The sequence below is a fragment of the Amblyomma americanum genome, chromosome 5 (assembly GCF_052857255.1).
Source record: "Amblyomma americanum isolate KBUSLIRL-KWMA chromosome 5, ASM5285725v1, whole genome shotgun sequence".
NCBI classification, from domain to species: Eukaryota; Metazoa; Arthropoda; class Arachnida; order Ixodida; family Ixodidae; genus Amblyomma; species Amblyomma americanum.
In genome coordinates this window covers 120,613,691-120,685,779 of record NC_135501.1, presented here as the reverse complement: position 1 = coordinate 120,685,779, position 72,089 = coordinate 120,613,691, and the positions used below count along the sequence as shown (strand labels likewise).

At 44.8% G+C, this 72,089-nt stretch overlaps 1 protein-coding gene across 1 annotated transcript; it reads left to right on the top strand.

Annotated features, from left to right (window-relative positions):
* Positions 1-19,788: 19,788 nt before the first annotated feature.
* LOC144134154 (uncharacterized) lies at positions 19,789-28,279 on the top strand. Its single transcript, XM_077667122.1, has 5 exons — positions 19,789-20,083; positions 20,844-20,937; positions 21,472-21,547; positions 23,607-23,736; positions 28,161-28,279. Exons 1-5 carry the CDS (start codon positions 20,068-20,070, stop codon positions 28,277-28,279), a joined length of 435 nt encoding a protein of 144 aa, XP_077523248.1. The 5' UTR covers positions 19,789-20,067.
* Positions 28,280-72,089: the final 43,810 nt, after the last annotated feature.

Sequence of the window (72,089 nt, the reverse complement as noted above, 5' to 3'; positions counted from 1 at the left end):
TTTTTCTTGCAATAGCTTCCAGTGTTGTCCTTAACTTAAGCTCAACTGTTTTTATTAGCTTCCACGTTTCTGCCCCATGGGAGAGCACCGAAAAGATACAGCTGCTCTTTACTTTGCTCTTGAGGAATATTGGCAAACTCCCATTCAAAATCTGAGAGAGCCTGTCATATGCGCGCCACTCCATTGTTATTCTTCTCGTTACTTCCCTCTCATGATCTGGATCAGCGGTGACTACAAGCCCTAAGTAGACGTATTCTCTTACCACTTCCAGCACCTCGCTGCCAATTGTGAACTTCTGTTTGTTTGCAAGACTGTTGAACATTACTTTGCTTTTCTGGTGTTAATTTTTAGACCCACCGTTTTGCTCTCTCTATCTCATTCAACATGCTTTCCAGTTCATATAGGGAGTGACTTAGCAAGGAATGTCATCAGCAAGTAAAAAATTACTTAGGTATTCTCGATTAACTCTTATCAACAGCTTTTGCCAATGCAAGCCTAGAAACACCTCCTGCCAACAGGCAATAAATAGCATTGGCGAGATCGTTTCTCTCTACCTGACACTCTTAGTTATTGAAATTTCATTGCTGACTTTATGGATGACTATGGCAGCTGTGCATTCGTTAAAGTCATCTTCTAGTATTTTCACATAAGACTCTTCTACATCCTGATTCCGCAATGCCTGGGTGATTGCTGAGGTATTTGCTAGGTCACATGCTTCCTCGTATCCAATGAATGCTGTACATAGGGATTGGTTACATTGTGCACATTTCTCTATCACCTGATTGATAGTGTGAATATGGTCTTCTGTTGAGTATCCTTTGAAAAAGCCTTGCGTGATCATTTGGCTGTTTGAAGGACTAACTTATATCAGCTAGAGAACATATATAGTTAACCAGTAGTCAGGATGACACACAAATGATGTCGAATTCACAGCACGTAAGCGCTCAAGTGTTCTCCATATATTTTTTCTAATTGCCTTTCACGTGAGCTAAACGATTGTCCAGAGAAAAAGGCCGTCCTTTTTGAAATCATATAAGTGCGGCCAAATCCTGTAAAGTAATGTTGCAATAGCAAAGAAGTTTTAAAATGCTGCATGTTTGCATGTGTGCTAAGCACTCCCCAGTGAACCATGCCACACAACAGTCAGCCATCTAGAGCAGACAGGTGGAAAAGAAAAATTCATAAATCCGGCATAATGCAACGTAAGTCGTGAACCTAAGCAAGAGCACTCAGAGACCTTGTTTCTAGAAGTGTCTGTCCCTGTGAACCTTTCGTTTTATGCGAAAGCAATAGATGCCTCATCGACACCAAAGGTGGCGTTACTCAACTAGCGAATAGTGAAAACTATGTGATCTCATCAAAAGCAGGAAAATACGATATATTGGCCAGTTATATTCAGCACTAAACCTTACAATTTTAGTCTCTATAAAGGGAAAAAATTGCAATGTTTTTGTTTTACTCACACGTGAGTTCCTTTTCTATTCCTTGAACATTCAGCCCTGGTATATCCGCAATGCAAAATGCTACCATGACTTTCCTTCTATGCACTTAATACCTCTGCACAGACGCGCACAGAATGCCTGAGTGCCGTTTCGAAGCATTTCGCCGTGCCTTGTAGCCGTACGTACCATCAGATGACAAAGAAATTTGCAAGACCTGCCTGCACATGGTGGTCACTTGGCTACTGTTGAAGACGTGCGCATAGTCGGCGCAAGGCGCACGTAGTCGGCAGCATTAGACGAGCGCGAGCCCACCGGAGGCACCTCGACTCTATTACGAGCTATTCGTTTACTCGTTTTGGATGTTATCCTATTGACACATCCGGCAGTAAAAGCGATACATAGCCACGCTTTGAAGACCCCAACGATAATCGGAGCAAGGTAAGAGGATCGCGCGCTGTGGGAATGGTCACCCATATTCGTTACGAACCGCTGGAAAAAAACTTGCATGGGCTGGGTGCGGTGTTTTTCAGTATTCCAGAAAGATTCATCTTTTTTTACAAATGATCAAGTATTATCCGACTAACCGTTATTCTGCTACGAATCATCCCTTAAGGCGCAACTGTTCTTCCGAAGTGAACAACACAGCGGAGCAACTATTCATCCAACGTGAACAACAGAGGAAAGAAAAAATATTTCCAAACGCCCGCGGTGGTAATCAGACTGTTGTCTCGTCGGTTGGGAGCTCAGAGCGCTATCCGTTGAACCACAGCCTTTTTTTAGCGATAGCTACATTATGGTAGCATTTCGAGCCTTTAGCGTGGCGACGCCGTGGCGGTGGCGGCGCCGCCACGCTGTCGCGTGGTTGGTCACTCGGACTAGCTGCCGGCGGTGCGGCGCGTGGCTAACCACGTGGTTCGTTACGTGGGTGGTCACGTGGCCACCACGTGGTGCGGAGCAGCTGCTGCTGCCGGCGGCGCGGCACGCTAGCGAAATCTAGCTGCCAATGCTGTGCGCATGCGCCCTGTCAAGTGGGATGAAGATGAAGAAGGAACGCCCAGCGGAACGGAGCGGCGAAAGACTGACTTTGCAATTCAACTGAGCAAGTTTCAGTCGGCCAGCTATAGCTATAGCGTCACTCCAGGTTTAACCAGAGCTAAAGCACCACCAATTTTTATTTTCGTTCCTTTACTGTCTTTTGGGGCAAATCGATATAACAGGTCAAAAACAGGCATATCCGGTAGACCACAGCTGCATTTCTTTTAACGCGAGAGCGTTAGTATTCTCTTGTCGGAATAAATTGTCATGCTTAGGCGTGGGCGTTGCCGAGTGCCAGAAGCCTCGCAGCCGCAGCAACCTATGTAGGCCGCTGAGACAACGTGGCCTTGCGGCGTCACCACAACCTGCCCATCAGGTTGCAAGCAAGCTGACCACAGTAGCAGGCGGCAGTTAAATTAATGGCTAGCCGCCAGAGGTTACTTTGGAAGAGAAACCTAAGTCTGACAAGCCCCACTTGTGGTAGCACCTGCCATCGCAGGGCAGTGGCGCAGGAACGATTGAGACACCAAAAATGGCGCACGAAGCACGCTGGGTTGGGTAGCTTCCTTTTCTTTTTAGTGTTTTAATGAATAGCTTGAAAATATCAAGCATTGAAGCAAATCATCAGACAGCGCTTTCAAACGGTCTACTAAGCTCTCCTTTCGTAATACACGCTGTTACCGTCATGTGTTAATGATGTGAGCACAATACCGCGCTTGTAAATGATAAAATTGTGGTTCTTTACTCATAAGTAAGAAAGGGAGCACAGCAATGCTCTTATTGGCACAAGCGAACCGGGCCATGAATTTCATTGTTAAAAGCAGACTTGCCGCGCAATATTTTATTGAGCGTTCATATATGCAGTTGTGCTCAAGCAAAAGGGAAACTATATACCGAATCACTTGTTTCAATTTCCGTACAGCAAGTTCGTATACTTACCTCCTCCTGATCAGGCACTTAGTTTAAAAGGAAGAGTGCTGTGCCAGCCCAAGCAGCTCAGGTGATCGGCCCAATATTGCAACATGATGGCCCCATCCTGGTCCTTTGTAGGGCCAGCGTTGCCAATACAGTTCCAATGTTGGGCCCATTGCTTGTGCTGCTTGGGGGCATGTTTCCTTGGCTTCTCTTTATGAAGAGAGCTGCTGATGTTGCGTTCCGTAGGCCGAGAACACCTATTCCAATCACTTATGTCTGAAACCATCGGCTCCTATAACACCACTGCTTGTCATATAATGCACTGTTCACTGGAAGCAGAGAGGACAGCCCGAATGCCTCATTCAACGGTCATCACCGATGCGGCGAGTTGGGGCCATCCATGGAGAGCGGCCCCATTGCGCCTTTGAAGCTGCGGCGCTTCACGACGCGTCCAGTCGACTTAGCGAATATTAGTTCACTGTGATGTTCCTTGTTAGAGCGAAAAACATGTATTTGTGGTAATGTTTTCCTACAGCAGCTTGAAATCCTCCGTGAATTTGGAAAATGTGAGGCAGTTTCACTTCTTAAAGCTCCCTGAAATTCCGTAAAAATCCGTTTTCATACAAATTTTACCTTTTAGAATTTAAAAAAAGGAGAAAATTTGAAATGAAAATGATGCTGTGTTTGCATACAGACATCCGTATAGAGCGCACACAAAAAGACACACGGAACTTTTAATTATTACAGCGTGCACATGGAACGAGCTATTAAAATTACTGCAAATGATATTCATGATATACTGGCCGAAATAAATTATATTTAACTTGAGCACCGTCAATTGCTTTTAAGCTCAAATCAGATTTTCATGTCACGTGCAGATGCGTGTTCAGGCATCCTGAAAAAGACAGCTGCCATCGAATTTCCCCCGTCTCCATCTCCCTTCATGTACTTTGTGTTCTGTCAAAGTGTGCGCTGCATTTGTCGTCAATTAGAAAAAGGTTAGCACGTCTGCTGCGATGGTATAAAACGGCAACGTTTTAGTTGAGAGAATGAGAAATATTCTATCACAGTAGCTCTCTTGGCAGAGCAAAGCAGGAAATCGCACAGCTTGCACAGTGCAGCTAGAACCGTTGTGCTGTCACAGTTTCAATTTACCGGTCGGCAGTTCTTAGCGAAAACCTCACCTCGAACTGCAATTGGCAAGAAATCGTGACTGCGTGCTTAAATTAATTTAGAAAGCAACCGTTCATTTTTTTGTTCATTTTTCGAAGCCAGAAGCAAAAAATACAGCGGATGCCAAGCTGGTACAAAGATGCAATGAAGCGCTCTGTTGCGGAGAGTGCGCATACATGTATACCACAGTCCACGTGCAAAAGCCAGAAAGTATACGTTACGAAGACAAAGAAAAATTACACATAAAGAAGTGAGTTTGCATAAGATGCTCCCGGCTAATCAAATGCATATGTAACGACCGAAATGCACGTGTGAACCATGAAGTTTATCTCTTTTTTTTTGTTCTTGCATAAATGGCCTGGAGACGGAAGTTGGAAGCGCATAAATTTGGCAGCTACCGCCTGTATACGTCTCTTGAACCCTCGCTAAAAGAATTCATTTGTGGAATTTCCCGACAACACACAACGCATTAGCCGCGGTCACTCGCCGAGCTAAACGGAAATCGTAACGGGCACAAGTGGTGCTTTCGTCGTTCGTTGGCACATCACACGCCCCTTCAGCAGAGAAAAGGAGGCCCTCCGCTCCGGGAAAGGAAGACTGCGTAGATTGACTGGTAACGTACGCTCTTCACGTATGCCTTGTTTGGGCTAAACTGCACAGCACACTTGACCTTCGCGACACACCGTGGCACGTTTCTGATGTTTAACCGCATTGCAATAGCCCATTGAGTTGCCTAATTCCAGGGTGGGCCTGCGCTTAGAAATTACATCTGTACGTCCTCTACAAGCACAAATTTCCCCTTGTCGAGACGTGAAGATATTGACGCATTTAAGGAAAGTGTAGGTTCTTCCTTTGCAGGCTTGGAAAAAATTGCACGCCCAGTTCTGGTAGGGACGCATCACGAAGTAGGTTTTATGCCGCTGTCACGCTCGGAGTGACGATTTGCATAACAAGACTTACGATAGTGTTGTGCTACAGCGTATTCGGTTAATCGCATCAGAATACGTAATTGAACGCATTTTTCTGTTGCGTTCACAAGGAATAGGATGCTGAGGCAATGGAACGAGGAAGAACCAAACACCAGTGTCAACTCGCAACTGACTGCCTATCACGCGAATAGTTACACAGTGCCACGGCCGTAATTGAAAAAAAAAATCATTTTTACACGACGTTACTAGGCGCACAGGTGCGGACGTAAGTAAACAAATCATGAAGTCAAAATTAAAACTGACTTGGGTGCGTTTTAGCCGAGATCCAAAAGAAACAACTGCTCTGCCTGTATAGGCTTCGGTTCCTGGTGTGAGATTAAGTGTGCGCCGAGTATGGTCTCCATTCGCCAGTCGACAATGTCGTGATTTTTGAGCGACACCACTTACGGTTCTAATGGGTGTCTGTGGGAAAGCTGTAAGCAAGTTGTCACTGCTTAAAGCAGTTTCTTCGAATGTTCGTTGCCGGCGGGACTCAGGAGTGTCAGGCTAGAGTGATCAAATGTGCGCGAAACGCCCATAGGAGTGTCTCGGCAAGTTTCACAGCAAAGGCCGAACTTGAGGAAGCCCTTCAGTTTTATACAATACGCGCTAAATTGCTAGAAATTTATATCCAATGTTTCAGCTCCATTACAGCGCATATATGTATACGCGTTACTGACAACTAGTCGCATAAGGCAGCGTTTGAAAAGCGCGATCGCCCGGTCCGGGCAGCTATAGCTCCTGCTGAAGAAAGACGCAGGGGTACCAAATAGTTGCCTAGTCCGGGTCTCTTTCTTATGCTCTTCTGTTTGGGCGCTTCTTTTCGTATTACACCAACTATTCCAGCAAAGTTCGGCTTGAGTACTTATTTTTCACTGCAACCGCAGAAGCCGGAAGCGGCGTCGGTACAAGAATTGAATACAATAACACAGATACATGAACGCATCTGTACTGCGGCACTGCCTGGAAGCATCGGGGTGAAAAGAAAGTACTGTCAGTAAACAAATTGGAGGCAGCCATGTCACACTAAACATCACACGCACGATTAGTCACTAGAGTCGTACTGCACCGTCCAGGCGGGTACACAAGTTCGAAAAGCACTGCCTTTTAGGTCGCGCACAGCTTCTTCGGACAAAGCACCACCTGAACCATCGGCGCTCTGGGGCCCTATTCTGCAGCGATACACTTTATTTTCCATTCCATTTGGCTGTCACATCATCGTGACGACAGTACGAAAGGTTGGTGATCAAACGGTTAATCACAGGCACTGCCGGCCTGTTTTCGGCGCGGCTAAGTTACGCGTACTAGGCTGCGCCAATTCGTCTCCCGGAAGACGTTGACTTTCTTTTATAAGACAGATTTAGCGGCGATATAGCGCGAGAGGCGCGTCAGACGTGTAGTCGCGCTGCGTTACACGCCGCCTTCGGCGGCGCTCGACCAGTGCGATACGTACGTGCTAGAGATGCGTTTATGCAAGAGGAGAAAGTGGTATCATGCATATGTACCGGTCACGACCAGCGTTACGTCTTTTCTAACACCCTACGGGAAAGGGAGCAGTGCCAAATGGCGGAGGATCGGAGGGAAAAGAAATGGTTGTTACAGACTACGGACCTTGGCTCAAAAAGCGCCACATCACCGACGAGAAAATGGAAGCCGGATAGTGCTGTCTGAGGGTTCCTCCGTTGGAGGCGTGCCGATGCGCTCTGCCCATTTTTGTTTCCTTGGCAGCCAGCTGTACTCCGCGGCAACTTTTCTTGTAAATGGAGCGAAAGCTAGAAAATCCGAATACTCGTTCTCTTCTTACCCAGTGGTATATTGTCATTTCTAGCAGTCAATAACAATCTACTAAAACTTCGTATTTTCGAAATACCCATTATTTCAGGAATATTTCCAAGCAATTTGCGTATTTTCATTGAGGGTGACGAAGCATTTCTTTTCTTACTATGAATGCCACAGGAGCGTTAGGTTACCAGAAGCTTACACAGATGGCGCCAGCTACACTTGCAATGGAGCATAGGCAGCCTGGAACAAGCAATCCGACAGGGCGCATTCTCCGGTCGTCCTGCTGCCGGATTTCGTCTACGTCTTTCTATCTTTTTTCTTTGTTGCCGGAAAGCGTAGTCGCCAATATAGGTGGCATTGAACACAGTGTCGATTTCTGGTTCTTGCTCAGTTAACATGTTCGCACCTTTAGTTAAACAGAATTCATTTATACAGACATTACAAACTACTCTTAATTCTCTGCTTAGCTTGATAATATTTAATTAGTTCATATTTACTCCGAGCGGAAATTTGCAAAATTTAGCTGTGTGGCAGCGCTCGTATTTACTTCATTCTACGCTTGCCTGAGTGCCGCAAGCGTTTGCACTGTTCTTTCGAAAGCCGTCTTTCTGAAATTTCGGACACTCACTAACTTTGTCTCCCCCTCTGCCTTTCCAATTCTCCGCTCTTACAGAGAGCAGTGAAGATGACACCAGGAAATCTCTTCGCACTAGCATGTGCTACAGGGCTACTCGCTTCATTCGTGGCATATGTCCACGGCATCCAGTGTGCACCGAACTATTGCCAACAGATATCATGCCAGCCTGTCGATCAAGCCAGCTGTGACGGAATCGTCACTCCAAACGCGACCTTTTGTGGTTGTTGTCCTGCCTGCATCAAACAGCTTGGTGAGTAACGAGCCACAGCTGCTTTGCCCTTTGGAACAGCGTACCTTGCGCTCGTGGTTAGCAACCACAGCTTCATTCTCTGTAAACCACTTTACGATGCCATCGGTTATCCACAGTCCGCCTGGAATACGGTACGGGATGCATTTTACGTGCACCGGCATATGTTGCCCCCTGCCTGTTCCTTCCAATGAATTGCTCATTGTACATGAACATACGGGCTCCTTATAGGCTGCAAATAGGAAAAGCATGTGATAATGGAGTGCAACTCATGAGGTGGAACGAACCTAGAAGTAGCATACTACGAATAATCTTTGTCCGCCCGCCACCGCTGTACGGGTGAGGCTGGAATTTCGAGTGGGTAGCTCTTTTACAGTTCATATTGCCTTAATCACTGTTGACGTTGCTGACATAACGCGGAATTTTACCCTTCGTGCTGATGTGTTCGGCTCTGGCCTTCCCTGTCAACGTCAGAAGAAAGAAGCGGTGTAATCACAGGACGAGAGATTTCTAACATGATAAGCGGGTATCAATGAAAAAACAGAAGCCTCTGAGAAATTTTTATTCGAAAGCCTCTGTAAATAACGCAAGGGTCGCCTTCATTTCACTTTTGCTCTCAGTAAGTGGCACTGTTTTATTGCGAAAGCATGTTTGTCTCTTGAGTGGCGTGCACGGGAACTGTTAGCGCAGCATATCCGCATGAAAATTAGCCCCACAGGAATTGGCACATCTCACGTGACATCATTCGAAAAAATGAAAGTCCGCAGCATTGTGCTTCGAACCCAGAAACCACAGGATGCCGGGTTGGTACGCAACGAATACGCCTCGAAGGGTGCTTGGATCAAGTGCTTTAGAGGGGCACGAAGTGAACACGTTGTGGTATGTAAGACGGTAAAGTGTGTTGGGGATGTGTACTGATGTTAGACAACGATAACATGCGAAGAAACTTGCCGATGTCATCCATGAGACATAAGTGTCACGTGGCAATAGTTATTTCCACAAAATGGCCGACGTCACCAAAGGGTCGCGTGACAAGTATCACGTGGAAGCAATGGCCAGCAAAAAAAAATTGCTGGCTTTAAAACTCAAATTCTTTCGCATTTCTCTAATGCAGGAGACGTCAGTGCTCTCTAATGCATTTTTGTTTTATTATCGATATCCTGAGCGCCTTATAGATAGCAGTTGCGTATATTACATTGCAGCCTTTGATTAGAAACAGCGCCGCCGTGATGAGCCGGGAGTCAGCAGAGACGAAGCACAAGCTTGGCGCCGCCATAGGAGGGATCCTGCCCTTCACGCCCCCGAAGCAGAAGCTGATGCCTGAGGCTACAATATACTGCGAAATCGGAACATCTATAGAGCAGCGCTGAAATGGAGCAGTATTTAGCATTAGAGAGTACCGCAATCCTAGGTGAACATTTATTGTGCAATCATTGTAAGTCCCATTAGCACAAAACACGCCGTGCAGCGCCTGTAGCCGCCTTTAGCATAAAATTCTTCAGTCACGTCACCATGCTTTCGGATGTCGTCAGCCGTAGACGATGAAATGGCGATGTCTACAGAAAAGAATAAAAATTATTCCCACGGTGCGAGTACTTCAGACAAGAACCATCAGGTTGTGAGGCGAGCACGCAATCTATAGACTACAAACCCGCTACAAAAACATGGGTACTGCTGAAACCCGCTTTCTCCTTTCGGTATGCGCAGTGTGTTGGTACAGCGTTTACTCTACCTCCTGTATAACCCATTATTTCTTTTACAGACGGTCATTTATTTTTCTCTCCCAGCTCTTCGGACTCCAGGACAATGATGGCTAATTGCACGCGCCTGCGCTGCTACGTTTTTATTCGACATAACTTCTGCGACAAGTTTGAGTCCAGACAGCTCGCTGTAGTGTAATTATAGTAACTGTTTTTTTTTCCGAAAGTAAATGGCGCCGTATATGTCTCGCATTTCGGCGGACAACTGAACCACACCATAAGAGAAGTGATAAAGGAAGGAGTGAAAGAAGAAAGGTAGAAAGAGGTGCCGTAGTGGAGGGCTCCGGAATAATTTCCAACACCTGGGGATCTTTAACGTGCGCTGACATCGCACAGCACACGGGCGCCTTAGAGTTTTGCCGCCATAAAAAGCAGCCGCCGCGGTCGGGTTCGAACCCGGGTATACGGGCTCATAAGTCGAGTGCCCTAACCACTGACCCACCGCGGCGGGGTCTTCTTTCTCTGCAGTGAGATTTGTTCTGACTGCTTCTCCTTTCTTCCGTTGCCAGGCGTAAACGAGTCCTGCATTCAACAACTTATCAGGGGGCTACCACCGACAGCACGGTGCGGAAAAGGCTTGAGGTGCGACTCCGACAAGGGCATATGTGTGCCAATCACCGAAGGATAATCTCCTATAAGCTATGTCAAGAAAAAGCGAGATGCCTGCAATAGTCGAAAACACGAACGAAGGTCTTACATTTTATTTCTCTTTGTATTTCATTAAATAAAACGGAAATTTTAAGCCACCAATGAGTTTCATCGCACTACGTTTGCAGAAGGCTCACTGAGCGCAACTCTGATGTCGGCAGGCTCCATAGTGTTCAGAATACTTTGCGAGAGGGCAATTATTGTTTGTGAGCACAACAAGTATGCCTCCCCATCGATTCAGCGCGTGGGACTAGACACTAGATATGCTAATTTTAACGGAGACTCAGCGCTTGACGATTTGCCGTCCAGCCCGAAGTAATGAGACAATGGGGCGTTATTTAAGAACCAGGCCAACAGCATTATCGTCGTCGCCGCCCAAGCTGCATCCACTGTAGGACAAAGGCCTCCTCCATCTATTTATAGCTAGTCACCCTTTTCTGCACCAGCTGCCGTCCACATATCTCCCAGAATTCCAGTATCATGCTCCCACCTAGGTATCTGCGTTCAGTTGAATTTCACTCTTGTGCCCACAGAAACCATGGCTTCATAGTTCTCTGCGGTGCATGCCGTGCACATGCCCTTTCTTAATGCTTGGGAGCCTTAGGTTAGCTCAAATCATTTCGAACCTCAAGCGCAGCTAGGCCACATAAGCTATCACTAAGTCCCGAATCTCCTGATGCTCGCCAGAGTGGCCGGTCAGCACTGACGCGAATCAAAAGTTACCTGTGAACCAGGTAGATACTGTGCGTACAACATTTCAACACGATAAAATAGGCAGACGACGCTGATACTTGTAGCACAGAGCAAAACAAAAAACTAACAAAGTAAAGCACATAAGGAGCGCACACTTACAACTGCCTTTATTCGCAAAGTTTAGCGTTTGTTAAGAATATTCAAAACCATTACTCATGATCGTATATTTCAAAATAAAAGATGCGCACAACGCTCAAAAAGGCCAAGAAACGAGTTCTTCTTACCAGGCAGACAAATATACCATTTTATAATGCAGTTTTGTGGTTTCTTCGCGATATGAAGGTTCCAATCACTTCCTGCGTTGTCAGATTCTTGTGGGTTTATCGGACCTCTGTGTGAAGCAATAACGCAGTGCACGTTCTCATTTTCTTCATTACCTTGTACCCTTCACAGTAAGTGGCCAGATAGGACTTGCCGTTGCAGTTAGCTTGTTTCTGTGTTCGTGCGAACGCTTGCTTAGAAAGCGTACAGACTGGGTGATATATAACGCTGTTCAGGAGGAGCAATTACTGCAAAGACTTCGGAGCTGTAGGAAACGAGCTTACCGGTGGGCGATAAGCCGCATGCTTTTGTTCATCTTAGAATCATTCCTCCTTTTTATCGCTAGGCCAATCTAGTTGCCTTCGATAGGGGATGAAAGAACTGCGCCAAAATTTTACCTGTTTGGTACGATCTTTTAAAATGACGAGACGGCTTTCATGAGAAAACATTACTGAGGGATCTTAGTACTACTTAAGTGCTTCAAATGCGAAATATTGTTCTTCTTTAAATATTTTCATTTATTTTCATTTTCAATTTTTTTTCTTCTTCCTCGAGACACGCATACGCATTAGCATACCGTCGTAAGGAAACGCATATGCTAGGTCCACCTTCGTTGCCGAATTGCCACGCTGTTTTTGGCCAATGCGTTGCGTGTTTGTCTCGTTATCCTAAAGTCCTGGGTTCTGGTCCCTACATATTAGGCAGGTAATTTATTTTTTTTTTGACACCAGGATGATGCTATCAGAAATTCTTGATTCTGCTGCTGCTGGCCAGCGCCCACGTTTTGTTTCGTTGCCGATGAGCAATTTATTGCATTCGCATTATAATATGAACCAATAGTTAAAAGTTTCCTCGACCTTCTGCGGTTTTGGTTTTGCTTTACCTTCATAGGATATGGAGGCACACTCTATTCACAGAAAGCAGGAGCGTGTATCGGGTCTTGCGTTGCCGCTGTTATGAGCGATTTTTTACTAACCGATGTTGAGAGCGACCTTGAAAGCAACCTGTCAGGACTGCACCCTAAGACCATCCGGTACGTTGACGAGTGTACCGTGTCTTACAGAACGCGGGCGCTTTGTGGCTCGCGTGTGTGACGTTGTCAAAGTGTTGAGAAAATGTGCTTCGGATTTGCAGTTCACCTTCAAGGCGTCAATAGGGCGCCAATATGTGGATCGGTGACCACGATCATGTATGCTTGAAGCACAACCCGAGATCGGCCGACTGATCAGTTCGTAATCAGGCCGTTCAATATGAGTAGAGAAACTGCACTTATGGTTCCTAACTGTAAACTGCATTGACGAAATCTTCCTAATGTGACCTTGGCGATAGTTAGTGGCTGCAAATGTCTAAGATTAGAAATGCCCGGTACCAACACCGTGAAGTATTGAGACCTTCTCTCGGCAACTGCACTGGGCAAATCGACAGGCCACTCAGCAACAACTCGATAGTCAGCCTGAAAGTAAACAAATGGCGGACGATTCAGTGTGGTTAGGCCAAATGCGATTTAGGTACTCTGCACTTCTGTTTGCTTTGAAATTTTTGTTAATAATAATTGATTTTTTGGGGAAAGTAATGGCGCAGTATCTGTGTCATATATCGTTGGACACCAACGATATATGAGACAGATACTGCGCCATTTCGTTCCAGACTGTTTTCAAGGTCAAGAAGGCTTCAGGCAAAGATCGGCGAAATCAGACACAAGCTCCGTCTTGAGAAAATGATGTGATAGCGTTAATCGGTTAATTTATGGAGAAAGTTTTGCTTCCCGAAATTTTTTCACAGAGCTGACGGTTAAGTAGTAGAATTAGTAGAAACATTTATTGAAGTAACGACGAATTAGGACATATGGGGTGGGGAGAGAAAGATATCCAGCTTCGGTGGTCGGATTTATTTATTCCGGGATCCCGTTGGTCACCGCCTTAGCCGTCGTCACCAGCATAAGGGCTGTTCTCGGGTTGGAGTTGGTCAGGAGAGCCAGCCGACGCTCTAAACTAGGGCTATTAATGTTGGGTAATAACGGCCTGTTTTTCAGCCCTAATTAAAATGGTACGTCATTGCTTCATACCACAGGCGCTCTCTCATTTTTCTTGTCCTCCACATTTTATGATAGATGACTGTTCTTGGGGATGTGGTTGTTTGGAATCGTCTGAGCGTAGTGGCCTGCTCTCTGCGGAAGTCGTCCAAGGGAGACAAGTACATTTTCCGCGCTCCCAACAACGCTTCAATGTCTCCCCGCCAAATTCTGCTGTGCGCAAAGCTTCGATCGACCAACCCTCCACTATATTCGTTAACCCTCAGAAAAAGGTATCTACCGTCACATTAACCGCGACCCCCGTGTCGGGAACCCAAATGATGGTGTGTTGAAGGCTTGTGTTCCGTGTCTGTGCAGGATCCTACCATCTGTGTATGACCTCGTCACAGCTTGAGAAACGGTTAATGTGAATTTGCCCAGCAACTGTGCTGGTTGGCGCCGTCGATGAAATTTACAACTGGTGTTGAGGAATGGAAAGGGTGCAGTACGTCTCAACACCGCCGTGCAGAAAAGTATGAAGGAGAGAGGGAGCGCAAAACAGAGAAAGAAAAGGGTGTCGTAATGGAGCAAACGAGTGTAGTTTCGACCACAGAGGAACCTTTATCGTGCCGTGTCATCGCGCAGCACACGGGCGCCTCTGGAGTTTCGCCTCCGTGCGCCGTCAGTCGAGTGCAAGCAGATCCGCAAGACATGAGGAGCACAAGAGAAGCTTCATGGAGCGAGGCCTCCGAAGATGCCAGCGACACAGAGCGGGGCTTATAAAGGACGCCACTAGACCTAGGAGACGCCGCGTGCGTCGGGGAAAACGAAGCGCGCCGACGTGGCCAACATGGCAATCAGTCCAGCAGTGGCCATGTGATCGGTTGGTTGCGTCACTGTCATGGATTAGGAACGGCGTGCGGAAGCAGGCACGCTTGCCCAGGCGCGTAGGCTTCATCGGGCTGACGCAGAATGCGGCTCGTCGTACCACCTGCCAAGCCGTATGCGATATGAACAGTGAAGAACAACTTGAACGTCACTACACTCTTATCGAATCACAATGCCGTCATTGTGACTCTTCAAGCCTGATTTTCTTGTGACTGTCAAATGCAAACGTCAGAGAGCAAGCTTTCAATTACAGACGTTATCTGTCTACGTCCGGCAGTGTGATCCGCCAGACAGCATTGCGATGAAGCGGTGGAATTCAGAGGGAATTAAATAACTACAAAAGCAAATGTGCAATCGGCTAGAGCTTGTAATGCCGATTGCTACTGGTAAAATCACTATAATTTTTTTTCACAGGTCTTACAGGGCACCAAATGGCGAAATTTCCTAAGTTTGTACATTCACTGCCCCAGTTAGTGGCCTAACCCGTGCTGTTTAAATTTGAGCAAGTCTACGAGGCCGTCCATCTTAAAAGCTTTCAACGCTCATTTGATGCTGCAAGGATAATTGTAATGTTACCTTGATTAGAATTTGAGGTTTTCACTACCGAGCCAAGGACGTTGTAACAATTATATCACACTGGACAGCGTCCACCGCATGCCCGGCTTCTAACTGCGCACATCCGGTAAGCCAGATAGGCTGTAAAAAAAGTGCTCCGCCGTACAAAGAAACCTGCTGGTAATGTTTTGCAGGAGTGTTTTTCGTAGCATGAGCTACGTGCTTACTGTCGAATGAAATCAAATCAGTTTATTCAAACATCCTGGGATGTTTAGGGGTGCGGACAAAAAGCCTTAGAAAGGCTTGATGAAGCACGTGCCCCGTAAAAGAAAAAAACTGTGGAAAACGCGGGATGTTACAAAAACAGGGAATAGACTTGCAGAACGTAGCTGCTCACAAACAAAAACGCTAGCGGAGGACAAAAACTTAATGAAAATATCAAAGGCAAACAGTTTGAGATAGTCAAGCATGAATAATGAGATGTACAGTATAAGCTTGACATCAAAAGAAACGCTGAAAGAAAAAAAAAACTCTCGTATTTCGCAAATAATTTTGCGTTCTGCTAGTTCTGCTTATTTCAGAGACACCAGAGAAATGTACAAAATGTAATCACTTGGCATTAGACAATAGCGCGAGGCAGTACTTGCCTGAATGCAATCATTTTTGTCCACAAACGGTATCTCCTTGCCCATCTCAGCCATTCGGGACCTAGCAAAGGTATTTTCCTGACTGATAACGGCAGTGCAACGTGACCATGGCATGTATGTGCGGAAAGAGAACTGTAATTACACAAGGAAGCAGAGTGAAAGCCAAGTATATTGTACTGTGTAGTTCTTAGGTTACAGAAACCTAAGGCGTACATCCCTTAATGATTTTTCTGAACATGAGTGTTATCTTCTCCGGACAGTTTGTGCAGGGTGAACGGCAACCGAAATTTGAGCATCTGTTTTCCGTACTTTGTGCGGCATACATCAACTTTCGTTTTTCTGGATTGCGTGTACAGTACCCGATCAAAACGCACGACAGATTTTTTTGTCGCGCATCTGTCGCGCGACACAATTTTGTGTCGCAAGACAAGCTGTCTTGTCGTGCCTTGTGTCGTGCGACAAGCTTCGTGTCGTGGGTTCTTTCGCGCGACAAAGTTGTTTGTAGTAGGTTCTGCCGCACGACAGACATCTTTCCTGCATTTTGTCGTGCGAAGAAGTTCCCTGTCGCAGCATTTGTCGCGCGACAGGTTTCTGTCGCAAGTACTGTCGCGCGACAGTGGGAGTCATGCCGCGCGACAGAGATTGCGTGCTTCAGCAAAGTTGCCTGTCGTGGGTTCAGTCGCGCGACAGACTTCTAGCGCGCCTCTTTTCACGCGACAAAAGTACCTGTAGTGCGGCCTGTCGCGCGACACAACAGCTTGTCGTGGGATATGCCGCGCGACAGATACCTGTCGTGGGATGAGTCACGCGACAGATACCTGTCGTGGATTGTGCCGCGCGATACATACCTATCGTGGGATGCGTCATACGACAGATTCCTGGTGAGGGTAATTATTTTACTGCAGAATTCTAGAAATACTGTCGTGCGGTCGTGTGACAGCGATAGGATCAAATTGACCAAAGATGCTTCAAAGCGCGTTCACTGTGGCGAGTCGCGAAGAGGATGCGAGGTGCTCTGGTCTGTTGGTGACGGGCACCGAGCGAAATGAAGTGCTCATTCACATTGGCAAATCGAGTTTTCAACTCGCTTCCCGCGACCTGGCTCTCTCACCGAACGAGAATTGGCTTAGAGGAGAGGCACTGCTCGAGCACTCGCCTAATTTCCTTCTGTTCCCACATGACAATGTGACGAAAGTAGTGCATGCTCTAGAGTATAATGCGCCTTTGAAAGCCCAAAAAGCTGTATGCACAAGCGGCGAAGCCAGCGGTGCCTGCGTATCCGCACGCTCTTGCGGTGGCGGCATGTAGCTGCAGCCACGACAGCGCCTGCACACCAATCGGTGTGCGCAAGTCGAATGGCGCTACTGAAAGTCAGTGTCCTCTTGGCTTCTGTGACCTGTTCAAGACATGTAACATAATGTACCGCTACTACTATATGCGCAGAAAAAACCAAGGACACTTCTATGCGTCACGGAAAAGAATGTCGTTAATCGTCAATCAGGGAAAATTACTCGCCATAACCATCCGACTACACAAAGGCAGCATGTGTGTACATGCACGCAGTTCTCTGTATAAATGTTCAAAGCAAACCCGATATCATTTTTCCGCGCGTTTCAGCTTTAAGAGCGTCAGCTCTTACTACTTACGTTTGTCAAGGACACGTCTGTCTGCAGGGAAGGTCAAATTAGCCAAGACAGTTACCACACTATATCACATAGCAACAGCGGGCGCGTAGAGCCTCAGTTGTCACAGATACCTTCGATCCGTTTTACATATGCCAGTATAGCGGCTATCGAAGTGGAACCCCGGGGACCCCCATTTGCATCAAATTTGGGGGCCGCCCGTTTGACGCATAACGATCGAAGTGGTGTCATTTGACTTGTCATGTTCCTGAGGATAAAATAAATATTTAGATGAAGCCCAAAATATGTGTGGGATTCGCACCGACGACCTTTTCGCCCCAAACCGTGCATTCCAGGGACTTCCAGACAGCCATAAGGCCTAATCGTTTGTCGCAGAGAGTTCCGGATGCAGTCAAACAATTCATCTTGTTGTAATGCACACGTTTATAAAATTCGTTAACTGATATATAAGGAGGAAACATACCGGATATAGCGAAGGTGGCTGTAAATCGCAATAGTAGTGCAAAATCTTTGAAGTACATGACGCTGCTTGTATCTTAGAACGAATGTTTCCGAAACAAAATGCCTTCAGATGTTTGTATTTTGTCTTCTCCACGTTTGCTGAGCACCCCGATCTAAACACTTGAATCTCTCGTAGCTAACGCTCTAAAGTCCAACGCTGATGCAGTGTTGGCGGAGATTTTTTTTAGCGGCAGTGACGTGGTGCTTATCATAAAATAGCAAAAAAAATACTTTATGATGTCGTTCATTGCCTTCACTGAAAATTTCATGACGGTGACACGAAAATGTCGCTAAATATAGACAGCAGCGTATGCAGCCGAAGGTGAAATGCGGCGGCCGGCGAGTTTGAACCGATTTGATTCTCGGTCAAAATGAGAATAAAGTCTTGGGACTGACATCAACCGCGCGCTTTAAAGAGTTTCGCCTGCTTTGACACAGTCCAGCTCCTGTGCACCCGCGCTCGGTCCTCTAAACTGCTCTGGTCCCAGTGTGACTGTGTGCTATGACAATCTGAGCGAAAAGGAGGATGTCTGGGGGTTTTGATGTGCACCACGGCCATACAGTTGAGCGACATGATAACGTACGGGCGCGGCATGCCAGCCTGAATACCGGCCGCCAGCGTCAGAAAAATGCGACAGTAATGTTTGTTCAAGTCCATACTAAGCCGTCGGAGGGAGTATCGTTGGCCAATATCGAGTCGTTGGTAGAAGCGATAACAGGAATACAAACAAATGTCTCCCCACGGCGCCTTTAGTTGCTGCTGCTCAATCGCGCCTCCCCTGGCCTCAGCTGGCTCCGCTCCTGAAGGTGTCGCGGAAACCGAGCATATCTTTGTTTTACTATGAGACGAGGTTCACAGTAAAACAAGGACGAGAGCAGCACCTCAGCGCTAGCCAGTTTCACTCAGCCGCTGCATCGATGCGAAACCGGCTAGGCTTAGCGACGACTAGGGCAGCCAGGGCGTAGCGCGTAGTTCATTGCCCGGCGCGCCCGCGGGCGGCGTCGTTCCCGAAAGCTCGCCTCGCTCACTCCCGCTGGCTCACTGATTGGCTCAACAGCTTGCGACCTTCACTCGGAAGGCTGGAAAATCGAGAAGCGAGCGACTGGCGCTGCGACTGAGCGACACTTTATGCCCACGCTTGCACTACTGGTGAACAACCTTTAACGCACATATCCTTGGGTTATCGTCTGCTTTGCGGCGAGTCTTAGTTAAGATCGTCCGCGACGCCATCGTCACCGTCCGTGACGCACAGGCTGAGAACTTCAATTCCAGTACGTGCCGAAACAACTAGTATTTTTCGTAACGATACGAGCTCGAAAACACGCCTGCTTCGATGCGCTAGTGGGCTCTTGCTTGTTAAACTACACGCGATCAGGATGCTGCGAGTGCTAGCCACTGTTGCATATTAGCTAAAGTGAGACGCAAGTATCGACGTAGTTTCGTAACGCAGTTGATATCAAAGCACTCCGCTTCTGCTGGTCACCGATTAAGCTGTTAAGTGTCATGATCTCCGGTGAGCGTGCCAGTGTCGCGCAAATTAATGCATCGCAGCTACTCTCCATCGTGCCAATTGCGTTCAACTTATCCACGATATTTGGCAGCTTGAGATACGGCGCTTTTCTTCGCTGTTTTTGTCGTAACTTAGTGATTTTATCTGGCATGAAACGAAATTGTATTCTGTGAACACCGTCGTCTGCTCCGTCGTCTGCTCCGTCGTCTGCTAGGCCATACGGGTCACTTCAGGGGATCACAGGATCGCAGCTTCTACAAACGACATGCCAGAAAAAGTAACTGAAAGCGCTTTAGTATTCTTAAATAGTCTAAAAAAAATTTAAAATAAATGCAGTGTCTTTGTTGTGAAGATAGTACAAGTATTCATGGTTTAAAAAACAAATTTTTTTCTCGGTTGTAATTTTTCACCGACACGAAAGCGCAGCCGTCGGCGCCATTGCAGCGCAACCGACACTTCGTGTTTTGTATTATTTGCCCCTTTGAGGCATTGCTTGAGTACTTGTACGGCGGACACGTGTGAAGAACTCATTCAATAGGAAGGTGAGCAGGAGTGTGTTTTGGAAGCCAACGACCAGGATTTCGGCCTGTCAGCATTATCGAGTTTCAAAGGGTAAGTCATGAAGAGTGCTGCGACGTCTTTTCATCTGTGAGGGGAACGAAGACTCCTGCGCCGTTTTACTAAGCCTGGATGAATCGCATGGCCGGTGAGTCCCGCTCTGCGTTTCTTTGCTAATGATCTGTATTCACACGCGCTATTTGTAAGCGGCTATATAGGGATGTGAGTGGAGGCAGTCCGCCTGCGGTTGCCGCAGCTATAATGCGGCGCAAAAAAGCAGGGCCTATATCCTGCATGACAAGTGTTGTTCTCATTGTCTTTATGTGCATTTATTACTCGCGTGCCGTGGTAAATAAAAATGGCACCAGATATCACAACAGAGTTACGCTTTCGCTTGCTAGCGCTTCGACACTCGGTGCAAAAGCATGGATTTGCACTGCGTAGAAGACGATGAGCGAGAAGTGCCGCGCGGCGGAGCGCTCGCGCTAGGCCAGTTGCGATCAGACACCGCACTATTTTGCTCGGGGTTAGTACTCATCGGATTAGTGCTTGTGCCTTAATATGCGTCATAATAAATTTCGCGACAGTGATCGCATGCGAAATGCTAGTTCATATTCATCGCCTTGTCATTTGTAAACTTGTCTGTGCTTCCCCAGTGGAACAGGATTTGAGGCAGTGTTATGTCAAAGTTAGATCAATCTTGCGTCTCCTGAGCTGTAAACGTTGATGCTTCCTCTCCTTCTGAGCACTGCGAGCTGTCGGATATGCAACTGCACAATTATTTAGGATTTCTACCTTTTTGCTATATCCCTCGCTTTTGTGGCCCGCATTCAAGTCGTTCGCCATTGTCGATGGTTTTTTGTTACTTATTTTTGCTTTGTTATTTATTCTTGGTTGCGTGCCATCAGCTGTGGTGCCGGCGATTCTCCGAGCTCGGAACTCTTCCCAGGCACGGGATCCTAGCCACAGACCTCCCTTCGCCGCACTCACGAGTGTTCTTTGGTATTTTTTTTGTTTCTCTTGCCTTTACTTGCATTGCCAGTCGACAAATTTGTGCAGCTTTTAATTGTATGCAGATTTGTTAAATGCGCTAGCAATTTTTCTATGATGCCAAGCTGTGCTGTGAGATATCAATGTTCTTGCTAGTGAAGGCATGCTTTTTTCCATTCTCTCTACTCATTTAACCAAGGCAGACTGGTTGCAACTTTCAATTAAATACCTAGACATTGGGCAAGGCACCATGATAGGAATTAATGAAAACCTGCACATCCTATATTCAAATTGGTGTGCGGTATTTCAGCCAGCTCATCTTTCAGTGTGGTCATAACAGTCATTGTGACTCTTCTCAAAGAATGTATATCGGTGCATTACATAAAATCTGTTCATTTGTTTTGTCATGGGCTAGCTCATTGGTTTTTTATTTACTTATATTACGTCTAAGTTTAGTTTTTAAAGCAGTAGACGATTTCCTCTCTTGTCATTCATGACATGGCTACAGCCACTTACAGCTGTTGCTCTGGATGTATTTATTTGCAGTTGCCAGCGGCCAGAATCTATTGGGCCATGCGTGCTTCCTGCCTTCGGCTGTGTCATCCCTCCTGATCCGTTCATGGTAGTTATTCTTTTTCAGTGATGCATATCTTGCTGCCTATTTAGAAAAATATTTTCAATATAGGCTCGCAGCTAGGTTTAGAAATGCATGAAACTCTACATGCACTTCACAGCAGTACCTCAGCTTATAATTACCGGAACTGTAGACTTGTACAAAATATAGTCGCTGATGTAGCTCTTGATGCAGCTGCTGTTAACATAAACGTGCTTTGACATTGCACACTTGTTGCCTGGTATGCATATGTGTCCTCGAAAAGGACCTATATGTTCATTTATCCCTTTAAAAACATTGTGCTCTACAATGATGGTTTACCAGTATTTCTGACACAGAGACCAAATTGTCAGTCAGTAATGTAACATTGCACGATGACACCAATCCTTGTATGGTATAGCATCCTTGCAATGCACTGGGAAAGCTGCTGTCAGCACAGATTTATTGCTGGTTTATTGCCATAGCATATGGTTATACTGCACAGTTTGTACCTCTTCCTTCTTAAAGCTGTATACTTGAAAAATTATAATTAGTTGAAGGAAAATTCAAGGAAATGTAACAGTAACTGTCTCACATTTTGGTGGACACTTGAACCGTGATATAAGGGAGGGATATAGAAGGGAAGTAATGAAGAGCTGATGCCCATGTTAGATTCCCCTCTTTAGTTAAACATACCTCGCAATTAACACATTTGGTGCAAAACAAACATGGGACTTGCACGCTCACAAGCACCCTCATGTCAGTAAAACAAAGTGCCAATGTTGCCGTACTTTAGAGTTTTGCTCCTAAAAGCGCAGCTGACTTCTGCTCAAAGTTGAGAGCAAAAATATGTCTACTTTTCCTCATGTGCAGTCTGTGGTGCTGGTGCCATTTGCAATGGTGATTGACATTGAGTTGCATGATGCTCAGCCTGTTCCTGGAGTTAGTGATTTTGTCTGTCGTGTGAATGTGCTGTTAAAATTGGTGCAGAACAATGGTTCTCTAGTTCATTTTAGGTAACTGTCTCCTGTGCCACATGCTACCACCCTTTTTCCTCAAATTTCCTAATCTCATTTAGCCACCTGATTGCCACCCATTCATGCATTCACCTACTCTTGGAATCCACCCAGTGTTTTAGTGTGGTATTGCTTATATCTTCACTGCATTACACATGCACTGCACTTCCTCTTTTTTTGATTTAGTCAAGATATCTCTGTTCCTGTTGCTTGCATAAGCATAAGAGGCGACTCAAGTGCACCATCTGGGCTTGTGATGCAATGTGTAGGGTGCTTCGTTTTTGGGTAAAACCTGGTTTCTTCCTACTGTTGCACCAAAAAAGATTCTTAAAGATCAGGTTCAACCCAATTTTTGTGCAAATGTGCCTGTAAGAAAGTGTGGTTTGAAGGTGCACAACGGCAAAGAACTGCTGGAGTGTAGTGGATGTCACATAATTCTTCTGACAGATTTTTTAAACAATTCTGGTTATTTTATTTCTCTTTTAATGTTTATTGTTTGTCGGTTGCTTATAATTTTTGAATAAACTGAAAACTACATGTACTGACTGGTATTTCATTCCAATAATTATACCCATTATTATGAAGCTGTGTTGGAAGGTAGGTGTGCATTTAGTACGCGTGCTTTGAATTTCAGTGATTGTTTCTGCAATGCAAAATGGAGGACAGGTCTCTGCTGTGCGAGTTTTTTGCAATGGAGTGAAAGCAGCTGGAGAAGCATTTGCTGCTGTGTCACCCAGACAAAAGTTCTCCCACAGATCACTGAGCTTCTGAATACCTATGGCTTAAAGCTCTAAGCTCTGGTTGCCCTTTCCGAGGTTTTCTGCATTAACGAGTGCAAGCCCAAGGGCTCAGAGCTAACAAGCATTTGAAACCATAGAGCTATACACCATAGTGCTGGGGCCGTGCAGGAAGTCAGTGTGAATTAGGTCGCGATAAACATGGTTTACTGTAGAAAGCTAGTGTGAAAAAATAGTTGCGCTCACAGAAACCGCTGTTTCTTTCTTATTCGGTCATTGAAACAAAGCAATGCATGTAAAATTTTATATCTCACTGATCCCTCAATTTTTTTCCAGCTAAAGACCAAGAGTTGCATGGAAGTTGTGCAAGCCACCAAGTTGCGTGTGATTTTTGCCAGGGACCTGGAGCAGGCTGGGAAATTAGTGGATGGCCAGTGGTATTCACTCAGTAAGGCAAGCTTTTTCTGTAAGTACAGTTTTTGGCATGGCATTGCTTAGGAACGCATGCACTAATCTGACTACTCTATGCCCGCCCATGCTTCAAGAATAATGAAGTACATTAAAAATTGATTGCCGAAAAAAATTGCCGCTTCTGTTATGTTTTTCCAGGAAAGTATTTGCCATTTAGAGGGCTGTGAAAACCTTAAAAATTATTATGTGCTTGTTGTGCCTTTTTTTTTCAAATTTCTTCCACGTCTATGTTGTCCTGACCTTGTAGCTTGTCTGCATGAGATTGGCTGCTATCTACAGTTTGCTTTTTTGTTGCTCCTTTATTGCCTGTCACAATCTTTACTTTCCGTGGCAGTGTCATGCAGTTTGGGAAGTAATCTGATCTTATTTCTGCATTGGCGTGTATTGCAAGCTTTTGCATGTGGGGCAGGTTTATGGTGTCCTTTTGTTTGCTGTAACTGCAGTTTGGCCATGAGGGTTAGAGGCTTAGTCCTTTTTTTATTTTGGTGCAGTGTCATATACTTCATGCATAAATTAATGAAGTAAGCACTATTTTTTGTAATAAATGAACATTCATTATAGCTGTGGCCATTATAAGTGCACTTGACTCTAAAATGGCTTTCTTTCGGCATTCAGTATTACATCTTAAAACCAGCCGGAAGACACAAAACAGGAGAAGAGATGAGCACAAGATGAGGCTTGTCTAACAACTGAAATTTTATTGAAGGAAAGTGGCAAAAGAAGACCTGCAATGAGATTCAAGCACGCATGACCCCAAAGCAGTGAGAGGGCAAAAAATAACCGAAAGGCACTGACATACTAGTAAACCATCTAAAAAACTAAGTCCTTACAGTGAAGGTTCACCGACGGTTTAGCCAGGCACTTGTTTTTAGCCTTACTGATGTAGTAAGCCTCAACTATATCAGGACAGAATTATCACTTCCCTAAACCACTGATGTGCCGCAGAAATCAGGCGTGCAAAAAGAAAGGTCGTCCTCCGATTGCATTCATGGGATTGAATGTGCAGTGTCAGGTGAAAATTCGCCTTCCTCTCTATACAGTGAAAGTGCTCTCAGCCAGGTCCACGCACATTCAGATATCTGCTTGTCTGCCCATAGTAGTTTCAGCTACGAGGCAGTGGAATGCAAAAAACCGGTTTACTTTTCCAAGTGGTGAACATTTTTTATCTGCCACTGTGCATAGCGGACGATTACCCGTAGTTGTATCAAGCCTAGTTTGAACGAAGAAGCAAAGGGCTCCTACCTTACTTTTAGCGGTCAAGACAACAGCAACATCATACTTTGGTACAACTTTCTTGGGATGGTACGAAATGGCGTGGAGGTAAGGTATAGAGCCCGTCTTTTTGTGCTGCTCAACTACGTCAGCATCATGTGAACGGTGTTCCGTTCCCTCGAGAGAGTAAAAACACACTCTGACAGGTGTGCAAGATGGGCAAGTGGGAACCCAGGTGCCATTGACTTGGAAACCTGCTCCGAGAATGCATTCTAAACACTGTGGTGGCGTGACTTTCATAAAGCAGTCGTGATGCATGTGATTGCCAACCTGTCCTTCACCAGCCTCGAGTGGTTCAACTCGTAGCTAAGAGGCTTCCTGATTTTGGGCTTTGGCGCCAACATATGTGGTCGTCCGCAAAGTGCAGGTCTAAGTCAAGAAGCTACAAACGGTTATGCTTAGTGAAATTAAGACCTAAAAGATAGGCTTTGACCACATGCCTAAATATTTCTAAAACGTCTTGTGCCAACTTATCTGAGCCCTCCTTGTGCAAAAAAATTAGGTAGCTATCAACATAACGAAATGCTACTATGCCGAGGCCTTCCAAACAGGGCTGTGATGCGGTATCGACTCTGGACAGAAGAATGTCGCGGAGGAACAGTGCAACCTGGGACCCTCTGCATATGCCTGATTTCTGATGTAAATACCGCCTTGCCAACTGACAAAAGTGGAGTTCTGTGGAGTTCTAGTTTCTTGTGGACAGCAACCTGGGTAGGTGCTCTGCAGTGAGCATTGACATTGAGGGCCTGCACTATTCATTGTCACATGATATACCTCTGAGGTATGTGCAAACTGCATCAGGGTGGAGAATGAACATGCTTTTACAGATGATTGCGTGATTTCGGTTGCTGGCTTCTTGGGGCTGTTGTCCTTTTACTGCAAATCCGCATTTGTCAGTTGGCAGGGCGGTATTTACACGCAGGTCGTACCTTTGCTCAGCAACATTTTTTTGTTTAAAGTCAATAAGACATTAGAGCCCTGTTTGGAAGACCTTGGCATAGTAGCATTTCGTTATGTTCATGACTAATTTTTCTGGACATAGAAGGCTCAGATAAGTTGGCACAAGGTGTTTTAGGAGTCTTTAAGGCATGCGGTCAAGGCCTGTCTTTTACATCAGAATTGTCTAAGCAGAACCGTTAGCAGTTTAATGCAGGCTTGCGCTTTGTGGACGAATATGTTTGTCGGGGCTACAGCTAAAGATCGGGGAAGGCTCTTTTTAGCTACGAGTCGGACCACTCGTTGTTGGGGAAGGATGGTGAAGAGGTGTATTTGTCGCTGGTTAAGGTCAGTAAAGATGGAAACACTTGATGGGTGTGCAATCGTGTGCATGACATCAGCTTTAGATAAGTCATGCCATCACTGCTGAGGACGCATTCTTGTAGCAGGTTTCCAAGCAGCTGGGTTCCCACTTGCCCATCTCAACAACCTGTCATAGTATGTTTTCACTCGCTCGAGGGTAAGGAGCACATACTCCGATGATGTTGATACACCTTACCTCCACAGTATTTCACAGTCTCAAGAAAGTCGCGGGAAAGCGTAATGCTGCTGTTGTCTTAACAGCTAAGTGCAAGACAGGAGGCCTCTGCGCCGCCATTAAAAAGGCTTGATAAAACTGGGTACTTGTCCACAATGGACAGTGTCACAAAAAAGGTCCACCACTTGCAAAACTAATGGAGTTTATTGCGTTCCACTGCCTTATGGCTGCAACTAATATGGGCAGACAGGCAGATATTTGAATTTGCACTTGACTGAGCACTTTCACTCTATAGGCGGAAGGCAAATTCTAATCTGGCACTGTATGCTGAATCTTGTGAATGCAAATCGGAGGATGACGTCTCTTTGCACGCCTAATTTCCACGACACATCAGTGGTTCATGGAAGGGATAAATCTGTCGGTAGATAGTTGAGGCTTACTACATCGGTAAGGCTAAGGACACGTGTGGCTAAGCCATCGGAAAACCTTCGCCGTAAGGAATTTGCTTTCTTAGATGATTCATTAGTATGCCAGTGACCTTTGATTGCACTTCGCCCTTTCACTGCTTTGGGTTATTGTGCGCTTGTATCTCTTCGCGGGTCTCCTTTTGCGGCTTTCCTTCAATGATGCCGCCACAGTGGCTCGGTGGTTATGGCGCTCGGCTGCTGTCCCAAAAGAAGCAGGTTCGATCCTGGCCGCACCAGTCAAATTTCAATGGAGGCGAAATTTTAGAGGCCCGCGTACTGTGCGTTGTCAGTGCATGCTAATGAATCCCGGGTGGTCGAAATTTCTGGAGCCCTCCACTACGGCGCCCCTCATAGCCCGAGTCGCTTTGGGACGTTAAACCCTCACAAATCAAATAATCAAAATCTTCAATTAAATTTTTGTTAGTCCCGCCTCTTGAGCTCATGTCTTCTTGTGTGTTCTGGCTGGTTTTAAGGTGAGTCAGTACCAACTCGGCCAGTCATAGGCCTTGTTCAGTATTACAACATTTTGAATAAAGTGAGAAGTTTACTAGGCTATGTTGCCGGGGATCGTGTCCGCAGCAGTTGTGGGCAACTCAGAAGAGATAGCGTCATGCGATTGGTTGTGTAATTGGCAGAGGATGATGTGAGGATGCTGCTCGAAAAGAAAATTTCATAATCAGATAATTATTTACAGCCAAAAATGTCCTAAAAGTGGCTGGGCCAGAGAAAAAGTGCCGCGAAATTTGAAAACGCTGAAAGTAGGTGGAGCTACAGCGTAGTGCCAGGTTTGAAAAACTGGAAGTACGGACAAAGCCAAAGCTTGGCGCCAAGTTTGAAAACTTGAAATGAGCAATCACGTGACCAGTGATAAGTGTCCTATACTTAACCAGGAGATAGGAAAAAGAATGATAAATTAGAGGCAATTAGGCAATTATTGAGAAGCGAAAGGCAATGAACGCGTGGTTAGACTGGGCGGGTATTCAGTGAGTGTGCAGGAACGATCAGTGGAGGGAAGTTTGAAAACTCGAAATCGATGCTGGGATGAAATGAGGGTAAAATAAGAGTTAATTGATAACCAATCAAGTCAACGAGAAAACAACCATGGCGCCAAATTTGAAAGGCGACCAGTGTCGAGGAAGCATCAACGCTTTCACATTTTTTTGCGCAGGTAGCAGCGGTGATCTCTATTTTTTGTTTTTTTTTCAGCCAAGACAAAAACCATTTTTCTTGGCTCATGGGCGATGTATCTAGGAACCTGCGGCCAGGACTACGCTGGACAGCATGCATCAGTAAGCTCGAAAAAAAAAGCACGAAACAGTAAATAAATATTGATCATTTTCATTTCAATTCTAGTGGTTTTGTGCACGAATTACTCTGGAATGCACAAAGCTTGTGTTAATTGACAGGCGACCATTAACAAGGTGTGCATTTTTGTGCATAGCCTACTCCAGAACACAAATCCTGTGTTAATTGACAGGTGACAGTAACGACTGTTACACACTGTACGAGCACTACACAAGACACACTACAGAAGACCAGGCAAACTACAGAAGACAACTCAGACTACAGAAGACAAGACAGACTACAGAAGACAAGACAGACTACAGAAGTCGACAGACTACCAAAGAGAGGACAAACTACAGAAGACAGACTATAAAAGACAAGACAGACTACAGAAGACAGGACTACAAAAGACAAGACAGACTACAGAAGGCAAGACAGACTACACAAGACATGCCCAAAATACGACAAGACTACATACTACAGAAATTTTCTGTCTTAGAATCCTGTAGTGCGTTTTGACTGGGTACACAGGATGGTGTGTTGAAAGTCCGGATAGTTTGATTAATTAATTGCCATCCTGAATTATTTTTTACTTATATTGCCGTAGCACTTTATAGGAGGACAATGACTGTTTAGAGATAATGAGAAATTTTTAAACAACTTGGATGTGCTTGAATAGCAAGAAACTTTACCAATTATGCGGATTGCACGTTTCTGAGACCGTAACAGTTTGTGAATATTTTCAAGCGTTATTGTTGCCCAGACAAGCGCGTCATAATTTATGACTGAATAGTGAGTTTTATAACAATACATACACTTAGATGAGAAAAGAATAACAGTAGCGACGTAAATAGCCAGTCGTGAGTGATTTTCCCGACAAGATAACTAACGTGGTCGTGCCACGAAATATTCTCGGAAAAAAATATTCCCAGTGTTTTAAAGTGAGGAACGAGTCCAATAGCATTGGAATTGATCACGAGCGATAAATGATGGAACACTTTCTGACGTGGGTGGAAGATTACTACATTGTTCTTTGCAACGTTAATTTTTAGATCATTCGCAGTGGATCAAGTGTTTATTAATGCCAATGACTTGTTTTCTCTATCGGCTTTAATCGATGTTCGAAAGTCCAGAAAACAAAGACGCTTGTGGTCTCAGCGTATATATTATAGTCAGCAGATTTATCAATATTTACATTATCAACATAAATTAAATATAAGAGAGGCGCTAAAATGCTTCCTTGCCGAACACGCGAACTTATCACTTTCAGAAACAGAGATTCCGTATGACTATTGTCGTATCCTTCGTGATGGAACGATCCGTCATGTTATTCATTGAACGAATTCGTTTTTTGGAAAGGGATGCTTATGCTGTCATTTCAACAAAGGTTATGTGATGTGCATGCATACATAATTTCTCCATTCAAGCTTTAGTCATTTGGGCTAAAACGCAAATAATCTGTATTCTAGTTATTTACTTTCTGTAGTACATGCACCCGCAAATCTTTTTGTATAGCTTCTGACCACAATGTTCACGGCAGATATTGCAGTCCAGCTGTCGAAGAAATAAGTATTATGTACAGCGGTTTCCTTTATGCATGTCATGCATTGCTTACATACAAAACATGTAGCTTAGAATGAAAGAGTAGTGAGTGGCTGGGTGAGAAGAGGTATATATATTTTATTTTCATGATAAACTGTCTACTTTTTGGCTCTGCACATGGCTGTCGGATTTATCTGAATAGCAAAAAAAATCCTCATTTAGTAGCCATACAATACAAATTATAAATATATTTCACAAATACATTCCGGTCATCCGCTAGTGAACAAATGGCTTTCGTAGAAGCTTGCAAAAGCTATTTATTGAGAACCGCACCATTACGATTCACTGATCAAAATTGATTTTTTATAACAGGAAACAGCAGAAACCACAGGACCAGGAAGAAGCCGACAAAATGCACTTCCCGTGATGATACTGTGTGCATGAAGGTCCTTACAGTTGTGTCATTTCGAGGAAAAAGAAGGCAGCTGAATTGGGGTGCCAAATACAATTCAAATGCAACTGCCTTGCTGTACACAGTACTCAATGGACAACTTAGCGAGAAAGAAAAATGGTAACACCTAAGAATGGTTGACCACTCGCCCACAAGCAATCTAGAAGCCCACATCCCCCTAACCTTATGCTCTCAGCTTTCATTACACCAGCATATGCAAGAAAACGTACTGATCCCTGAGGTCAAGTGAAAATGTATTCATAGGTTCCAGTCACAGCTCACTGAGGTATCCCAATACCTCTGCAGTGCGCCTCACGAAGCACGGATTCTGAAGTTTTCTGAACGGACTCTTTGCACAAATTTACCCGAAGGCCGTGGCCATGTGCACCTTTTCGAAATGATGACCTAAAAAGATGAAGCGTCCTCACATGGCTCGCGTGAAAAAAGGTCTAAGATAAGGTTTTCTCTGCTTATTTATCAGCTCTGAAACGTTAGTTTTCTCTGCTGCTTCGCACATATTCAAAGCCTCTTCTTGGTTTTTGGTGGCATCGTTTTATATGTGCGAAAGATCTCCCTCACAAACATATCGACACTAATGCAGAAGCTGGAAGATCCATGTCAAATGCCTTTTTTCACAGCAAAGATACTACACGAAGCATCCCCCTTTTTATGTCATCGTTTCGAAGAGGTCCATGCGGCACCAAACTTTGGGCAGTTTCTGCATAGAGTCTTCTATGCTCTGAAGCCCAACAATTAATTCCTAGGGAGGTGCCCTGTAGATGTATCAGAATACCTCCTGGTGAGCAAAAAAAACTCTTGATATCTTTTATTTCATCGCGCATATCTCACGAAGCATTGCTACCATTCTAAATTGTAGTATACATCATGTCATGACGACGCACCTAATTACAAATAGCTTTAACGACCTCCCTAGGTTATTAACTCGAGTGAATGTGCGAAGTGACAACCTGGTGTGAGTTGATGCCTCCTGGAAAAGACAGTGGCCAATCTTCTCTGCCACCAGGTTTTGGTCGCCAAGAGATAGAAAAAGTTGATTAGAATACATACAGCCATTTTATAAAACGCCTGTGCTGTTGTTTAAACCTTACAAGATATTTAATCGAAGTGAGTTCCTTGATAAAAGAAGGTACAAAATCTGCAGCATCCACTTTCCACCCGAACTGTTCCGCTACCACACATAACTTTTTACAACACTTTGTTCAAACTAAAATTTAAGGCAGGACTGCGTTTGGCAGAAAGTCATTGCTCCCGAAAGAGCTTAAAAATGCGTGTGCAAAAGCTTGGTGCATTACTCACTCCGCAACCGGATGCAAAAGGAAACGGTGTGGAGGCGTGCTCTGAGACTGCACTCTGCGCACATGTGCCAGAGAATATGCGCTGGGAAGAGGAGAAAAATAAAGGCACATAAGGGAGTGAGATTGCGTATCCGGCTCTTCCTTAGCCGAACACACCAATCACGCTGCCAAGATATGCGAAGAGATTTTTTTTTTTAAATGAGTCAATTCCACATAAACGAAATGTGAGAAAACCCCGAAAGATTGTTATCTGCACAATCGTTATGCTATCCAAGTCGTTATATGATAACCTTTGTATAGTAGCTAAATGAAGTCTACACTGCGCCTTAATGAAAAATTAGGTAAATAATTTAATCACAATCAGCACGTAAGAATCGATTTGACTCTTTTAGCTGCGAAACTTCATTTCACGGAGTTTTGTTACGGAAAATTGATTTGGACAGCTGTTTTTAAGCTCATTTTGATAGTAATCATGAAACGTATTTAGGCAATGCATAAAACAGACATACAATTGGAACATTAATTGTGGGCAATCAGGGGCCTTCATGTGCTTCAGCATAAGCAAGTAGAGGCGAATAGCAGGCCACTGTCGCAACCACTGAAAGAGAGAGAGAGATAGATTTTAATGGAAGAACACATAATTTAGCCGACTCTTAAAAATCGCCAACATGATACTCTGCGTGGAGAAGAGAATTTTGGAGATACATAGGAAAAAAGAACGGTAAGAAAAAGTTAAAATGAAACAAATAAAAAGCGGAGAAGATAAAATGCAGCCATTAACTGCGTACTGAGGTGCGTCGGCGAGCAATCATCTAACATATGAAATAATTAAGTGCATAGCCCGAAAACTCGGCTGACAAACTGGAATAAGCACCAGGGTAGCATTCAAGGTGAAATGACCGCTTGTCGAGATGCCCAATCTCATTTAAATACGCAAACAAAAACTTCTTTACATGTTGCTGATGCCTAAGGGTGGCTAAAGCACCTAAAACACTGTTCATTGTTAGAGGCACTGGGGAGAGCTTCTCCATGCAATTTTCATAGTACCCACGCTCGTCAGCTGTATACACCAGGCATTCAACTACTAATATGTTCCAGACTTTCAATCGAGCCGCAGTTCTCACAAAGCGGACTGTTGATTTGACCGAAATCGTATCGCAAGCACTGACTTGACAGCCTTCTTTATTATTTTTCATACTGTTTCAAGTGGTCCTCACTGGCTATATTGTATGGGATCTAGAACATATTTCACTTCAAAAAAAATTCTCTTTAAAGAGCATTTGGTACAGGACGCGAAAAGACAGTACAACGGCTAGCGCTGTCGTTTTCTGTTTTCCTCTGCAATCCCGCTTGTAAGGCAGAATTCAGAAAACCACTAACGACTAGACTAAGTAAAGGCTTTATCCCCCACTGTAGCAGAGCCGCATCTTTGGTTCATCGGCCACGGGATAGTAATCTTATCGTTATTGTAATCTCTAGGGTGCAGATCTTCCGCCGATATATTTATCCGCCGATATCTGAGAAAGTAGCTCTGGGGAAGGAATAGTGCCACCACGCTAGAAACAGTGCAAGCGACGAGACTCAAGCAGGCAAAGAAGGTTTATGGTTTATGGTTTAGAGGGTATAACGTCTCAAAGCTACACTCAAGCTATGAGGGGCGCCGGAGTGAAACGGTCCGGAAATTTGGCCACCTGGGGTTCTTTAACGCGCGCTGACATCGTACAGTACACGGGCATCTAGAATTTTGCCTCCATCAAAATTCGACCGCTGCGGCCGGCATCGCACCCGCGTCCTTCGGGTCAGCAGCCGAGCGCCATAACCACTGCACCACAGCGGCGGCTTCTGGCAAAGGAGGCTCTCACGAGTGGATTAGGCTTATCGTTATCCGTGCATCAGCAGGATTCGGGTGATTTTTTTATTTGACAGGATTTGCGGCCAGGTCTTCTCGGAGTTACAAAGAAGCTTTCTGCTCACCATTTATTCAAAAGTAAGATCTCTATGAGCTTTGCATACGAGCGCAATTTTACTTAGTGTAGATTTCTTGATTTGGCTAATTAAAAAACTATTCAGGTATGAGTTACTGATTCAGCTTTTTGCGCTTTCCCTGTTACTCTAGTGCACCGGTAGCGGAAGGTAGAGGTACTGCATATAAATTGAGCAGCTTCCACCGGAATGCCTCATGAATCGTCGCTAGAAGATTTATGTTCTGGGATATCCTAGCAAGAGCTGACACCTGGGCCTCGCAAATGCCGTAGATGACAGCGGAAAACTAAAAAGGCACGTGGCGGTAAGTGGTTGGTTGCGGCAATACACGTCCCCGCTCAAGGGAGATTCCGCTCTGTGAACGGAACGTCATGGTGACTTGTATGAGCTTAAGTGCGGCACTTTATTGAATTTCTGGCCACTTGCTGGCTAAAATTCTAGCAGCAAACACATCCCTGTACTTTTTCTTTTTTTTCGCAGTCAGCCTTTTCAGGATCGAAAGCTGCACTCCCACTGTGCCGACCCTGTCGCGCGCCATCTTTTTCCCGCCTTTGAAGGCCACATTATTGGGAGGACCGTTCTATTAATAAAAAAGCTGGGCCAGAAATGCTGTTTAATTAGGGATCGCTTGTTCGCAAAGGCATGCGCTTTCAGGCGCTGGGTTTTGCAATGTTGGAGTGCACAGAACAGCGATATATGAAATCTCAATCCAGCTCCGCCGAGCTCCACTCCACAGTGGTGTCCAGATAACTGCGTACGTTTAAGAATCGCGGGAACCATGACACCTACTCGCCTTCCCTGTTTCTGGTTGTTTGCAGGTATAAAAAACGTCGCAATCTTCTTCACAATGCAGTGTCACGCCTTACTGTATTAGTTTTTGGCAGTGTCTAGCAACTTTAGTATAGGTGGCGCTTGCAACAGAAATGGGCATTGGAAGGTTCTGCTAGGGGGTGGCTCAGGGGGAGGTCGCAAGCAGCTCGTTCGTGCGCCTCGAACGATGGAAAGCGCGAATAGCCCGACAGACACCCCGCCATGTTCAAACTCAAAACAAAGTTAACAATTGCAAGTGGGACGCGCCCGTAAGCGCTGGGTGCGTCGCAAAGGCTCTACAAGCCGTTCTTAATTTCTTCATCCTTTAGCATGATGCATGCTGTTCGGAACGAGCCACGCTTTGTCCCGCATATCTACACAATATACCCACTTTCACATCTTCCCCTGTTGGTCCTTATCATCTTCCTTTCATTTATACTGTCATATCTCTATATCTACAGCTTACCTTGGTTCCAGTTGTGCGATCTTTCCAGAATTTTGGTCAGAACGAATTCCTGAGGCATGAAACTCTGAAAAGAAACGTGTTTTAAAGACCCCCTTTGATGTAAAGGTGATAGCGGCTGCTACATTACGCAAATATGGCACCCTTTAAGCATTTTTTAAAGAGATTTTTCTCTTCCAGTGAACTCAAGCCGAAGATATTCCTGGACAAGATAAATATTTTATTTGTTCATAACACTGTTATGCTTCGGGGTAGGCTAGCCCCACGTTCTTCGTGCTTTCCGACAAGTTTACCTTTTGACATGTACAGCAGCGGTGTTGATTCCACATTTACGCTTTCGCATGCCGTGTCCGCACGTCGCTACATTTTTCTTGGCCTCATCGTAAGTGTTATGATGCCCATGTAACTACATTTTATGTAGTTATTGAATTCGATGCACATACCACAATCACACGCACACCATTACGTGTGAGGTTGGAGACAGGCACGGAGAAAAGGGGGTCAGGGATCAAACACGGGTTAATGACATCCTAGTCGAAATCAAGAGGAAGAAATGAGTTTGGTCAGAGCATGTAATGTGAAATAGCATTGTGTGAATAGTGCATTTTTCGTTCGAAGCGAATTCAAAGCGAATAGCAATTCTTCTCGAATAATTTCGAAGCGAATATTTCGAATAGCAGCAAGTAAAAAAAACGACAGAAGGCTAAGTCTGGCATTTGTTCAACAAAAGTGAACAGCTTGATTACTAACAAAAATCTACAAATTGTTGCGCAAGATCAGTAGCTGTTGGACATGCTGAGGATTGAGATGCTCCCTTCTGCAGCTGAAAACGGCTCCTGCAGTCGAAAAAAGCCTTTCACTTCTTGTCTGGGTGGCTGGTATCGAAAGATACATACGGGCAGCTGCCACCAGGGTTGGGTAGAGGTGCCTGCCCTTGCTTTTTCACTACACAAGGGGATCTTCGGACCGAGAAAGATAGGGGGGCCTTCAAGTAGTCAGCAACCTCATTCGAGATTGTACGGCTTCACTTATTATGGGCACGCGAACTGAAATGCGTAAATCACTCCACAGAGAGTTCCCTGATGGGTCTGCAGAGAACGTGCTGTTCTCTGTTGTTGCTGTACCATGTTGATCAACTGGCACAGCCTCTTCTGCTGTCATTGTTAGTAGACTAAACGCCCCTTGCTTTGCAGGTCGTTCAGCATAACAGACATCTTTGCATCTAGGATTGACCAACATCGCCAATGCAGGAAAGCGTGCCATCTTAATATTTGGGACCTCGTCTTGATGCTACGAGAAAGGCTTGAGGCAAATAATGCTGCCTAACCACCTTTGGAAACATGTTCAGCTGGAACCGCCCAGGTACACAGCAACAGGGGAATGACTTGTGACAGCGTGAGATATCTGTCCCCAGACAGTTCAGTTCTTCCGTGGTCAAGTCGGTTCAAGACTTGCACTGTTGCATTCATAAGCTCTCACTCACTTGCGTTCAAGTCTGAAACTGCGTCACATTCTGAAGGTTCTACAGTGATAACCCTATGGAGTTTCACGAGCCTGGCCATCATGGCATGCTCACTGTTCCATCGCGTCGGGACGTCTTGTATAAGCTCGAGAGGGTCCAGCTGCATGTTTCTTTGGATTTCCAGAAGACGTCCTCAGGCCTTGATACTCCGTTTGTATCTAGCCGCAATCTCTCTGTCCTTAGCACAGAGCTGCCAAAACCATGACACTTCTCTTTTCGCATCACAGGGAACACAACTGAAAGTGTGTCCGAAACAGCGCACACCACTCCAGGACGACCGCGCTACTGCAGAAGTTCCTTCCATTATCTGTAAGGATGAAGATCGGCACAGTATCGTGGGCTGCAAGCTCCCACTCCTCGATGACACCTGCGATAAATAGCTCTAGATTTTCTGCAGAGTGAGAGTCTGTGATCTCCTTGAAAGCCAGTGCAAGCACATGTGGCACGAAGTCACTGTCCATGACGGGACAAGCTACACAAACGTAGCTGTTATTTGCCCGCGATGTCCAACTATAAGTTGTGGTTGAAAGCGACTCCACTCCGCTTGTAAAAATGGCCCCGAGCTTCCTTTTCGTCTTCTCGTTTCTTTATGCGTAGAAGTCCGGAACAATGGCTCTCGAGAACGTTGTCCGAGACGGCACAGCATAATCCGGCATAGCGAACTTCATCATGTCGTGGAAATCCGGTTCCTCGATAAAGTTGTAGGTGTGCGTTCCACGAACTACGAAGCGAACTACCATTTTGGTTATCTGTTGGGCTTTCGTGGCGGATGCCTTCATTTTCGGCTTGCAAATGTCGGCTATAGGTGGCGGTTGACCACTGGCCTTGCTTGGATGGCCTGTCGCGTGCGTCCCGCTTTTCTTGGTAGCCTTTGTGCAAGTCCGGGTGTCTCCTTAACTGCGTTGCTAGGGTTGTTGTGGTACTTGTCAGGTTCTTCATGACTGTCTTGCATTTAAGAAATCGAGCTACGGTTTCTGGTGTAATCCTTACAAAAAACTTCCAAATCGGATTGCTGGCCGCGTGCAAGTCCCCCATGGTGCTCTCTCGAGTGGTCCAAAACGGCTGGGTTCCGAAAACGCCTTATACCTGCCGCGTCTGGCAATACTTCGAAATTTCAGAATTACAAAATTTCAATCGAAGCGAATATCGAATAGCGTATTATTCGTTCAACAATTTGAAAATATCGAATATTTGCACAAGCCTAATGTGAGCGTCAGATAACCGCTAGTCACAGAGGGTAACTTAATGTATTCCAAGAAAGGGCAAGTGTAGCTGGAAGCGGCAGAAAGCTAGGTTAGCTACGAGGTTAGGAAAGTTTGCATGCTAAGGCGGCTACGGGTGGCACAGGACCGTATTAATTGCAGAAGAACTGGAGATGCCTTATTCCTGATGTGGGTCCAGACAGGCTAATGAATATGATGAGGACGCAGTTTGCGGTAAAACTGCATTCAATTACATTGTTACATTGTTTAACAATGTAGCAATGTAAAATTAATGCGACATTAATGTTACACTACTATATCATTGATGTAACAGAATGTAACATTAGTGCCCGCAGCACTGGCAATATTATTTATCACCGTTTTTTTTCAAGATGCGTTACCTAACACTGTATAACTAGCAACCTTCTGTAATATTCTCCTGATATTTCTATGTTTCGTTGCATTGTATAACCACTATCCTCTATAATACCGTATGACCGTGAGGGTATTTTTAAAAAATAAAAAAGTAATTACTTTGTTACATGGCGTAACATTGCCAAGAGAACAAGTTTAGGTGCGAAAAAGGAACCGTGGCATGCGTCGCTAGTAGCGATTTTAGCGCATAAATTCCAAGGAGGCATACTTCTACGAGAGGCCTGCATAACTAGGCCAGTTCTTAATCTTAATAATCTCTGAAAAGGTCTCGATACGTTTTGGTTTGTAGATACTTTGAGCTTTCAGACAATGTGTGTTCACATTTCTCCGCAGGTCACACACGGCAAGTAAAGAAAGTCATCACATATTTATCGGTGCTCGGACGTGAGTTTAGTGCTGTAGAGTGGGCTCGAGCAAAGTAGCAAAGCACAAAATAAACATCCTGTCAATTTCCTTTTTAAGCATCCAGAAAACGAGAGTCGAAGAACATTTTCAGCCATCGTTCATTCCGTTTGCTGAAAGAGGCCGCAAATACGCTCTCGTTAAAGAATTAAGTTGGGCCAGTTGGTGCTTTTTATCCACAGACTGCGACATATTACTAGCGTTAAAATACAAAATACAAGGAGCAGAAACACTGGGTCGGTCCTGTGTGTTCTGCTCTTTGTGCTTTGTATTTTAAACGCTAGTAATATGTCGCATTTTGTGGATCTATGCTCTCATAGCCCTCTGCTGGGTTGTTGGAGCTGCCCTTAGTGAGCAGTGCTGCTACATGTCTATATTGCGTTTCACAGTCGTACCGCTACAACGAGCACCACCTGTTTTTGTCTTGCGCGGTTGCGCCATGGTATGCAACCGCACTGTCAACAAAGCAACCACACTGCTATAGCACTTGCACGACAAACTACGCACCTCGTTATTTATAGCATCACGCCAGCCCTGCACTGACACTGCTTCCACAGCTTTTTGTGTCGACATCACAGCGCTGCTCAGGAATGAGAGCATTCGTTGCTCATGTAGTCGACTGCCACCGCGGGCGATGAATCGCATTTCATGCAAGCTCGAAATAGCGTATCATGCAACTCTTATTCTCTTGTACCTACCATAGTACCCGAATTTACCACAACGAGACATGGCCTGCACCACCTTATGACTCTCGGCCGTTACTTGCTATTGCTATCACACATGCTTACGATCGGATGGGTCCCGCCTAGTAAAAAGCTGCTACATGATATGTTCATGCGCTAAATGTGCCATATATATGTGGCAGTTGAAAATTGGTTAGGTTTTCGGTTTCTAGAGCTTAACGTCCCAAATTGACTCAGGCTATGGGGGATACCGTAGGGTTGGGCTTCATATAATTTCGACCACCTGAGGTTCTATCATGTGTGCTGACATCGCAGATTACACGGGCCTCTAGCATACTGCCTCCGTCGAAATGCCACCGCCGTGGCTGGGTTCGAACCCGCGTCTTTATGGCCAGCAGCAGAGCACCATATCTACTTAGCCACCGCAGCGGCGGTGGTAGAAAATTGGACGAAGCACAGATTATTGCCAAGGGTTCTGAAAGAGTTATGAGTTTCTCAATAACAAGATATGAATGCCTGCTTGAACCCTAGTGATCCTAGCATCATCGCATTGGCATGCAATTGATAATGTTAAGAAACATATAACATTAACTAACGATCACATAAAAGCAACATGCGGCTAGATGCGAAAGCCGGGCATCGCTCCAAATATTCCTAGTTAGAGATTCAGTATTCTAACAATATATTTGTTAAAAATATACTCCGTGCTGGCAGTGTCCATTGAAAATTTGTTGAAATAACCTATTTTTCTCTAAGCGGCAATAATATACAGGCGCCGTGGACGCAATTTGTTTTTGTGAACTTCGCCCGAACCTTGAAGCGGTCAAAATTGCATAGGTGTCGTTATCTTCACTCTTGTGTAGCTTGTGGATGGCTTTTCCCTATATTTTATACTCGAAAATACGGACGCATATGCGCATATTATGCTCATAAAAAGCTGAGAGTGTATGGAGGCTAAACTTGCCGCTTTAAGGTCATGGCCATAATTGCTAAAACTGTACTGATATGAAAGGAGTTTTATGGGAAGTTCGTGCTATTATTGTTCTCAGCATAATATTTGTTATGGTGTTTGTTTAAAAGCAAAATGTGCATTTATTGATCAGAAAAACTGTATTCAGAATGTAAAGTGTTTTTCACGGTACTTTATGCATGTATGTCACGCATCCAGAAAAGCCCTCCGTGACCATCGTTCCGAGGTGACTGGCGCTAAAACATAGCCTAGGAAGTCAGTGTAAAAATATATTCAAACCAGCGCAGGTACCTGTGAAAGCAGCCAGCGCCAGTGATTCCAGCTCATCATTTTTCTCCCTTTCCTGTCTAATAAAAGCTCACTTCTCATGGAGGCAAAACGCTAAGGTGCCCGTGTGCTGTGCGATGTCAGTGCACATTATAGATCTCCAGGTGGTCCAAATTATTCCGGAGCCCTCCACTACGGCACTTCTTTCTTCCTTTCTTCTTTCACTCCCTCTTTTTTCCCTTCCCTTACGGCACGGTTCAGGTGTCCAACGATATATGAGACAGATACTGCGCCATTTCCTTTCCCCCAAAACACAATTATTATTATTATTATTATTATTATTATTATTATTATTATTATTATTATTATTATTATTATTATTATTATTATTATTATTATTATTATTATTATTATTATTGGTCAACAACATGGCGCCCAGTAAGGACGCATGTGTGCTGTGCTCCCGTCCGTTTTTTGGTAAGCAGCAGTTTTTTCGTTGTGCCGACTGCAACAAACGTGTACACGCGAAGTGTGTCACTTGGAGTGACGACGAGCTGCAGCTTTTGAAGTCCGGCTCGCGACCATTCATGTGCAATCTGTGTTTGTCGTCTTGCGGCGGTGCTAAGCCTAGCGACGGTGGCGTGTCAGCGGCTGCATTCCTTTCTTCCACGGCCCACCAGCCCCATCACCCGACCGACCCGACCGGTTCCCTCGCTTCCTCCCCGACGGGCGAACCTGACGGTGCGCTTGCCTCGCTTCGGGCTCTCCTCCACGCACTTGAGGGAATCTCGTTTCTGAGCGACGAGGTCGCCCAGCTGCGGGAGAAGAATGAGCGCCTTCATGGTGACAACTCGCGGGCGCTCGCTCTCCAGGCCGAGGCCGTTGGCTCTCTGCGGGCTGATGTTCGCAGCCTACGCGAGGAGCTTGCGAGGCGCCCTGCTTCATCGCAGCGTGATCCGCCTTTCGTCGAGCCCCTGTCCGCGAGCAGACCTTCCCGTATGCTCCAGCCATCCAAGAGCTCCTCTGCTGCCCTTCACTGTGGGATGGCACCCGTTGATTTGGCCACCTGCCCGACATCTGTATCAGTTCCCCCACTTATAGTTAACTCGCCTGAGGCGCAGAAGAAGCACCGAAGCCCAGCCATCACTGGCTCGTCGAGCTCATCCAGTCTGAACGTCGCCAGACCTCAGAAGCGCCCGCAGGCTATTTTCGTCTCCAAGCTGTGCCCCGAGACAACGTCGGCTGATCTGACGAACCATCTGAAGTCCGTTAACGTCATCCCCCTTTCCTGCCGGCAGTTGAAGACGAAATATGACTCTTACTCGTCCTTCTACCTCACAGTCAGCGCGGAATTTTACGATCAGCTTGTTGACCCTTCGATGTGGCCTACGGGCTACATCTTCAAGGCTTTTCGTGGAAAGCTCCTGGATGGTATGTTACATCCTTCCGAGCTGACGGTTGATTGCAGTCAACCCTAACTTGGATATATATTACCAAAATGACCGAGATCTTCGGACTATGGGACCTGTATTTTTTTCCAATGTATTAGCCTCTTGTTATTCGGCTGTTGTAATTACCGAGACCTGGCTGTCTAGCGAAGTTAACTCAGGTGACTTCTTTCCTAATAACTATTCCGTTTTTCGAAGTGACCGCCCTGAATCAGCTTCTAAACAAAAGGGAGGGGGAGTGCTCATTGCTATTGACAGTTCCGTGCAGTGCGTTCGGCGTTCCGACCTGGAAACCATCGAAAAATCTGTCTGGTTAGAGCTCACTTTAACTCGACATCAAAAACTTTTATTGGCAGCTTTCTACCTTTCCCCTAATCTGCCTCCTTCTGCCTGCGATGATGTACTACATTCTATCGAATATTTTATCACTTCTCATAGCAAGCCCAAACTACTCATTTTAGGGGATTTTAATACTCCTGGTATTAACTGCAATACCTTTACATATTCTCACAACAATCATTATGTAGTTAGTAAGTGCAACCGGCTTTTAGATTTCACAGCTGTTAACACCTTGCAGCAACACAATTTAATTGAAAACTGTTGTGGTAATGTTCTTGACATTTGTTTATCTAATTTTGAAAATGCTCGAGTCTCGACATCTGACATCTCACTTACTCGCTGTGACAAATTTCATCCTCCAATTCTAATAACGGCTTCGGTTTCTGTCCCACGTTCTGCTAATTCAAATCGTGCGGGGAATTCCCCCCGTTTCGCTTATGCACTTGGCGACTATGTTGGTCTCTTCGGTTTTTTCTCTTCTGTCGACTGGTCCGTTTTAAACGAAATCAGCGATGTTGACGAACAAGTCAGTCGCTTCACTGAAATAGTTCTCAATAGTATGCACCTGTGCACACTCCTACTCGTAGCAAGTTTCCGTTCTGGTTTTCCAAGGAACTTAGAGCAGCGCTGAAACTTAAGGAGCGGGCCCACCATAAAGCGAAACGCCCTGGGCTGGATACATGGGCGGATGAATTTCGCCGCTTGCGTTCCCTTTGCAAACGCCTGTACAAGCGTGATCATGAGTCCTATGTTGAATATTTAGAAAAATAGTGCCTCTAATCGTCCTACGGAATTCTGGAGATACGTTCGCAAACGTTCGAATAAATCTGATAGTCATATTCACTTAGTTGACTCTCATGGGAATGAAATTCGGAATGTCGCTGACGGCTTTGCTCAACACTTTTCCTCCGTGTACAAATCTCCACGTTGCGATTCCGTATGTCTTCCAGCTGGCGCACCTAATTCCGTTCTTCTTGACGAGAAGTTAGTAAGTGAGAGTCTTAAGTGTTTGAAACCATCTTTGTCCCCTGGACCTGATGGCATTCCAGCCGCCATAATAAAAGCCTTCAATAGTACCTTCGTCCCTGTTTTAACCACGACATTTAATAACTATTTGAAAAATTCTGCCTTTCCCCGCGTGTGGAAAACGGCGCGTGTTTTCCCTGTCTTCAAATCAGGAAACAAATCTGACGTTTCGAACTACCGCCCCATTTCTCTTCTTTGTGCAACCTCTAAGCTTTTCGAATTAGCTTTGCACAATGTACTTTCCTTCCACCTCAAACATGTAATCATACATAATCAGCATGGTTTCATAAAAGGTCGTTATACTACAACTAACCTTGTGAATTTTATGACGTATACATCAGCTGAAGTCCTTCAGAGGAGTCAGGTAGACGCTGTGTACTGTGATTTGAGCAAAGCTTTCGACGTTGTTACTCACTCATTACTTCTTCAAAAGCTTCTGCTGTTTCAGATCGACGTTTCAGTTGTAGCCCTCTTACGCAACTATCTTCTTGATCGGTCCTGCTTTGTCAGTGTAAATGGACAGACCTCATTTGCTTACACTTCAACCAGCGGAGTTCCTCAGGGCTCCGTATTAGGCCCGCTTCTGTTCTCTGTTTTTATCAATGACGTTTCCTCCGTGGTCAAAAACTCCTCGTTTCTCCTTTATGCGGACGATATAAAAATGTTCAAGGCAATACATACTCTTCATGATTGCTTGTCACTCCAATTGGACATATCCGCCTTCTCTGATTGGTGCTTGAGGAATGGGCTCACTCTCAATTCATCTAAAACCAAGGTTGTCTCATTTACGCGTAAAACGCACAGTCTTCTGTACTCTTATTCTGTGAATGGTAGGCCGCTGCCCAGGGTTGATGAAATTAATGACCTCGGCGTACTTTTCGACCGTGGCCTCAGCTTCTCCTCTCATACAAAACGCATTGCTCTACGGGCTATGCGTACACTCGGCTTCATCTGCAGGCTTTCGAGAGAGTTTCGATCCCCACTTCCTTTCTTAAAGCTCTACCTCTCCATATGCTTGCCGCTTTTGGAATATGCGTCTGTTGTTTGGAACGGCACTTGCCAGTCGAACTGTGAAAAAATCGACAGAGTTCAGCTAAAGTATTTACGCATATTTCAACATCGGTTTTCTTGCAAAACTTCCAGCTCTCGTCCCAGACGGAGTAACTCACTGCAGCTTCCTTCTCTTAGCTGCCGTCGCGTGAGGGCAGATATAATTTTCTTGTATAAACTTCTTCATGGTCACATTCTATGCCCTCAGCTCCTAGCGCGTATCCTTTTGCGTGTACCGCGAAAGAGCATAAGGGAAATCAGACCATTCCAAGTTTCTGCGCTCCTGCACTCCCTCTCCCCTCTGGACAGAATGCAAAAGTTGTTTAATTCTCTTTGTCCTCACCTTGATATATTCGAAAATTCTCTCCCTTCCTTTATATTGGATGTCCATGACGTTCCACTTTGAGCACTCTTTTTCTCATACATAACTTCCCCTTTCATGCATTTTGACTTTACTACACTTGTGCGTTTGCACCGGTATTATATTGTTTTTTTTCTCTCCTTAATTGTTCATCACGTCTACTTGTTTTCATTAATATTATTTCTTTAATACTGTGTACTCACGCCTGATTGTCTGTAACGCGTTCACTAATTACGTTGCTTATTGTGTATGATTGTATTTCTAGCTTGTATTTCAGAGGTTTCTTATTCGTTCATATTAGTATTGGCTTTATTCTTGTTTGTATTTTGCTATATGCTGTACTTGGCTGTTATCGGTCGTTCTTGTGTTCATTCTCTTTGTTTATTGTTTCATTAGTTATCTATGTGTCTGTTGCCTGTTCTAGCTGTTTTCATTTACCGCTGTTCTCGCTGTTTTCTTGTTTTCGCTTTTTTGCTTCATGCTTGCTGTCACGCCTAGTTTATGTGTCTTTTTTTTCTATCCCCTTGACTGCTGCGTTACCTCCCCTGAGTGTCTTCCTTTGTAGTGAAATAAATTTATATTTTGTGCGTGTGAATGGTGTACCAGCACCAAGACCTTTGGGTTGTTCCTGGGCACCGAAAAATAAAGATTGATTGATTGATTGATTGATTATTATTATTACTATTATTATTATTATAAAAAGCAGTCTCTTCATGTTTAGAAATATAGTGAAATAGCAGTAGTGCAAACTACCCCGAAATTAATTGTTAGTGTCCGCCCTGCCTGTAGGGGCGGCCTGCACAAAGAAGTACCGCGGCGACCAGCCAGAATAAGGCTTTAAGACGTATGAGATCTATCTGTTAGGGTTTTCTTTTGGACAGCATTGAATTACTAAAAATATTTGAACAATTTTCATATATTTCCCTCTCGTAGTTGCAGCTTTGCAACGGAAGCAGTAGCAGGCGTAACCAGTTTTATAGCTGATTTCTTGTGATTTCCCACATTCACTATTGGCTGGCGCCTACATTACTATTCAACAGTTATGTTACGATTTCCGTTGTGTCCCCGAGCTGGCCAGGATGAAGAACGTGAAAAATATGAAGTATGCATATATCTGTAGTTTCCTATTACAACGGGTAATCTATTCCGTTGTTAGAACGCGTTATGGCCCGTGTAATAGGGATAATTAAATTGAATTTCCAGGGACTAACATTTGTTACATATATGATTTTTGCGCTGTCGCACGGAAAACCTTTATGCAATTTCCAGAAAACGCCGCTTGAATTTGTCTGAACAGGTACTGATCGAACTTTTTCATTTGTTTTCAGGCGGAATGTGTTAGTTTCGGTGTCAGAGCCTTTACGTTGCACATGCAACGAGAATTACAACGTAAATAATATCGAAGCAGGGCTCATGGGTTCTAAAATTCTTATTATTCAGATTTGGCGTCATTATACTAAAATATTACCGACCACAAACTTTCAATTTTTTCCGCCCTTTTGTTTACCTCCTATCCTCAAAATGATTTTGTTTACACCGACTTTTCAGCACTATTGTTTACGCTCATTATTTGGCATTAACGGTTGCTTTTTGTACAATGTCAGAAAAGGCGCTTCGATAAGAGATGCCTTGCTTTCATTGCTCGGTTGGTGACTGGTATGGATTCTGCTTAGGTTAGATAGCTGCCATCATCATTGTATCTCGGGTTCACGGTAGCTTTGGTTTGCCTCAGGTCTCAAGTCTAGGTGGTTTTTCTGAATAACCGTCCTTACACTTGCGAAACCTTCGTAGTATCAGTTTTAACTGCCGTTCGGAAACGCGAATCGAGCGAAAAGTATTTTGCTCGTATGCCTGAGCAGTGGCGCCACCTCAGTTAGCATATTATCTTTGTCGCAAAGCTGAACCCTCGTACTTCTCAGGTGGCGCTGCTTGCACTGGCATTTTAATAGCTAAAATCGTCTTAAATATATTTCCGACATAGCGGCATCAATGAAACGAAACTATCTTGACAGTTTGACTTGGTTATATATGAGGAAATTGTTCGGTGTAATTGGAAAACTTGAGCGCACACTCACGGAAGTAAGCAATGACCTCAAAACATCCAATAATTCAGCTGTGGCCAAACTCAAGAAGAAGCGCAACAACACCCAGAGGAACGCAACTGGCGATTTTCACGACATTGGCGCCGTGAATTTGATTACGAAGGATCGGCGCTCGGGATCATGCCGTTTGCTTGGTTGCGCAAGCTATTTGCCTGTAAATTCAGATGTTTTCGTCGAAGATTCGCTGTAAAACATATCTCAGGTGCGCAGTCACATAGACGTTTTCATGAAAAAGAGCCGGCAGATGCTATTTCTTGAGCTTCCCAGCGGCAGCAACAAAGAACGTAAGGAGAGGAAGGATGCAAGCTGTAGTGGTATGCTTGCAGGATCATGGCAGCACCAATTTTATCGGACACCGAGGCAATCTATAGCTATCTATCATAGGCTATGGAGGTTTGTCTAGTGTAAAATGACTTATGTTAATCCGAGGCACTGTATCTTAACGACTATCACTGAGCACACTTGACTAGATTGCGCATGTAAAGCACGAATAATTTGGCGCAATAACTCTTTCCTTAATTTCAGGCGTTAAAGTAGTATTCATGTATGATGTTTTTGTTCGCTGTAATCCAAAGAGAACGGCGAGCTACAAGAATTCATTTGAATTACAATATGTACTTTTTCTTTTTTTCTTCGTTACTGCTCCATACCCTCACTCGCATTGGAATCAGCCAGAGAGATGGAAGGATTCTAAAAATGGCAAGAAATTTGAAAAAAAACAGGCTTATAATAACAACCATACTTTCATTACACGCATTGAAAGTGCCGTTTACGAATAAACTGAGAGCGAAAGACACGATTAATGTCCCTGAGAAGGCAAACCGCTGATAAACGTCACCTGATCGTTGTCGCTTCGCACCCCAACACGTGGTTCGAAGTCAAAATTTATTTAAAACGTAGGACTAGGTAGTAAAATTTATGCGAACAAAACTGGCCAAAAATAGTGCATGTTTATCAATTAAAACTCAAGTAACAGCATTACATAGTTCCTGGTTTGTTTTCTTCGCAAGCAACATTACAGCTCTTGGGTAGTGCTTATGTGCAGTGCCGAAAGCTAACAGAATTGTCTTTCATTTTTCTCATTTGCCCATTGTATAAGAGTCTTTACTATCGAGATGATGGATTATAGTATACCGCGTAGACTTTGCCTACCGCATCGGTTTAACGCTGGTGGCGTTTTAAACGCATGATAGCATCTTTTTCGCTTTGATTCCGTAAAGCAGTTTTACGCTATCGAGAACCGGAATAGTTTGTCTCACACTAGGCTGCCTCCATACATTGAAAATCCCGAGTTTTATAGCAAAATTATTAAGCAATTGCGGTTACAACTAGGCTAGCACCAGAACGAATCCTTCGTAACGCCACCATTTTGGATCAACTAAGGCGCCCTGCCTATAGCTTGCGAAATCACTAATAGAGATGTACTTCTATAGTGTAGGCCATACGAAGCGTTTAGTAGTACTACTGTTCTAAGAGAAGGATCTATTGAACAGGGCCTAACTTGTGCGTTCCATGAGCGCTGCTCTCTTCCTCACTTCCCTGTTATGAGTTATGAGTTGCCTGTTATGAGTTCCATAAGCGAATTTAAGCTAAGACGGCACTTGGAAGAAAATAAAGCTTGCTCTCATGGCAAAGTTTATAAGGGGCTCCATCACAGCTTTGGATCGGCATACAGTCACCATCCGGATGCGAAAACAAGGGACTGCACCACAGCTGGTAGAAAAACAGGTTGAATTCCTCAGTGGAAAGCAACCTGCATGCAGAGGTTGCCGAATGTACGTCCGGAAAAGAAATAAAATTACAGAGTAGCCTATGAGAGCGCCAATGTGCGTATGATGCTCCCGGTGCATCAAAAACATACGCCGCTGCTAACGCGAGCAACGAACCAGGGATTTGTTCTCATTACGATAATATGTGAGAAGAAGGAAGTATATTTACTGCGTTCAAATTCGAAGGCTTTCCCCTACGCCTCCTCTCCGCTATCGCTTGACGAGTGATTGCTTGCTGCGATTCGGTACGAAGGGCTTCGCATGAGGCACGTGCCGAGCTGCAACGGGAAATGAAAGTGAAACAGGTGGTAGGAAGCGCGATTGCAGCAGCACCTGCCGCGTAACAGTATAAAGCACCGCCTCTATTGAGTGCAAAAGGCACAACGCTGACCTTCCAATCGTGAGGTGAGGATGATGTTTGCATTTGCCTTACATGAGCTGAATTGCAGCGCACTTTTGATCTTTACTGCGTATATAAGGCAGGTTCCTCATTTCATATTTTTCAAAAACGTACTGACTTGTCTGACTGCAGACTTGGTCCGCCAATTTAACTCCATACATGTTCTGCCTTCATAAGTAGGACTTTAACCTCATTTCAGATTGCTGATGATTAAGGCTTAGCGATTATTTGCTTCAAGGTTATGTGATTAAAGTGTGTGCTGAGGTTTTACCTACGAAGGCGAACGCTTGTTGAAGATGGAAACGATGAGAGTGCTTTGCTGGCATTTTTCGTTTGGATGCGTAAAGTATGTCACAGGAAGTTTTTCCCCCGTCTGTTATCCACTGAAGACGATCCTTTGATGAAAAGAATGCAGGTTATGCTTGGCACGAAACACTGGCAAGACATCACAACAGCATATTTATGATAACATGGCCGTAAACGGTAGAAGACCGCAGGGAATAGCTACAGGGGGGCTCACAAATCATAATTTGATGGGAAGAGCACTGAGAAGCAGCAGGCATTCTGCTAAGAAAATCTTCTGCAGGTTTATTACTGCAGCCCCTCCAGTTACTTGTAACAGCCTGTAGGCATCGTGACAAAGTCTATCGCAGCCTGCTTCCAAACAGACGGTCTAATACGAATCTTCTCGCGCCTAGCTTAATACTTGTCTATCCTTTTCTTTTCTAGCTTATTTTTTTCTTCGTGAGCTAGACACTTCTCGATCCGCATTTGTCAACAATTATAAATCTTCAAAACAATTTTCATTATATTTATGATTTCACTACTCTTAAACTGGCTTTAATAAGTGCTTGAAAGTATAGGATTGCATCACGGGAAAAATGTGTGAACTTGCTCTACTGGCTTCTAAGAATCAACTTTTCAGAGACGCATTGTCTTTGAAAGGACATAGAAAATTCGCAGACAGCAGGTGCGTGTTCTGTTTGTTTTTGTGCATCTGACCGAAATGAATGTTTTATCCAACCGCCGCGGCGGCTCAGTCGTTATTGAGCCGCAGTGCCCGGTTCGAATCCGATCGCGGTGGCCGCGTTTTGATAAAGGCGAAACGCCAAAGGAGCCCGTGTGCTGTGCGTTGTGGGTGCACGTTACAGATCTCAATGTGGTAAAAATTAGCCGGGGACCTCTACTACGACACCTACTTCATCCTTTCTTGTTTCACTCCCTCCTTTATCCCTTCTCTTACGGCGCGGTTCGGGTATCCACCTAGATAAGTCCGACAGTTACTGCGTAATTTCGTTTCCTCAAAAACCAATCTTCATCATCTTTATACTATGAAAATTTCGTCGTTCCTGTGTCTCATGTAATTCTTATGAATTTCCAATGAAATTTTCTCATCGTCTCAACAATGCCACTCTTTAATGTTTAAGCACCCATTCACCTCTCCAGTCCGTTTATTAAAGGCAAGCTGAAACGGTTTTCAAATCGCATGAAACGCTGCGGTTGGGAAGACAGGACCTTGAAAATCATGTGTGTAAATTTTTTTCCGATTCTATCCGCAAACAGACCTGAAATCACTTCTTAAAAACCGGCCGCCGGCACGCCCTTGTCGATTCCGGAAGCGCCGGGTGGGGGGACGGCAGAGCGGGATAACTGGCGGAAGTGACGCCATTCACGGAGAGTCGGCCGGCCCTACGGCTGCGCTTGCTTCGCTGCGGCCCGCGCTTTGGCGAACCACAGATCAACGTAATTTTCTGCCAGTGCCGTTTACTTCCTCTCGTTCGGGCGTTCAGTGTAATGCTTGAAGCCTGTATATAAACCAGTTTTGCTATGGTAATCCTTTCAAACAGCGCTCAGCTCACGGCTTGGTAGAATCCGTCGGTTGTTCTCCCCCAGCCTCTGCCACGTTAACCAGACAATCTGATGGTACGCAGCATGCCGAAACTGCCTGCACAATATATGGGCATCAATATTTCTCTTTTCGTTATAATATTTCTTACCAGTTTGTAAACTCTGCCTTTTCCAGCTGGTTCACATCCACGCTGAGCTAAGGCCACTTTCAGCACTGTCTTTAAGGCACACAGTCTTGAACTTTTTTGAGCTCGTTACGCGCTGTGTGCCTTTTTGCTTTTTCCTGATTGCTTGCACCTCATGACAGCACAATGAAATCCCTTAATCTTTCATCATTGCTCAGCACATGCTGCTGCACATAACTGGACAAAAGATCGGGTATATAAGCCTAGTATTCTTGAGCAAAGCAAACATTTGCATTCATGAGCCCTTGGTCATGGCTGACGATCAACAATGGCTCCGGAATTCATACAAATTTGTCCTTGAGTCAGAACGGCAAAGTGGTCGAGCAGCGGTACAAATATATCTGCCACAAGTAATTCTGCTCTTTATCTCGGTACGCAACAGCAGCAACTATATCTCGCAGCACAGTAGTTAGGATGAGCAGTCTGCGCGCTTCAAAACGCAGCCATAATTATGGTTCAAAAACGTGTTCAGCATGCAAAAAAAAAAAAATCAACGTACGGGATAAGTGCAGAAGCTTCATGGTTGAACAGTAGCCCGAACATGCGACAGAAGGAAAGCGTACACGGGAGTTTCCACCCGGTCGCCTCGTCTCTTCGCGCTGCAATACAGCAGTGAACCCACTCCAACTCATCCAGTATGGCATTCTTTTGTAGTTCGAAAACGCCTTCTGGGGTAATTAGGCAAGTAACTATAACTAAATGTACAAAAAATGCTTCACCTCGCGCGACTGGTGTAAGCGTGCCGGTGGTCTGAATTATATCATATTTACAGGCATTACAAGAAGTTGGTTACCAGGCGTTCGTGCAGCAGCGGTACACCAAAATGTTTCGGCGCAATCTAGCTTTCTTTACTGCCACTTGCACCTACAAAAAACATATGCACGCGCATGCACCTACGCAAAACATACGTATCAGTCCAGATTTGGTTTTCGCGTTACCCTAGTAGGATGTGAAAGGCCCATACTGGGTTAAAGAAATTTCCGGCTTGCAGGCGCCGTCATGCGGTTGCTGCTCTATTACTTAGCTTCTTATCAGGTGGTGGCACCAGTTTTCTGTTTAGTCTGTAGTTTTCAATGATATCAGAATAGATTTGCGTGCGCTCGTCCAGGTTCCGACAGTCCGGCGGTTCCACGGTTGCCCGGACGCAAAGAATATGGGAATGCGCTGACTACCCGTGAGTCGACGAAGATAATGATAGCAGAGAAAGCTGGGAAGCGCTGCTGCGCAGCGAAGAACCCGCTCGGCAGAAACAAGCCAATCCACCTGACGGCTGATTCCGCGAAGAGACAAAATCTCTTTGTTGCCTTTATTCACGGAGGCCCCGGCCCGAACCCTCCAGGCCTGCGTGCCGGGGGCGCTGAGTAGTAAGGGGTCTTCATTTACACTGGAAATGAAAGCTCTTATCCACCCATCCATCCAGTCGAGTTTTCCAACACGTGAAAATGCCGCAACTTGGCTTTCGTTGCCTTCGCACTTTGCGGCGCCGTTGGTTCCGCCGTTTTCTGAAGCTGCTGATGGCTCGAACATGCGTGGTGAATGTCCAAACTGTTCAACACGGCTCGAATTGCCCATAATTTCCAAAACGTAGTCCTTGAAAGCCCGGTAAAGCAACGCGCGACACAGCAACGCCGTCGGTGCCAGCCGGAGGTCCCCGTGGATGACGCCACGACGGTCCCGACCAATCGCGGGCAAGAGCGGCGTTCGCTCGGCGCCCTGTTGCGGTGGGGTGCGTTTACTTCGAAAAAAGAGCTTTTTGTGTTTATTCCCGCTCGTTTTGAATAAGATAATCTCTTTCAGCGGACTAAAAGCTACAAAATGACGTAGAGAACTTATTTTTTGCGAAAAGTGCTTCAGCTTCCTTTTAATGCGTCCCAATAGCTTCACTAGCCCTCAAACCGCAATAATGCACAGAAACGACTGTCCGCTGCCATCGTAAAACGCTGAGCTGCTCTGGAATTTGTGCGAAGAAATTGCGCTGTTGCATTTTTGTTACTTATATTGATGACTTACACTACTAATGTGGGAGCCAACGTCTGACACCGCTCTGTACCCATTCCCGTTGACGTCAGATCAATGACTGAAAAAAATTACTCGGGGAAAGAATTGAATACATCATAAAGCTTCAGGTTAGATATCTGGCATGATGGTTTTCAAAGCCTTTTTTTCCAATACTGCAAGCACACAAAAAATATTCAATCTTCTCTCCCCCTTCCTCATTTGTCTCTATGGATTTAATCTCTTTCAGGTGAAGCAATGAAGATTACCCCAGCTAACCTCATTACTTTAGCCTATACTGCAGCGGTCCTCACTGCACTCGTCGGGAATGTCGACGGCATTGTGTGCCCTGAGGACTACTGCGAAAACAATCCGTGCAAGCCGGTCGATGAGGCCAGCTGCGACGGAGTCGTAAAACCAAAAGCCAGCTTTTGCGCGTGTTGTCCCGCCTGCATCAAACAACTCGGTGAGAGAGGACGTAGAGATTCTTTATCATAAACTTCAGTGCATTCATGTTTACTCAGCTACTAACACTGAATCTTCGCTTACTCCGAAATGTACTCGTTGCAAGCTGGACGTTTCATTCTCTCTTTGGTACCAACAGAGATACACTAAATGATTCGCCTTCTTTGTGCAGCGGCGCCTTTTCTCCTTTTTTGTATCGTCTATTCTCCCAGTGACACACATATGCTGTAGCCATGAAGAACAATTATATCTTGCGATGTGTTATACAATCTATCACAAATGAAGAAACATGCTTCCATAATCATCGAAGTTGCCGCCACAATTGTTGCGAGTTATCTTCGCTGAAGTTGCAGTCGTGGCTAAGGTATGGCTGTAATTAGTAATTTTTTTCGTTATTACTAGTTAGGCTGCCTCAAACATTGAGGGCCTTGCAGAAATAATGGGGAATACCTGTCTGCCCTGCGTTTACTGCTTTACATAAAGGGGGATATTTTGTAACATTTAAGGATTTTGGTTTTACAAGCTGAGAGAGATGTCGGTGTGGTGCGTTGGGCTGGTTTGGTGGACATTTCGAGCCTCGTGTTGATAAATAATTACAGGATTAATTAGACTAAATTAAGTCTAGCTATAGTGCATCAACTTCATCTTCTTTTTTTATATTCACCATCATCTCCCATCTTGTTCTCCGTCGCAAACGCCATTCCTGCTGTTGGCAGCGAAGCCTGTTCCGGGTGTTCTCATCCTCGCACGTAGTAAAGGTGCGAATGCGTTCCCAATATCACAACATAACTAACAAACTTTAATTATTTTGATTCCGACGGGCACGGTTCTGCTGCTAAATTGATGGCCATCAACATCAAAAGTGAGCCCCGTTTTTAAAATTTCTTAATCGCCATGGTGCTTAGAAATACCTAACGACAAAAAAATGCATATCGAAGCTTGTTGAGTTGGTTTTCCGCATTACCTAATTATAAAATGGCGTCGCTGTGGAAGGTATCGTCGCCGAAATCAAATTGAATTTTATTACACCATGAAATACACAAATAGTGTCAGTATTGTATGCATTAGAAATGCAAGCTACGCCATTTTATAATTATGTAGCGCGGGGAAAACAACTCAGTGGGCTTTTAAATGCCCATTTCTGACTCGATATTTCTAACCTATATGACGATTAATAAAATTGATCAGCAGGGCCCAGTTTTGTTTTTACGGGCATCAATTTTGTACTGTAACATTGGCTCCCAAAATCAGTATTTAGGAAGTTTATTACTTAAAATAAATGCATTAATCATCTAATGATTGATTCCTATGAGTTACATAATGGCCGCGTTATTGTGCAATCTAACCTCAAGAGACCGCAGCGACGTCTCGCAGTTTGTTAAATAGAAGCCTGGAAAGGAAAAAAATCAGCACGTATTTATACTGCATTCTTGCGTACTAATACATTGCAGCAAGGACTGCATGTAGAAACAATGAACCTGCAGTAACCAGTGCATGTATAAAGCAAAGACTCATCAAGCCACAAATAACAAATTCAGCAAGTGCCAATGCGCCCATTGACTGTCGACTGTGCTCTAAATTCCTATGGTGTAGGCAATGAAGCAGTATTGATAAGAATTTTTTACGCCTGTAGAGTAACTAAGTGGATTACTGCATCGTTTGCATGGTGGAGAAAGAATAATACATTTAATCGGTGCTTTATGAATATGAGTTCTTGATAATATTATGGAAAACAATAATGTACTACCGCATATGCCATAGAGTAAGTGAAGGGAGCGATAAGATTGCAGCTTAAATTGTAGACAATAAATGACAGTCAAGACACTAATAAATAAATCAGATGAATTTTTTAACGGACCCTCGCGTTTTTAACATCGCGCACATGATAGGGTGACAAAATAGCACAATTATATTCGAGAAATGTATTGCCAAAAGTTTACACTGTTTATACTTAGCTTACTTAGCTTAGAGCTTAGAGCTCACTTAGCTTAGAGCTTACACTTTTTTTGAGTCTACTTAGGACTACGCTTCAGAAAGCTTGACCTCCCCTCCACTTTGGTACAAATTAGACCTATGCGCATGTGGTACTACAGCTCGGATTCTAAGATAGGTATATTTGATGATAGATAGATGATAGATATCAGAGTGAAGGATTTTTCCTGAAGTGGGCGCAGTTGGTCATGGCTCGTGAAATGTTGCTGAATTTTTTTTATTGTATCTGTAAGCAAATTGTTCTGTTTTCTTTGTACACGTCGTGACAGATGTTCTCTTAGAAATAATGCATATGCGTAATTGCTGCCGCCAATAACAGAATGTCAACAACGCTTTAATTAGTCTTTATTGGTCAAGAACTATGGAGAATTAGTCTGGAGAATGCAGTCGTCTGCTTGTAGTCATATTTTAACCGAAAACTGCCCAATAGCTTCAATGACATCAGAATGTACCAACTAAATAAATCTGACCAAAAGACCCTTCCTGCACCCCTCAAGTTACGCTAACCCTATATTACTGCACCTGGCAAAAGCAAAGGAAATGATAGCGTATATACAACCCGTCCGTCAGCTATTCAACAAAAGTTAGAATCATTATTAGATGTCTTGAATTTAATTACAAGATGAAGTTTTTTATGGTCTGTTTTTTCACTGTCGGCATCTCCAACGCAAACAATAATCCATAGTAGAATCACGCAACAAGCGATTTAGGATCGGTTATACAAAAAGCTCAAAGATTCATGCAGCCTCACTAAGTAATACAAAGCCGCCGCGGGGAACAAGTGATTATGGCGCTCGGCTGCTGACCCGAAAGGCGCGGGTTCGACCCCGGCCGCGATGGTCGCATTTCGATGGAGGCGAAATTCTATAGCCCCGTGTACTGTGCGATGTAAGTTCACGTTAAAGAACCACAGGTGGTCGAAATTTCCGGCGCACTTCATTACGGCGTCACACATAGCGCATTTCGGTTTATTAAGTTATATCTCCATATTCCGGATTTTCGGAGGCCTTGTAGGCGCCAGCTGCGCGCCTGGATTTTTTTTATTTTTTTTATTTTATTTACATAATACTGCAGACCTCATGTGGTCCAAGCAGGAAGGGCAGATAACAAGGCATATTTACAAACGCCATAAAGTTATTACATAGCCAAAAGGTTTGACACATGACACAAATGAACGAAACAAGTCAAACGAAATACATCGCACATCAATCTGCATATCAAAATTCCTTGCTAAGATTTCTTTCAAAACTGTCACTTGAGACAATCTATTCAGACAGTGCATTCCAGTCGTTTATTGTGCGCAGAAAGTATGAGTATGTAAACAAGTTTGTTTTCGCAAAATATGGTGTTAGCGCATGGGTATGTTGGGGACGGGTTTTTCGTGTAGTTGAAGGTGTAACATAAGATGAAGAAGAAATTCCAAACTTTCTCTGGATGAGTGAATGAAGAAACGTTAATCGAGCAATTTTCCGTCTTATATGAAGAGGTTTAATTTCGTTGGAGGCCATTAAAGCAGATGGGGAATGAGTTCTCTTGAATTTTTTGTAAATGAAGCGCACAGCCCGCCTTTGCACGTTTTCTATTTTTGTTGTATCTTTTTTGGTGTACGGGTCCCACACTATAGCCGCATACTCAAGTTTTGGCCGAATAAGAGAGTTATAGGCTAATAGCTTAACGCTACTGGGTGCTCCTTTGAGCTTGTGTTTCAAAAATCCAAGTTTTTTTTTAACGCAGATGAACAGGTGTAATCAACATGGTCGCTCCAGTTAAGCTGTGAATTTATTAAAACGCCTAAATATTTGTATTTTTCGACTTCCGAGATAGTGCTGCCGCAAGCAGGGTAACTAAAATGGCTAGGACGTTTTTTTATTGCCATGCGCAAAAGCACAGTCTTATAAGAATTGAAGACCATTCCTGATCTGTCACACCAGGCCACAATTTCGCGGAAAGCATCATTAAGTAATATTTGGTCAGCCACAGAACTTATTCGGGTGTACAGCATGCAGTCATCGGCAAATTAACCGATTTTAATATTTCTATCAATGGAACACACAATGTCGTTTACATAAACTAAAAATAACAGTTAGAAATAAGAGCGCATACTGTAGGATGCAGTGGCAACGAAGTCGTCGCTCACCCCAGCCACCGAAACGGATTGGATCGCATAACATCCAGTAGCCCCCATTTGCATGAAAAAACTGCCCGGACAATTTCCATCTAGCTATAACCTGCCGCTCCTTGTTAGCCACATCAACAAAGCGTTGTGAGCGTGACAAGGAAGTGTCATATGGGGCGGTCCAATTCGTTTTAGAAAAAATGAATGCACGCGTAAGTATTTACTCTGAATTAAGTAGAATAAACTAGGCAGGTGACGAGCTCATGAAATTTGAAAGGAATATTAGAATGGGCGGGAGTTCACAAAAGCTCATATAATTCGAAACGAATAATATAACGAACTGAACATGAACGCGTTTGTACACGTTGCACAAATTTTTTAAGCACGAAAAAGAACACGCCGAAAAAAAAAACGGAAACAATTGTGCGACCATCGCGATCTGCGTGTGTTTAATTGCCTTCGTCTTAATGCTGATAACACCTACGCCCTTCCTCCTTCACTTGCGTCAGCTTCCGATCCTCGCGTGTTCCACAGCGCCATTTGGGTTGCAAGCTTGAACGACAAGCCGCGGACGATGGGATCGCGCCAACTACACCGAAATTATGTCGTCCGGCCGAGAGTGTGCGTCCATGCATGAACAAGTAATAAATCACGAAGTATTGTGAACGCAATAGGCCTAACACTGAGGTTTCATTCCTCCATGCGCCAAGATCCGTGTTACCGTGCTCCTGTCAGCATTGGAAAGTTTTTTTCATGTTAGCAGAGAGTTAAAAATTTTCCCATCTGTGCGGCCGGATAGGGTACTACAAGTTTTTCCCGCAGCTAAGTCAATGGGAGGGTGAAGTAGGAGCACGAAGCCTTTTCAAAATCTGGGCTGAAGGCGGAACTTTGCTTTCCTTTTGATTTTCTGCGTTGAATAGCATTCGTCAGTGTGCACAGGTACCTGCAGACCTTTGTAGTTGTTTGAAGAATTCAAATGATGCATCAGCAGCTGTGCTGCAAATATTGTTCTACAGCAGATCTATACTTTCTGTGCCTAATAAAACCGTTTTTCAGTACGAAACGAAAATAATTTTGACTCATTTTCCATCTTTCTTCGTTTGCGTAGTTGATTGATTGTATATGCTTTCACTTGTTTGTATTGAGCGAAAGTAGGTTCCTGATTCCGTAATTTTAATATACTGTGAAACTTTTCTACGTTGCTATCGCCTACTCTTCTACACTCTGAATTTTAATGCTTGCTTATTTTATTTAACCGATCGGCTTTACTCTCCGCCAGGCGGCTTTGGGATGCCTGCCAGAAAGGCGGCAATTACAAACCCGGGTGCTCCTTTTTACTTCATTGTTATCGATTAAAAATAATATACTCAATTCTTGATTCGGAAGCGCTCACGATGCTGTTCGGTTTTCTCATCTGATTATTGATTATTTTTTTCTTCTTTCTTTGGTAGGTGTGGGCGACCCGTGTTTTAAACAACTTATTAAAGGAAAACCACCGACTGCGGAATGTGGCGAAGGTTTGGAATGCGACCCCGAAACCAAAAAATGCGTCAAAGGCACTTGGTTCTGAATATTTGCTTCATGATATGGGCCGAAGAGGCAAGATGTGAAGAGAAAGGCGGTCACCTCTGACAAGACCAGGAGTGGACGCTTCCTGGCTCAGTGATTAAAAATAAAAAAACAGCAAAAATACCGCACAAAACTGGCGGGGTTGTACTGTTTTCTTGTTTTGAAGTGTTTTATTGTCTAACGCGGAACTTCTGGACTAATGGACCGAGAGAGTACACTGCCATTTCGACCAGCCTACCGAGCACAACTTTCGGATCGTTCGCTTGTTGTGGAATACTTGTTTCCTCCTCCGTCTCGACGCGGCTAACCATCATCACCATTACGTGTCGGGACAGTCGGCTGGGTGAAGGTCAGCTCATTCATGGGGGAAACGGTATCAGCGATGAGAGCGCCGCTTCATAGGCTACGCAAAACTCTGCAGAGCTGGTGAGAGTCTCTACCATAGAGCTTATCACTGCGCACCAAAGGGAAAGGTGGCGGCTTCTCACTTTATATACCATACACGCCCGAGGCATGCTGGGAAGACAGCAAACCAGATTGACAACTAGTGGCTTGTTGAATGTACTACGGATTAGATTTTTGGGCTGTTCAGCTTCTGTTTCACCACTGTAGGTTTTGCTGATGTTTTAGGCGCTTTGAGATTGTGTAGGGGAGCACGCAGTTCATTTGAGATGCAAAGCATCCGAAAGCGCTTGACTGAATGAAGCTGAAGAGTGTGCCTCGTGCCTGCTAGGCCTAAATTCCGTTTTCCCCCTTACTGAGAGCCATTTGTGCAGAAAGCCGGGCTGCTCTCAGCGGGAACCTGTGCGACCTGTGCATTGAAATGTGAAAGAAGGAAACCGGTTTTTTTGTCAACAGAGAACGTGACAGACCGTTTCTGTGACCACTGTGCGTGATTCTCGTAGGAGTCTCGCAAACACTTTAAAAGCGTAAAATTAAGTACTTCGACTAGCGCAACTTATGCTAACCGTACTCGCCGAGGATTCGTTTGATTCATTTCGAAGGCAGGCGGTGGCCGCCCAGTGCATGCAGGAACGACTCACACTTCATGAATTAGTTTACACAAATACCCGCATGTTGCACTTGCCAGCATGAACACGGCCGTTACTTGGGCTAGGAGAGGTTTCGTTTCCTAATTCATGTTTTTCTTTGAAAATTTGTCAACACAGTGCCAGGACATGCGAAGAGCCGGCGCTAAGTGCGCGCAAACTAGTTTCTCATAGAGAGGCATGGGATCGGGCAAGTTTCTCGCGGCACGAACATATCCTATGCATGGACATAGAGCGCGTCCCGCAATGGCAGACTACACCAATGAAACGTTTCGATTTTTGACAAACCGGAAAAGGATGCTTCTAAAAAGTAGGTATTTTAATAATTAACATTTTCTTCGCAACAATATTAACCCTAAAAAGCGGGTCTGCTAAACGCAAAAGTTTGTTTCCCCGGTTCGCTCTGTTTGGAGGCATGAAGAGAAATCCCTCTCTGGCCATGGGCAAATTCGGTGCTTGTATGATTTTCTGCTAATGTACTGCAATTTACACTCCACACTATTTCCAAAACAACGCTTCCTTGCAACATGTAATTTGCGAAAATTTGTATTTCTGCAGTCGTAGTGATCCTCTAAAGCCAAGTGAAGTGCACCTTGCTGTCCTCGCGGCATTTCCACGGTGGATGAAGTTCTTTCTTTGCTATTTCAAAAACCCGCATAGACAGTTGCGCCAGCTTTCCCTCTAGGTAATATTTAGAAACTCTTCGGCGGTTCTGGCCAACGTTACAAGCGGTTGTCGCCGCTCGCTGTCGTCGCATCGTCGCCTCCCGCGGCAGGCACCCCGTTGCCGGATTTCTTGTTCAGTGCAGCGAAGCGGGCGCAGCAAATTCGCGCTCTGGGCGCCTACCCCGACAAATGCCCGGAGATGGCATTGCCCCAAGAAAGCTGCGCAAAAAACAAGGCCCGGCCGCCATTACCGGCGCGTGCAAGCGTTCACCGCCGATACAGATTAAGCGCGCCCTTGCCCCACCAGGTAAGTCGGAAGGCCTTCTTGCACAGCCTTCAAATTCCCAGGAATGCCTCATTGATGCTTTCTAGCTAGCTGGGCCGCTCTGTGTATTATTTACAACTTCTACTAAATAGCATATGAGTGTTAACGCATTGTCGTCCCTGCCTTTGTTCCCTCGAGCACAAACTCTCCGCGGGTAGCGACCGAAGACGCCGCAGTCGCGGAGTTCAAGTGCGGGCCGGGAAACTTTCCCCGTACTTCGACAATGGCCAGCCCAAAGTGTGGTAAGTTCCTGGAACCTGCCACGACACGCAGTTCGGTTCGTGCAATGCCCGCCCGGACTTGAACAGTCACAGGCCTCACTCGAATTCGGAGCTGCTAGCAAGTCTAATATGGTTCCGTGGCAGCGAGGTGAGGGGAAAAGCAGCAGGGTGGAATTGCCGTAAAAAATTACGCATTCCTTGCACGTCACCGAGGCAATTTCGGAGCGCGCAGCCACGAGGGTCCACAAATGCAGGGCAAGACCAAGCCATCCGCGGGCAATGGCAAGCCAGAAGCGACTGAGTGCGGAATCCCGAAGGGTGGCCCGATTTTTGTTGTATATAGTTATGAATATTCTCCGCTTTGTCTCGTCGGCTCCGGCAACCAGATGCCCTAATCCGCTGACTTGTATTGCAGCCATGATTGCAGCAAAAGCACCGGTACGCTTCGACTCCGTGGAGAGCAGCGGGCACCGTTCGCTCAGCAGTTGCTTGTATGACACCGAGTGCGTAGGACCACCTTGGCACAGATATTTATCTCCTCCCGGCGGTGCGTTCTGGCTAGTGTCTTTGGCTCCGTTTGGTGGCACCGGCAAATGTCACAGCGAGTAGGCCTAAGGCTCTTTGAGAGCTGCCTAGTGCACTTGGGCGGACACAGTCGTACCCTGGTGCACAGCATCCGCAAGCGCGCATGCTTGATTTATATTAGACGTTTTTAGCATACCGGAGACGTTCTAGAGTAGACGTATACCGGTTTACCGGACCACTGCTATGCACGCGCAGTGACCCCGCCTTACGCCAGCAATGCCACTGCGCATGAGCAGTAGGGGTCAGGTAAACCGGTATACGACTGCGCTATTACGTCTCTGGTATGCTAAAAACGTCTATTAACGTCGCTTGAGCCGAGAAGTCTTGCTAGGCTATAGGAAGATGACTCTGTTCAATCTAACTGCGTATTTTTCGGCTGCGAAGCATATTGAACCTTTCGCAGAACCAGAGACGCTAATGCAGTTCAAGTGATGTTAGCGACACCATGCCGAAAGCTCACCGCGAATGCTATTTCGACCCAAGACAGCCAGCTTCGTTCAAATTATCCAATCGTTCGGGCCGAGGCAAATAAAGTTGTGTGGCACTCGCATTGTCCCGCATTACCAAATGATCGTTCTGCGGAAGCCGCACGCAAGGTCCCGCGGCGGCCCGGCGCCGGGCTTAAGGTTCTCAGGGCAGCGAAGCAAGCACAGAAAAAGAGCGCTCATGCTGCCTCCCCTGCAAATGCCCGGAATGCGGCGAGTCCGAACGACCGCCACTGATTCCACCCAAGTGGCTCCCCTACCCCAGCCGGCGAGTAAGTCGGAAGCCGTTCTTAAGTAGCTTTCTACTTCCGAGGAATGCCTCGTAGATGTTTTGTAGCTAGCCGGCCGGATCTGTGTACACTTTTCAAGTTGTACTAAATAGCATAAGAGTGACTGCACTTTCTTGTCCCTCGTTTCGTTCCCTCGAAAACTAACTCCTACGCGGTTAGCGAGCGCACGCTCTGCAGGCCCGGCGTGGTAGTGCGGGAAGGTAGACTGCCCGTATTTCTGCATTGTTTAATTTCTGAAAGCGCATCGCATAAGGAACGATTAATAATCATCATCATCATCATCTTGATCAAGCAAACTCTCTCTACTGCATGGAGAAACATTAAAACATACTGTAACACTATGCAACGAGAGTGTAGACTAAAAGAAGACATACCAGTGCTGCCATTCAACAATTGTGAACCACACATCGTATATATAGGCACCTCGTTGCCACATATCGCAAAGGCGCAGGAAGCAAAATTTCAGGGAGATCGAAAATGCCGTAGTTGCTTATGATATAGAGCGATTTGAGCCTTTGGATAAGACATGCCTGCTTAATTATCTATCATCTCACACTCTGATTTCTGGCTCAGAGAGGCGCTGCGTGGTTCAAAACAAACTTTTTGGCAGTTAGTACCCTTTTTTCTTTTTATAAGCTGCTGTCTTCTCAAGTTGCGCAACATTTTTCAAGTCATGTCACACTAATTTACCCAAAATTCCTGTTTGCATCATAAAGGGTTCTCCTTTTGGTCACCGATTAACCCTCTGATGCGCCAGCAGCTCTTTCCTTATCCCAGCACACTTTACAATCTCATCTGACAATCTGACTTTCTTGCCCTCGTCCACGCTCAGCTTTCTTCAAAACACACTCCGGTACTCGCCCGCAACATTAGGTTACCTGTTGTTTTCCTTACATGTACTGCCCATGCCAGTTTCCCTTCCTTAGGATAGCTTGGATAGAGTGTAAACGCATCGGTCGCCTCGCGGAAATGAAGATACTCGTTTTCTCTACCTCATGTTCTAAAGCATTTGCTGTCCGTGACGTTGACCGAAACATTAATGCGATGCAACGTCAGTGAAACAGGCCTGCTCGAAGGAAAATAAACTCAGATAGGAAGCTGAGCCAATATTCTAGAAACATCAGTGAACGCAGCGTATGCTACTGCTGGGCATTGCGGATTCACTTAATTCTCACGGCTTGTAGTTGCCTTCTCAAGCATGAATTCTGCGACGAGGCCGTTAAAATACACAGCATTTTCATCTTCACTGGTGCTGTGAGAGTTACTTTAGTCTCACTAGGATCTCGATTTGAAGTCTTAATTATCTTACTTATATTGTTGGGACCATGGTAGCGTTTTGGGCCGGAGAAGGGGCGACGAAGCCGGAGACCTGGTTGCGACAATGGAAAGAAACAATTTGGTCAAAATATTTAAATGATCCGTTAGACGTCAAAGTGAGAGGAGAGAGACCAGGGACGCAATTAAGAGAGCTCCTAAAGGAACCGATTAGCGCACAGAGTTGCACTCTTTCTAAAGTTTTCCTCATGCCTAGCTTCCAATATTCGGGGAGAATTCAAGAACGCAGCGGCGAATGCCCCTCAAGGAAGGTCTTCCAGCCAATTGCCTCGACCGAGTCTCATGAAGTCGTGGTTGCAATGCAGCAGAGGCTACGCAGAAATAAGACAGACCTTTGTCCCCGTTCCCTCGGGAGTGGGTTGTTCGTACAACGGAGCGGAAGGGGTGGGGGGGGGGGGGGGGGGTGCACGGGAGAATTTGTAGAGAGAGTGCGAGTTCCTTAGTGCTGAGGAGCCCACTCCACAGGGCATGGAGGCGAAGGGCTGTCTCCTTCCCTTTTCTGCGTAGCCTCTTCTTCATTACCATCGAAAGCTGTCCTGCATTATAGCGTGAAATCACAAGTGGATGGCAGCTGCCAACGTGAAATGGAATTAACCGTAACGCCATGACAGTCGGCCTACTCCATTGCCTGGAAAGGTTCCTTTGAGGGGTATTTGCCGCCGGGTTCTTGACTTGCATCCTTCTAGAGATAAGGGGTACAGTTTTATTTCGAAGTGTCCAAAGGGATTTCGGCTGGTGATTTCGCAACTTGCGCATGTTGGCAGTCCTGCCGGAGAGGAGCCCAACCACCTCCCTTATGCACAAGAGTAGGCCTCCTTTTCCACCACTCTGCATGTGCTGAAAGAGAGACGTGGTTGGAAAGGGTCATTTTCGAGAAATTTGGTCGCAGTGCGACGCATTTGCTTTTCCACAACGACGTTCAGGCAACAGCCATCCCGTAAACAGTCAACAAACATTGGATGCCTCTCTTGAAGTTCGAAGAAATATGGTCAAGCAGCTTCTTTCCGAGAACCGCGGTTAATAAAACAAAACTGCTCCGCCCACGCCGCAGTTCGCGCAATGGGCTGCGTCCAGAGATTAAGACAGGTGTGTAGGCTAGCAAAAAAAAACGTGATTTTTTGGCCTTCTAGCAGAATTTCAGGAACGAGAGAACATGGGCAATGCAGCCAATGCGGAGAGCAGGTAAGGGATGTTTGCTTAGGGTAACGGAGTGGATTCTAAGGGAACGCAAGTGCAGCCAGTGGGTGACAGGGAATCATTTTGGCTGAGGAGGTTACCAAGTTTGTGAGGATAGATTTGTCACAAATACATCTAGCCATCATCATCATCCTTACTACGCCCACTGCAGGGCAAAGGCCTCTCCCATGTCTCTCCAACCAACCCTGTCTTTCGCCAGCTGCGCCCAACCTATGCCTGAAAACTTCCTAATTTCATCCGCCCCTGCTGCGCTTGCCTTTTGTTGGAATTCACGCCGTTGCCCTTAGGGATCAGCAGTTATCTTGCCTTCGCATTACATGCCCTGCCCAAGCCCGTTTCTTCCTCTTCATTTCGACTAGCAGGTCATTAACCCGTGTTTTTCCCTCACCCATTCTGCCCGCTTCCGTTCTCTTAACGTTACACCTATCAATCTCTTTCCATAGCTCTCTGCGTTGTGCTTAACTTGAGTTGAACCCTTTTTGTTAGCCTCCACGTTCTTGCCCAGTAGGTGGGTGGCGATTAAATGCAGCTGATGTGTACTTAACTCTTGAGGGATATTGGTAAACTGCCATTCATGATCTTAGAGAACCTGCCATATGCGCTCTAGCCCATTCATATTCTTCTACTTATTTCGCTCTCATGATGCGGATCAACGGTCGCTACCTGCCCCAAGTAGACGTATTCTTTACCACTTGCAGCACCTCGCTAACAATTGTGAACTGCCGTTTCATTTCTCTAGTGTTGAACATTACTTTGGTCCGCCTGTCTAACTCATTGATCATGCTTTGCGGTTCACCTCCTATGACTATGACTATGGCTATGGTTGCTGTATTTTACCATAAAGGTCTTCTACACCCTGATTTCAGAATTCCTGCATCACTGCGGAGGTTTCCACTGAATCAAATGCTTTCTCGTAATCAATAAAAGCTATAGTATATAAAGTTTGATTATAATCTGCGCATTTCTCTATCACCTGATTGATAGGGTGAATATGATCTATTGTGCAAAATCCTTTATGAAAGCCTGCCTGATCATTAGGTTTATTGAAGTCTCTGGTTGCCCTGAGTCTGTCTGCAATTATCTTAGTAAATACCTTGTAGGCGCCGAACACTAAGCTTAACGGCCTGTAATAAATCGAGCAAGAGAGCGTAGCTTGGAAGAAAACGGGAGATGCATTTCTTGCCTGGAGTCCACTTGTTCGAACTGAATATCATGACTAACATTTCGGCTTGGAGCAAAATAATACTTTTGATAATCTTTTTTTTATAAAAATCCGCGGAACCAACCTGTCGGTCTTTTTGCTCCTGCATTTGCAAGCATATCAATAAAGATAAACAAATATCAAAAGTACATGCCATTTGCACAAAAAGTCGACCATCGTGATAAATTATGACGCTCAACAAGAAACTGAAGCCAGAACACGTGATAGCTCTTTAGTGGGCACGCTCGGACAAATGTGCGATTCTCTGGACATCAATTAAATGAGAATAAGATTCGCCAAGCAAGAATAACGAAAAGAATGCACATCTAATTTGTACAGTATGCAGGGTGGTTCAAATTATTAGGTAAAAATTTTTCTTTAAAAATGCTTTGAAAGATAATTATGTGCTTGTCTGTAGTTTACTTTTACGCGAAGGCGGATATTACTTGTCTACTAGAGTGTAAATTAAAAATTAATAAATAACGAATATTACCTTTTATTTTTTTATGTACCGTCAGTGCCCGGGGGCATTATAGGGAGGAGTGGGGTACATAAAAAATACAATATAAACAGCAATAACAACAAATGAAATAAAGGACAGCACAAGTACATAAAAATAGGCGCGAAACACACAGGGAAAATAGCACATTTAGAAATGCGGCGGGGACCCATTAAAAACAATGTTCAGACAGGAAAGGGCAAAATTTAGACGGTAACAAGCATATACATATTCAGAGAAAAACAATGCCTTTAAGATATGCGTTTTCATTATAATATTAAGGCTCAGCGCTGTATTTCGAAACAGAAGGCCGTTCGAATCGAAGGCGAGCACAATTTTTGAAATTTCATTTTCGGCATCATTCTTGGAGATATCGAACTTGAAAGATAAAAATGCTTTTTAGGTAGTCTTAAGTTGGCTTTCCCACGACGCATATTAATAAATTGTGCGTTTCTTGAATAAAATGCAGACGCAGGTTTCCTGTTTCAGGATGTAGATGACGTTGACATGATTCCCGCTACGATAATATGTAAAGGGACGCCATTTTATCAACATGTAACGCCAGAGAGACATCCTAAAGAGATCTCAGTCCTGCGTTTTCTACGCTCCATATCTGGGATTAAGACGCCAATTAGAGAATTTTGTAAACTGGGTCCGCCTCCCATGCCAAATGCCTCTATGTTCTCGACGTAATCTTGTGTCCTATACGCAAAAATGATAGAGCTGACCATTTTAGGTAATTGGTCGTCTTTTCCTTTCGCTCTATTACGTAAATAATGTCCCCCATGCAGTACAATCAACCTCCGCAGACCATGATGGCATAACTCTCAGGGCTTTTCAATGAACAATCTGTATTGAGTAGTTTGAAACACCCTGCACAATACGTGTGAATTGTGAGGCAGCCATGGATAGCTAATAGCTAAGCTATTTCGTAAAAAGCTGAGAGAGTTTGTATCTTTGATAAAAAAATAGCGCTGCGATTGGGGTCAAAAAAGAATGGACAAGTGCTATTAAGAACTGCTAATTTATTTTTAAATACATAAATAATATCAACTTTGATTTGATAGTACCGCTTGTCTTTCCTCCGCCCCGAGTTGTAGCATTGCTTATGTACTCAAATATGCGGCAGCCTCAGCGAAGTTCACCGACTGACACATTTTGCGCTGTCATCTCGAGAATATCGCTCTGGTCTCAACCGCTAGGCGTTGCTCCTGGGACGGGGCGCCTTAGTCCAAGCGATCTGGAGACTTAACGAGCTGAAGTATTTTGTACCGGTGCTCCTACACGTGCAAGCTATATAAAGAAAGGTGAGCGAGTGCTGGTGCAGGTTATTCGCGCTCCACTGGCGGTTCTAAACACTGGGTGCAATCCCTATCCTGCTTGCAAACCGTATCCTGCTGAGAGCAGAATGCCAGGCTATGCACACTTATCCGCAAGTATGACCGTTTCTAAAATTAGAGGCACTCCATATAAAACTTTTTATCGAATCGAGGCATCATCTGTTCCAAGTGTGACTATGAGTCAGTCTTCAGAACCCGAACAAAAAAGTGGTGCTCCCGCACCGGAACGCGTTCCTGTGGTCTCGTTTCTATGAATTCGAAGTGTGCATTTTCTGATACCAACAGCTAAGGCAGTTAGGTGCATTTCTGTCGCCAAGATTCAGCGGTGTTTCTTTAACCTTTAGTAGTAGTAGTAGTAGTAGTAGTAGTAGTACTATCAATGTAATATTACTAGCACAACATGTCTATTTTTCAGACGGACCCCTTTCATGCGTATAATGCGCAACTGAACAGTGACATACAGTTCATGGGCCGAGAATTTGGCACCAACTTTAACTGTCAACACATGAAAAATACTGAACAAATCTCTCGTGTAGTTTGGAAAATTCATAATCAGCACACCTTCTTGTAGCCTGCGTTTAATACCATAGGGCACTGTGTTTTTCACGTGGAATAACGGTTTCTTTGCTGCGTCAGCTGGCGGCACGTTTTTCAAACTTATTCAGACCATCATGGAGCCCATAGCACTTAATTTACTTAAGTTATTTCAAAATACTACAGCCCAATTTTAGGGGCTATAGAAGAATTATGTTAAATTAGAATAAAATATAACTGGACTTTTGTACACCAAAAGACATGAACATTAAAATATAAACTCATTGGAAACCACAGCATCTTAGAGCAGCTGAATTGCAGACGAGAAATCTGAAAGTGCGAATAAGCGAATGTTCTCTTGTAATGTTTTCCAGCTGTTCAAAGTACGTGGAAAGGATGTGCTTTGATACCGTTATTGTCAGCAAAAATAGGCTTAATATTTAAGCGGTTAGAATATCCCCACCCGTATCCCAATACCCCTCAAGAGAAAACTGTACAACAGCTGTATCTTGCCGGTACTAACCTGCGGGGCAGGCACACGGACGCTAACGAAAAGGGTTTAGTTTAAGTTAAGGAGAACGCAGCGAGCCGTGGAAAGAAAAATGATAGGTTTAACTTTAAGAGACCGGAAGCGGGCAGAGTGGGTGCAGGAAGAAACGCAGGTTAACTGCATTCTAGCGGAAATCGAGAGGAAGAAATGGGCTTGGCCAGGGCATGTGATGCCAAGGCAAAATAACCGCCTGTCTTTACGTGTAACGCAGTATATTCCAAGAGAAGTAAAGCGTAGCAGGGGGAGAGGGGGGTGGGCGCAGAAAGTTAGGTAGGCGGATGAGAATAATAAGTCGTCAAGCATAGGGTGGGCGTAGCTGGCGAAAGAGAGGGTTACTTGGAGAGACATGGGAGAGGCCTTTGCCCTGCATTGGGTGTAGTCAGGCTGCTGCTGCTGATGATGATTTAAGCTGTTACGGCTCCTAGTTACAGACGGTGTCGATAACAATATATGATTACCTACTGAAAGGCTGCAAGCTTCTATACTGCCCTATAGAGTGGAGAAGCTTAAAGGATTCTGTGCGCCCGTGGGATGACAGCGGACTTAAATTTAAGTAAGTCAGGGCCAATGAGGGCGAGATAGGATAGTCATGTCATCACAGTTTTCATGACAATGAATTGCAGTTGACGGAATGAAATCTGTTAGAGTTATATCAAAAGGGTTCCTTGAACCAACTATCAGCCTCATGGAAGCGGGATGCTCGGCCACAAGAATATCGCTCGGGCTCAACAGCTTATCATCCTTCCTAAAAGCTCTTGCATTGATTGTACAGCCTAGGTCCGCACATTTCCCCATCAGCCCTGATCATCGCTATCTCGCATTATTCAAGCGTCGGCCTTGTAGTTATCGTTTGTTGGCATGTGCATAACTTCGAGTTCAAAAAGGAACATCGTCGGTAGCTTCAGGCTTCAAGGGCTTCCAAATTGCGCAAAGAAATTGATGTCAGCACGAGGGTGTCCGATTAGCGTAAGTAAAAGACAGTGCCTCCAGGATGGTTTTACTGCAATTATTGCGTACTGATATCAGCGACAAAACACCTACTCATCACATCATTGTTTTTTCAGAGGGGTTGCTCTGAGATACTTGAGCTGCCAGAACTACAAGTGCGGCAGAAAAGACTAAGGTATATACAAAGGTTACAGGTAGTTCAAACGAAATCAACGTCTAATTTGGGCCTAAGCCAGTTTGCCTTGTTGCATGCACCGATGATGGAACAAACGCACAGGGGACACAGCTAAAGGAAACTATCTGGTAAATCACAAGATTATCGTCACGCCAGAATATCCAGACAGCAGTCGAATGCATCGCCCACGAGGACCAATATTCAGCGAGAATGAAATATATAACTTAGACATCACAAAGTTGAGGCCTCATGAAAAGCAAAGAAACCGCTTATTTTCTGGGTTTGAAGATTATCTGAACAAAGTTGCAATGAAGGAGAATAATGATGTAGAAACAGTTAGTCGGTGGTTAATAGTTTTATCCTTGGAAACGACTTTACTATCGCTGGACGCTTCAGCGAAATAAGAAGATGTTTCAGATCTGTGCGCAGTAATGCAATTCTGTTCAACTATAAAATGCGGGAGCTATTTGAGCTAAGCAAGAGAGCATTCTCAAATTTAACTCCGGTTGTTCCGTATCATATCATTCACATTGGTTTGATTACTGCTTACTTGGCGGCCCTTGGATGCACTGATTGTATTTCTATGCCTTATTGTTCCTTTTACGTAACACGTAACTGTAAGGCGGGGGTTTATTGAAAAGAGCTGGGAGGGCAGGAGCAGCGGAGGGAACAATCCGAAGGAAACCAGGTTGGGCACAGACACTCGTGGCGAAAGCAATACGGCTGACGCGCAGGACCAACTTCTTCGTTGTCACGAGCCATCAGCTTTGTCTCTGTCATCTTCTTTTCAGTAACATTCATTCCTAAATTCTGTTTGAAATTGATCGCTTAGAATTTCGTATAATGCATCTTACTGAAAAGCGCACGGTGCAGTCTGTCGAAGGCGTTCAGTTTCTTGATATGGCAAAAAGGTCCTGCGTAGTTTCTTCCGACTCATATGAATATTGAGTATCTTGTGGAGCCGCCCGTGGCGAGAGCACTAATTTACTCGTCTCAGTCAGAATTTGACTAAAAGGCTTTCCAAATATGGCAGATAAATATGGATATAAGCATCTCCTTTTTCAGCATAAAAAATGGTGTTAAGCGGTGTGCAACCTTCCCCCATGGTTCTTGTAAAGCAGCGCAACAGCCCGAGCCGTCGCGCTGGTTTACAAAAACAATGTCTTACCCACTCGCCCACCATTTCACGTTGTACAACCTTACCCCTCTTTCTTCTGTCGCGCTCTTTGTAGCTTTTGTCGAAACTATTATATGACACAGCAAGTTTTCTCTCGACAGCAACTGCTGTCGATACGACAGAAAGTTTTCCAAAATACAACATGGCTTCGCTTCGTTGCTTCAAGAGTTTATTTCTTGTAACCATCAAGAAGGATAACTAAATGACGCTAAGCTTAAAAATCTACCATTAAATTATGCTCCACAGAGCATCGAATGTCTAAGTATGTCGAAATAAAGACACGAGAATAAGTGTGTTTATTTCACTTTACTACTCATGATGGTCGTATACTTATGTGACGCTGTTAAAAATAAACAATAAACGCTCTTTTTGGGGCACTCCGAATTGACAAAGGTACCTGCCATGCGCAAGGGCATACAGCTGACATTTCTTGCCGGTGCCTTACTTTTTTCACACACACGAGCACAATTTTTTTTTCTATTTGAAGGAAGCCTTCGTTTAGTACAAGATAGAGCAAACGATCGATGTTCATCGTTTGCTGCATCCAATCGGTTGCGACCCACG

Coding starts and splice junctions, on each gene's coding strand:
- LOC144134154 (XM_077667122.1), top strand. Junction 20,938..21,471: donor GCACTCACGAGTGTTCTTTG/GTATTTTTTTTG, acceptor ATTTATTTGCAG/TTGCCAGCGGCCAGAATCTA. Junction 23,737..28,160: donor CAGTAAGGCAAGCTTTTTCT/GTAAGTACAGTT, acceptor TTTTTTTTTCAG/CCAAGACAAAAACCATTTTT.